The sequence below is a fragment of the Quercus lobata genome, chromosome 12 (genome assembly GCF_001633185.2).
Source record: "Quercus lobata isolate SW786 chromosome 12, ValleyOak3.0 Primary Assembly, whole genome shotgun sequence".
Classification (NCBI taxonomy): domain Eukaryota; kingdom Viridiplantae; phylum Streptophyta; class Magnoliopsida; order Fagales; family Fagaceae; genus Quercus; species Quercus lobata.
This window is the reverse complement of record NC_044915.1, coordinates 29,132,096-29,202,527: the sequence shown is the minus strand read 5'-3', so window position 1 is coordinate 29,202,527 and position 70,432 is coordinate 29,132,096. Positions and strand designations below refer to the sequence as shown.

Here is a 70,432-nt window from a genome sequence, read left to right as displayed (position 1 = left end):
TGCACTAGGAGGTGTTGCTTCCACTTTGCACCAGAAGGTTAAATATCCGTCGAAGGGCTAGATCAAAGAGATTAAGGGGAGCCAATCCATGGCTTGGTAGTGCATGGTGGTTGCTATATCACATCAGCCCGATGCTGAATCTTCAGTCGTCGCTGAGAATAGCTTATAGCAATTAGAGATGCCAGTGTTACCTACTGTGGAATCAATCGAGATAGCAAAATGTGAGGATTTAGAAAAGGTTATTATTGGAGATCACCCGGAGAAGTTCTTTCAGGTCGGGGCTCAATTGCCTCTATAGGAGAAAGAGCAAATGGTCACATTTCTGAGAGATAATGTTGATGTATTTTTATGGGATGCTTATGAGGCCCTGGGTGTAGACCCAAATTTCATTTTTCACCATTTGAACATTAATCCCTCTGTCGTTCTTAAAAGACAACCACCTCAGTGCCCATCCAAAAACACGCCGAAGCTGTCAAAAACGAAGTAATAAAGCTCAAGCAGGCAGAGGCTATCAAGTAAGTCTTTTACCCTTAGTAGCTAGATAACACAGTGGTGGTAAAGAAGAAGAATGGGAAATGGCATGTGTGTGTGGACTTTATAGATCTCAATAAGGCTTGTCCAAAAGACTCTTTCCTTATGCCTAAAATAGATCAATTGGTGGATGCAACGGTGGGTCATCCTCGGATGAGTTTCTTAGACGCCTTCCAAGGGTATCACCAGATACCATTGGCACTGGAAGATCAAGAAAAGACAGCCTTTGTAACCTCCACAGGGAACTATCATTACAAAGTAATGTCCTTCGGTTTGAAAAATGCAGGATCTACTTATCAAAGAATGATGACTAAGATGTTCAAACCAGAGTTGGGCAGAAGCATTGAAGTTTATATTGATGATATGGTGGTAAAAAGTAAGGTGGTGTCCGAGCATGTGGGAGACCTTGGAAATATTTTTGCAATTCTGAGGAAACATAAGTTGCGCCTGAATGCTTCTAAGTGTTCGTTTGGTGTGGGATCGGGCAAGTTTTTGGGTTACATGGTGACTCACCGTGGAATCGAGGTCAACCCTGATCAAATAAAAGCCATTAACAGTTTGCAACCACCTCGGAATCCTAAGGAGGTCCAAAAGTTAACTGGGATGACTATTGCTTTGAACCGATTTATTTCTAGGTTAGTAGATAGGTGTAGACCTTTCTTTCTTCTACTGCATAAGTGGAAGGGATTCGAATGGACCGAGGAGTGTGCCTTGGCATTTCATCAACTCAAACAATATCTATCTCGGCCACCCATCATGTCCAGTTCTGAAGTGGATGAGATCCTTTTTGCTTATTTTGCCGTAGCCTCCCATGCGGTGAGTTTTGTTCTGGTATGGGTTGACAATGGTATACAACGGCCAGTTTATTATGTGATCAAGTCACTCCATGAGGCCGAGGTCCGTTATTTGCCATTGGAAAAAGCTATTTTGGCAGTAGTACATGCTACACAAAAGCTTCCTCATTACTTCCAAGCACATACTGTTGTGGTCTTAACTCAGCTTCTGCTCAAGTCCATACTTCAGAGCGCAGACTATACGAGTAGGATTGCTAAGTGGGCTACGATTCTAGGGGCTTTTGATATTAGATATATGCCTCGGTAAAAGGCCAAGTCATGGCCGATCTGGTAGCTGAGTTTGCTGAAATTCCATAAGAAGTGAAGGTAGAGAGGCATGGCATAGATGAAAAATCGGTTGGCTTAGTCTCCTCACTGTACAACTCATCATGGAGAGTGTATGTGAATGAAGCAGCTAACCAGAATGGGTTTGGTGTAGGACTGGTTATGGTCTCCCCTGAGAAAGTTATTATTGAAAAGTCATTGAGGTTGAGTTTTTCGGCCACCAACAATGAAGCTGAGTACGAAGCCCTGTTAGAAGGGATGGCCATAGTTCAAAGAATGGGGGGAAACGCGGTAGAAATTTCCTCGGATTCGAGATTGGTTGTGGGCCAGGTCAACGGGGAACTGGAGACCAGAGATGAGAGAATGCAGGAATATTTGAGCCAGGTTAGGCGTTTACAATCAAAGTTTGAATCTTTTCATCTGTCACACATCCCTAGGGGTGGAAACACACACGCAGACTCCCTGGCTGCCCTTGCAACCTCTTCGGTCCAAGGCTTGCCTCGCATCATACTTGTTGAGGATTTGTGCAAACCTGCCAGAGATAAGAAAGATACGGTTCAAATTCACCATATCCATGTTGGTCCAAGCTGGAAGGATCCTATAGCCCAATTCCTAAAGAATGACATCTTGCTCGAGGATAAGTTAGACGCAAAGAAGGTAAGAAGAAAGGCTCCAAGGTTTTGGCTGTCAGGGGACCAGAAACTGTATAAGCGTTCCTATTCGGGCCCCTACTTGCTGTGTATACATCCTGAGGCATCAGAGTTGCTTTTGGAGGAATTACATGAGGGGATTTGTGGAAGTTACACTGGAGGAAGGTCTTTATCTCATCGAGCCCTAACCTGGGGTATTGGTGGCCGAGCATGCAGAAGGAAGCACAAGAGTATGTGAGAAAGTGTGATCAATGTCAAAGGTTTGCACTAAACAATCACCAACTGGGAGGATTCCTTAATCCTCTTTCTAGTCCTTGGCCATTTGCTCAATAGGGCTTGGATATTGTAGGTCAATTTCCAAAGGCAGTAGGAAATAGAAGATATCTACTGGTCGGCATTGACTACTTTACCAAGTGGGTTGAGGCCGAGCCATTGGCTAATATTAGGGACGTGGATGCCAAGAAGTTTGTTTGGAAGAACATCGTTACCCGGTTCAGGGTTCCTCGCAGCCTCATCTCAGACAATGGCCTTCAGTTTGACAATAAAGCCTTCAGGAGATACTGTAGCGATGTTGGAATTACAAACAGATACTCTACACCAGCTTACCCCCAAGGGGATGAACAAGCTGAGGCTGTCAACAAGGTCATAGTAAATGGTCTAAAGAAAAGATTAGATGACGCGAAAGGAAGGTGGGTGGATGAATTGCCACATGTCCTATGGACTTATCGAACTACCCCTCGCCAATCTACAGGAGAAACCCCCTTCTCAATGACATATGGGGCTGAAGTTGTCATCCCCCTGGAAACTAGTTTCCCGACATTGAGAACGAATTCTTTTACTCCAAGCAATAATGATGAACTGTTGAGGACAAGCTTGGATCTAATCGACGAACGAAGGGAAACTGCCATGGTCCAATTGGCTAATTATCAACACAAGCTTAAACAGGGGTACGATACTAATGTGAAGCTAAGACCTTTAGCTCCGGGGGATTTAGTATTGAGAAAGGTTCTGGGCATTGCGAAGAACCCAACGAGGGGAAAATTGGGGCCTAACTTGGAGGGGCCATACCGCATCACTTCGGTGGCTGGAATAGGTGCATATTATTTGGAAGATTAAGATGAAAAAACTGTGCTTTGTCCTTGGAATGTAAATAACCTGAGAATGTACTATTATTAATAAAAACTGTTCTGATTATACTCTAACTAGTTACAATCATAGGACATATGATTTACATCTATTGATGTATTAAACAGAAACTAAGTTCTGTCAGGTTCCTCGGACCATAAACCTAATACCCTATGACATCTATTGATGTATTAAACAAAAACTAAGTTTTGTCAGGTTTCTCGAACCACAAACTTAGTAGAAATTAATATCCTATGACATCTATTGATGTATTAAACAGAAACTAAGTTTTGTCAGGTTCCTCAGACCACAAACTTAGTGGAAATTAATACCCTATGATATCTATTGATGTATTAAACAGAAACTAAGTTCTGTCAGGTTCTTCGGACCACAAATTTAATGGAAATTAATACCCTATGATATCTATTGATGTATTAAACAGAAACTAAGTTTTGTCAGGTTCTTCGGACCACAAACTTAGTGGAAATTAATACTCTATGACATCTCTTGCTGTATTAAACAAACACTAAGTTGTGTCAGGTTCCTTAAACCACAAATGAAAGTAATGCCTTTTGTTACTTATTAAAATTAACAAACAGAATTAAGGTTTTGTCTAGGTCCTCGGACTATAAACCCTGGGATATTAATATTTCCTAACATCTAATTATTAAATAGGACCATAATCCTGATGGGTTACGTGGATTCCCCTTTTTGGGTCTTCATTCAACGAAGATATAAATAAGTATATGCCCATGAGCATCACTTAAAGCATTTTAGAGTGCACTGGACTTAGCTATTATTTGATCAACCTGAATATGCTTTCAAAGTTAGTGGATTTATTAAAATGGGGATATTCAAGGGCATGCCTTAATGATACTATGGATTTATTGAACTTAATCTATTTCGGTTCTCAATCAGGAATATACAAGGAATGTGTTTTTCCTTGCACAAGTACCTTATTATCTTTATAACTTACTGTTGTGTTCAATCAGAAAGAAATTTAAACTAAAATTGTATAAATGGAAGAGATAATCCATACAAACTGAGAAAGAAAGTCCACATTTCATTAGAACATGTCTTAAAAAAAAAAAAAAAAAAAAAAAAACTGCAATACAGAAGATAAAACTTAAGGCTTCAGCTTTATATGAAGTTTATCCTTGGAAGTCTTCCCAGCCTGGGTAGTCGCTGCAACAGAGGTCGCCTCTTCTTTGTCCTTGGGAGCTTCTTGAACAGGTACAGTTACTGAAGCTAGGACTAACTCAAAATCGTGAGAGGCTGCCCCATCTTTAGAAACCTCCCTAAGTTCATCCGAGGACTTTTGCACCTCAGATGAGACTTCCTTGGATGTCGTAAGTCCTTCTACTTGCTCTTGGTGACCGGGAGGAGGAAGATCCTGAGGTTGGGCCTCTTCAGTAAAATCAGCAGGGGTGGGGGCTGCTTCACCCTGGGGAAGAGGATCTGAGGCCTGGTTAGCTGGAGGGTAGTAAATGTTTTCTGGCTTCCTTAGCTTAGAAGATGTCTCCACTCCAGCTTGATCCAGGGCTTTAACCCATGTTTGGGCACAGTACGCTCGGCATACCCCTTAAACCTCCACCCTAAGGGCTTCCTCAGTCTTGGCTACTCCGATGTCGTAACCATGTTGCTTAGCTTCGTCTCGGGCCTTCTTGGCTTCCTCTTTAGCCTTCTCGACTTCCCCTTGGGATCTCTCAGCTTGATCCTTCAATTGTTGAACCTCTGCCAACTTTTTCTGAAGGCTGCTATCTGCTCCTTTGCAATAGTCAGTTGATCTTCAGTGTCGCACAAGAGTAGCCTCTGGCTTTCTGCTTGTCTCTCATAACCCTTCAAAGTAGATTCAACACTTCTTCTAAGTTCCTCCCCCCTAGTCAGCTTTTCTTTAAGCTCTTTAGCACTTCTTTCCACCACGCGGAAAGAGTCAACAGCAGCATTGCGTCTGCCTTCTTCCTCTTTCATCTGCCTGTGGCAGTTATCGGCTATCTCCTTGGCCCTGAAGGTGGCTTGGACAGCCTAAAAAGAAAGAGTAAGTAATAATGGCAGTAAGGTTCAAAAAAAATAAAGGGAAGAAAAAGAGAAGTGCCAACTTACCATGCCCAAGTATCTTTTGAGGTTAAGAAAAACCTCATGTCTCCGGATAGCACGCAGCTCTATCATGTCAGAGGGAAGTAGTAGGGCCTGCTCCAAAGTCTCGACCTCATAGCATCCAGTGCTTCCTTGGAAGTCCTTGATGGATGCATTATCCATCAAGGGCTCCCCATTAAGCATTGGAGCTGGCAGCTAAGCCTATGGCGCAGGCAATGGGTCGGCCTTCCTCTCAGCACCCCTCTGCTTTTTCTTCCCTATCCTTGGCTGCTTCGCAGCTCTTTGGGTCTCTTCTTCGTAAGTAGGGCGAGACCTCCCAATTTCCAATACTTCTTTCCCCTTTTGCTCTCTCTTTCTCTTGGGGTCAGAAGGCTCAAGCCTGGATGAAAAAGAGTGTTGAGGAGGGGGAGGAGGAAGTCTGGGTTGAGGTAGAGGAGGCTTGGGTTGTGCTGATATCTCGGGTGCATCTTTCCCAAGCTGAGACTCTATCAAGTCCATCAAACTTGTCTTCGGCCTCCTCTAGAAACCCATTTCGTTCGAGGTACTGGTGCTTTCTTGCTGTTGCTGGCCTAGACCAGTTGATATCTTCTCTGGGGAGAGAGGTTGATCAAACACTTCAAATTCGTCCTCGGACTCTGATAGCTTGATGGCCCCTTTTTTTGCTCGTTATCCTTCCTCCTCTTCCTGAATGGCCGGTTGGGATGAGGATGCTCCTACTGAGGGAATCCCAACAAAAAGTGGCTGAGTAAAAGGTGTACCCTCCGGGATGGGAATGCCCTCAGGAACAATGAATCCTTCAAAAGCTACACTTATGCGATGAAGGCGTGGGTCCTTGGCCTTTATCACACACTTAGGAGCTTGAAACACTTGGGAGATTGGTGTGTACCCAAGGATTACATGCGCAGCTCGCAGTTGGCCGTCAGCTTCGTTCACGAACACCTCGGATCGGAGAATTTTGTTTAAACTCTCTCTGTTGACTAAGTTGAGCCGAGGTTCGGTAGAACGCTTATCTGCAAAATCATCACAATAGAGAGGGAAATAATTAAAGGCGGAAATGGCATAAATAAAATAAGGACACAAACTAAAATTTACAAATTTATGATTGAAACCCCACCTGGTTTTCCCTCCTGTGTTGGGCAAGGTAGGCCATCGTGCCATTCCCCAGATAAGATTAAAAAATCTTTGTTTAGCCCTTTGTTTGACGTGGGGAGGCACTGAATTAGCCTTACTTCAGGGTACCTTGACTTAAGGTAGTACCCCTGCCCCTTCAAATGGTGAAGGTTGTATATCCAGTTGACATCGTGATGTGTCAATCCTAAGTTCATTTTCTCATTTAGGGCATCTATACTCCCTAAGACTCTGAACATATTTGGTACACATTGGGTGGGGGATAATCTAAAGAACCTAAGGTAATTCCTAGTGACATTACCCATGGGGATGGTCATCCCTCCTTCTATAAAGGCGATCATCCTTCCTATCATCTACCCTTTCCCCTTGGGCAGCGTGTTTCATGCCTACTATGGGTGGGATCCTGTACTTAGCCCTAAAACTCTCTACATCCTCCTTGGATGCTACCAAACACTTAAACCTACCCATCTCTAAGAAGGTTTGAAGAGCAACTAGCAAATTTGAGATGACGAATAGAGTCGATGATGAAAAAAGCACGAGGAAATGAAAATATAAGGAAAAGTAAACACAGAGGGTTCGAGAAAACTTACAGGGTTGAAAAGAAATTCCTCGGACAAACTTGGGTATTTGTAGATGCACAATGAAGTGAGAGAGAAAGTGACAGGTTCAATGTATGAGCTCTAGAACTATATGATTGTTGAAAGTGGGAAAAGATTTGATTTGAAAAGCTATTTATGGGGGCACGGAAGTTACCAGCGGGAAATTCCCACCTATAATCCCAAAAAATCCTCCACCATTTGATTGGCATCATGCCGTTGAACGTGGGGGACAAAATGCCATCAAAATTTAATGAGGGTGCACTCCGGACACCGAAGCGACATAAAGCGTGCCTCGAGCAGGTAAAAGGACGCTCAAGGGTTCAAATGGACGAGACGTAGCCTGAAGAGACATAACCAAAACAGATTGGGCTGAGGGTATCAAAATCCTCATTTCCTCCCGAGAGGTCGAAAAGTAAGATTTTGAGGGGTTATTGTGGGGCCAGGGAGCCTGATGGTACTTTAAACATATATATATATATATTGGGCCTAAGGCCCAAGCCGAGGTGGTTTATTAGCCCAAGGAAGGTCAAGTCTGATTATGGTGGGTGTAGTAGAGGAGGAAATAAGGCCAAATCATAGCAAGCCAAAAAGATGTCTGAGGAGGAAGATCATCTCAGAGATATGATGCCGAGGTCAGAAGAAATAATCTACCATTATGAACACTCTTACAGAGTCGACCTGCGGATAAGGATCAAATAGTGGAAGAGAATAGAATAGAAGGATACAATAAATATCTACCATAAAGCAGCTACCACCGCATTAATGCATCCTAGCTAACTCTCTGGCCGCATTAATGTGGAAATGACACCTGAACAATGACGAGGCAGCCTTACAGCTCCTAGTTGAAGATTCTAGGAGGGGGTGTAAGTGGACGGAAGGAAGCATGAACAACCTAATATACACGTGTACAATAAAAATGGAAAGGAGAGAGAGTATAAAAGGCAATGAAAGACATATGGGAAGGGACTTTTTAAAAAAAGAGGGAAAAAGCTCACTTAAACTCAGAATATATAATTATCAAAGAGAGGAGTGGAGAGAAAAGTAGTGCCGAGAACCAATTTCTCAATTACATAACTGTGTTATACAACTATATCTTTCCTGATCCAACTCTAAAAAACCTAGTTCTTCAGCCCACTCTCTACAAATTTATTGATTTGGGCTTATTGGGCTTGTACCCTAATCTTGGGTCTAAATCCAATTTTAGTCCTTACATATATTAATAGCATAAAAAACATGCAATTCAACGGTTAGATTTTTAAAATATATAGTAATTTTTATTTTATTGAATAAGATTGTAGCCTTAGACTACGACCAATTTTGTAACTAAACTTTGTCTTATATATAAAATAATATATTGTACTATCAACAACAACTAAACCTTAATATAAAGATTTTAGGGTTGGACATAGACATTCTTTTTCACTATTCTATTTTAAGACAAATTTTTTATTATCTTTTTAATTTATATATATAATCAATACAGTCTTTATATCATGAAAAGCCTCAACCACAAGCCATTACTCCCACGAAACTATTATCATGCTTGTGCATAATCTCCTTCATCCTAAGTTACCATGTGAGATCAGCTCAAGCTCAGCTTTCTATCATTGTAAATAAAAAGCTTATTGATCCATCTTTCTCATAAAGAAATGGATGCATTCATTTCATAGGTGAACAAAGCATCAGCATGGACACACATAGTTGCTAGCTCGTCAAGTGTGGCATTAGCCATCTCCTCTGACTGTTCAACAATATTCATTTTCAAATCTTTAGACCTCATCTTCTTCATGCTTTCATAGGCCATCCTTATCAAATCTAGATCGGCCATGATCTACAAAGCCTAAAAGTTTGTAATGATTAATCATAGTAAAAATTTAGAGAGAGAAATTTAGTGTTTGGGTGTGCATGTAGATCTTGATGTTTTGTGCTTCATTCTAGTATATAAAAGAATGAAAAAGAATTAAGGAAGTTCCTAGAAACTCTTTATGCGGAAAAAAAATCTTAACCCAGATATCAAATTTATTCAAGATCCCATACATGAAAAGAAAAGAAAAAAAAAAAACTATACAATTAGATATACCCCCAAATTTTATAGTTGAGATTTGAAAATAAAATCTTTTTTTTTTAAGACAACTCGTTTTATATATATATATATATATATATATTGGTTAGAAGAAGAAGAAGATAGTGAAAAAAGAGTACGGTGATAGCAATGGAGGATAGAGATATCACAACATGTTGAGGTGAATTCACAAGTTATAAAATCCTACCAAGAATCAATTATATTCCTACCTATTATTGCATTTATTTTCCCATCCAATCTTTTGCTCGATGGATTCTCGAAACAAAACAAAAAAAAGTTTTATGGACACACCATTTGCCATACACACTACCACAACTTGTGCATGTGTTAAGTGAAGACTACATTATTTTCCACTAAGTACCGGTAGTGATTCCATGTGTAAGTGATGTAATCTAATTATTATAAGTTGTTAAATATGCAAGTTGTAGTAAAGTGTGTGGCAAATTGTATCCCTTATTATTACCTCCATAGTTAACGAGCTATAACACTGTTAGTTTTAGCTTTTAAGTGAGATGGCAAGTTGGCATGTTATAAGCTATGGATTTATTTTAAATACATCTTAGCTGTAATATTGAACCTCTCCATTTAAATTGGGGTTCTTTCGGATATGTCACCTAGACATTGATTTATATATTAACTTTTCAAAGATTTTTTTGATTAACTTTTTCAACGACTTATGAGTAATGCTGGGGATACAAACTAGTTTACAACATTTTTACAAACTGTTGATATGATCAACTTCTTATTGATTTTCATTTAAACTCACCATTAATATTACTTTTTCACTTACCAATAACCGCTCACCACATCAACGGTTTGTAAAAATTTTTGTAAAATAGTTTGTATTTTTAGTATTACTCAAGATTTATATTAAAAAAACAGCTAATTTAGAATATGACATTATTGCTTGAGTTTAGTTGTTTTAGGCTTTTAGCAACAATTGAAACAAAACCAACAAAACAAAAAAGCAAATTTAATAATACGTGTAATAAAAAATAAAAATAAAAGGAATTTATCATACAATTTGTGGGAGCAAATGGTCCGAGAACATATTAAGGCTATGGGCCTTGTCCGAGGACGAACAAAGGCCCACATATGTGTAAGCCAAGGTTTGGCATGTGTGTCAAGACTAACAAAGGAAGAGATCAGGGCCATTAAAGATCAAACTAAAGCCGAGAATAAGAGGTCCAAGGAGAAAAAGGTTAACTAACCCGACGACCAAGGACCAAAGGAGGCAAATGCACCTCGGAAGTCCTATATTTGACTCCCTACACTAGAAAATAAAGCTCTAAGGGAGACAGCAGAGTCATGTGAGCAATGGAAGGGGGAAAAATCTGGGAAGGTGACTACTACCTCCACATTTAATGCTCTGTACCAACTGAACTAGCTGCATTTATGAGGAAAAGACACTTGAACAGTAGCTACACAACTCACACCTCTCTCTCAACCACCTCCAGAAGGGTCTTGATAGGACAAACATCTAAATGGATCCCCTAAGACGTACAAATGGAGGGCTAAGATGCAATATAATTGGATATATAAGGAAGAAAATCCCTCTGGAAAAAGGAGATGAACATTCAATAAGAGAAAAAGAGAGAGAAAAACTGTATGAAATTGTAGAAATATCAGTCTTCACTGTTATAAGAAATCTATCCTCAGATTTGCCCGAGGATGGAGTTATACTGAATCTTGGTCCCTTTCTTTTACATTAATCCTAGCAGTATCATTTTTTTATAACTTGTAACCACCTTAGCATTGCACTTGACTTGTGTTGATGCTCATTTTGGAAAGCCCAGTAGAAGGAAGAAGCCCAACAATATAGGTAGAGAAGAGTTAGTGAGTTGATAGAAAGACCATTAAGCCCGAATGGCAGGAATAATGGATCATGGGCCTATAAAGTAAATAAATGGGGCTTGAGGAAGCAAACGGGCCTAAAGGAGCCTAGAGAGAGAAGTAGCCAAACCTGTGGGCAATATGTGATGTAGAAAAGTGAGAATGGGCCATAGCAAACCCGAAGTAATGCAAGTAAAGAAAGTAAGGGGTTGATGGAAAAGCCCATGAGCCCCAAGGATGAAGAATAAGGTAATTGGGTCAAGGAAGCCCAAAAGAGTTAGTAAAAGCCCATGGGAACACAGAATTAGAAAAAAGGGCCAAGGATGCCCAAGGAAAACAAATGGGCCAAGGATGCCCAAGAAGAAATAAATGAGACAAAGGAGCCCACAAGCAATGTGATAAAAGAAAAGGCCCAAAATAGCATGAATCCAATGACCATATTAAGTCATCGAGAGAAGAATAAGCAACAGGCTCAAAGAGGCCCTGTAAGCTTGGGTCAAATAACATCACATCAAGAATGGTAGAGTGGTACAATAGGAAATTGTAGCAAGACTATGGAAGGAGTAAAAGAATAGGTTGAAGGAAGAAAAGCTCACAATCAAGCAAAGCCCAGCCCCTAAAGGGAGCACTTGGTTAATTCATTATTTTATTTTATTTTATTTTTGAGAAACTTGGTTAATTCATTAGGTTAAACTAATCTGTTTTCAAGGGGTCTAAACATAAACAAACAGATGGTATAAATTGTAATATTTTAGAGTCAAATAAATGAGTCTATTTTACTCTAAAATTAATATAGAGAAGATTTTTCAAGCAAAAAGGAAAGAAATATAAATAAGATTGACCACAATGGAAATGAAAAGGCCCTAGGGTTAATTGCTAAACAGTGGGTCAATCGATGATAATTGTGGGCCTATGTCTATACTAATCTATTGAAGATGTGTGGGTCAATCTTTATATATTGTGCTTAATGAGCACCGAGAATATTAATGCGGTCTTTGTCTAATTCTAAAGGAGATGTAATAAATATGCTCTTCATAGTTAAAAAGGAATAGGGAAAAAAAAATGATAATAATAATAAATAATATTTCTCAATTGTATGTGGGATTATTCTTCTAAAAAAAATTGTATGTGGGCTATGGTACGTGGTATAAATTTAAGAATAAAAAATATTCTTGATTTGCCAGAAATGTTATCAACTTGATAATTAATCAACTAAATTATAATTAACACCCTTAAAGTTTGGGACAATTTTGATTTTTTCTTTTAAAGTTTAAAATTTTGGATTAGGACCCCTAACATTATATGAAATTTTAATTTGAGTTTTTTTATTTTTTATTTTTTTTTATGTATGTCTATTATTGAGGTGGCAATTAAATGACATCTCAAACCAAAATGATTTAGGATTAATGTTGGTTTGGGAACTCTTGTGTTTTGTTTGGCTAAAATTTATTTAAATGTCTTCTATATTGTTGTTATCGAGAACTGAGGGCTCAAGTTATGGGGTACAAAATAGGGCGTCTATAGTTGATTTGTGAGGATAGGACCTTGGTTGGATCCATGCTGACTGACTTTAGTGAATTTATGCTAGTGGTTGACAGAAACAAAGATCATAGCGACTCTTAAGTGTTTGATTGAGAAGGAAGAGATAGGACTATGCTTGATGTTTGATAGACTGGAATACTATTGTTAGCAAACATGTAGGATGACTGGCACAGTGAAGGGATTTCTTTATGAAGGTTACAAAGTTATAGATTTGATGCCATGTTAAAAGAAAGCAAATAGAATTGATATTCACAGCCCAATTATATACATCAGAGAGTATTTAGAAGAACATAAGCTAATCCTATTCTAATCCTAGTAGAACTAGGTCACTTGTCATGCAAGTACATGCTTATAAAAGTGTGGGCTTTATAATAAGTTTGAGCCCTAATAGATCTGACAATAATAAATGTAGTATCAATGAGAGGCTCATATAATGTTACTTCAATCACAATTATATTTGTCTCCTTAGCAAGTTGTAGAAAATGTTATGAAAGAAATTTTATCATTAGCATTGCTCTTTACATATAGATGTAACTTAAGGTAATTTCTTCTTTTGCTCAAAAAAAAAGGTAATTTCTTCTTTGAACTTTCTAATGTGTAATGTTTTAATTGTTTGCATGTTGAGGTTAGAGCAGAAAACACAGAATTTTTTATATTCCGAGAAAACACAGGAAAAAGAAGCAAATAAAAATGACTCAATATGACCTCTAAAAAACCAAATCAAGTTTCCATGTCAACATATAGTCATAAGAAATGCAAGAAGAAAACTTAAGAATTGGGAACATAGAAGCAGTACACATTTATCTATATGTTAATAACTGCCATAGCCATTACATATGGGTACAAACTTTTAAGATGAAGGTAATTCCCTATAATTAAATTGGTCGTTTTGTATGTCCTCAGAATATCTAGTTTTTGGGTTCTCAGCAGGTCCATAAACCCAACAACAAGCAACAAAATAAATAAAATTAATCAAACCCAAGACACTTATTAGCCAGTAATAATAATCTAAGTGACCCTTGTTAAGATTACTTGACAACCAGCTCTCATGCCCATCTTTGCTAGTAACTCCATCCACAATATTCACCAGAAGACTTCCTACCAAGTTAGCCACAGCAGTCCCAAGTGTGAAAATCGCCACTGCAATGCTAGACATGCTTTTGGGGAGCTGAGTATAATAAAATTCTATCTGTCCAATTGCATTGAAAGCCTCAGCTAATCCGAGCAAGGCAAATTGTGGAACTAGCCACAAAGCTGACATGTCTATCACAGCACCTGGTGAATCCACAGGCCCTTCTTCAATTGCAATTCTCCTCCTTATGTTTTCTGTTATTGCTGCCACTGCCAATGCTGCACAAGCAAGCAGCAATCCTATACCCATCCGGACTTTGGTGCTGAGGCCTTTGGGCCGGCCCGTGTACTTTGACAGTAATGGAACCATTACGCGATCATAGAATGCAACCCATATTGTTAGTGTGACAACCATGAACACCGTGAAGGATCCAGCCGGAATTTCAAAATTTTTGGTGATATGTCTATCCATGGATTTTGCTTGGAGTGTGGAAAATGAGTTCTGGTTCATGCACAGAAACATAACGATGCCTGTGGACCACATGGGAATGACTCTAAGGAGAGCTTTTAGTGACTCTACTTGTTCTATTGTGCATAGACTCCATGAATCTAAAGCTGACCCGTCCGGATTCAGGTCTCTCTCACGATCCCTTATTATGCAAGCTTTGTTTAGACACCTAGAAAGAGTTCAAAAGGTATTAATTTATCCTCAGCATAATTTTGGGAATCAGTATTCATGACTCAATGCTAGCAGTTAGCTAATTCACTGGAAAAAATTATAGTCCAAAACAATTTAAGAAGTTCCACAAAGCCAAGAATAGTATACGTAAGTGTGAATCACATATCAACAATGTCAAGCATTGTAATAATAAGAATACCTTAAATTATCAGTTGGGACAAGGAAGTTCGAATCGTGGCTGTGGCAATACTGATCAGAGTTACTTTGAGGGAGACTAAGCTTTCTGTCCTTGAATGCCACCACTAGAACTTGAACAAACCCAGTAAACAAGCTCTTACTAGGCTTCACTTTCACATAAAGAGAAGATCCAGCTAGGAAAATTACAGTAGAAATTATCATAAGAATTACTGGCACTCCAAACCCGACTTTCCATCCCAATTGATCTTGAACGTACACAATTATAGTCAATGCAAGAACAGTTGATACTCCAATCGAAGTGTAATACCAATTGAAGAAGCTCTCCAATAGCCTCTCATTGTTGGGCTTATCTTTGTTGTCCAATTGGTCTGCACCAAAGGCTATGGAACATGGTCTAACACAACCAGCTCCAATGGATATTAGCCCAAAGGAAGACAACAGAAGAGCCAACTGAGCTGCTGTAGCAGACTTGCATACTTGGCTGGACTGGTCACAGGAAGGAGGTTTCAACTGTGGCATCATTGCAGTCGACCATAAAATAGTCATCCCCTGTTGAGACATACCAGAATTGAGTACCGGTTATCTAATTAACATCAAAACTATTCCTCCATTTGTTAAACTAAAGATTTCCTTAAAAAAAAACCAAAAATTACTCGAGAAAAATTAAAGAAAAGAAGCCCCACATGTGTCGACTGTCAATATAAATCCTGCGTTTATTGTTAGCCAAGGAAAGAAAATGATTTCCTAACTTTTTCCTGGACAAGAAAAATTTAAATACAGTTCCTTATGTGTTGTAGCATTGATTCCCAATTAAATTCAATCAAGTGGTAGCATTCACTAATCAAACATTGAATTTCACTCTTGTTAAGAGAAGATAATAACATTTGTGTTACATTGAATTTAATTGGAAACCTAAGCTTTGCCTGTTCCCAAAATTTTCCATCAAAACAAACAAGTCATGATCCACATGTATGTACTAATGGTTATCTTTTCTATGCGTATTAAAGACTAACTTACTATATATCAATAAAAATATACATATACATAGAAAAGGTTATCATGTCTTTAGGATTTTTTTTTTCTTGAAGAAAATTACTCCCAAAATACATTTTCCTAGAAAATATATTATCCCCTGGGAACAAAAAGAACCAAGAAAAGTAACTTATAATTGGACTTACAAGAAGGCTAGAGATGGATCCGAGTGAGATGACCCGAAACCGACCCAAATAAGAATCAGAGAGGAAAGCACCAAAAATGGCCATGACATTGGAAATGGCTGACCACATTAACAGAATGCTTGATGCACTGGCTGTTTTCATGTTATAACTCCCAATCAAGTAAAGTATCATGTTAGGCATAAGCCCATAGCTCGCTACCTTCTCAAAAGACTCATTCACTGCCTCCATCAAAAAAATGAAAATCAACAAATAAGTTTAACATATATTTTTTTATATATATATATATATATATATATATGTGATAATGTTTTTAAGCATATATATATGTTCACATATAATATAAGTATGTGTGTGGGTGCATATGTATAAAAGTTAAAATTTGAGTACCTATGATGAAAGGCATGGTTCTAAAACCACCCTTTATGGGCTTTGCTTTTGCAGCTTGATGGGGTTGCTCGTTTTCGTTCGAACTCATGCACTTCTCCTCTGCCACTATGTGCTCCATGGTTTTGATTAATGGATGGAAGTTCAATTGAAAAGAAAAAAAAAAACAAAGAGACAAAGAAAGAAAAATCTCTCTCTTATGGCTACAAAAGCTTCCCTATGATCTGCTATTCTCTGTTGAAACAATTTTCTACCTTTTACATGCCAAAAAAGGATAGACTGCAAAATGTTCTTTGCCGACTAGACCTTTCCTTATGGAGTAAGGTAGAGCTGCGAAAATGACTGCTTGTAAGGATATTATATATCTTTTTGAGCTTCAACTCGGTGACTTGGGATCACATATTTGATTTTTTCTCATGCTACAATTATGATTAAGGATATTATTATGAATAAGACTTAGGTACAATGCTTATGTGCTATTCCTTAAGTTCTTATTTTAAGATTCTGTTATGTGAATTTTTTCTCATAAGAAGAAAGTGTATTTTTTAGTTAAGTAGCTACATGACTAAATCTTTAGAGAGAAACTTAAGAAGTAGTATATAAGGTACTATACCTAAATTTTGTCATATTATTATTAATGTAAAGGACGATCAATTTCTTATAAGTTCTTTGCTTATAAGAGCACTTACAGCAGTGAAGCTAAATAGCTATATAGCTATTTTAGCTCCACCAAAATACAAAAATAGCTCAACATCAGTGGAGCTAAAGCTAAAAATTTTAGCTTCAAAGCTACAGTATGCAGCTATTTTTGGCTACTTATTGTAGCTTGAAGCTAAAAAATAAAATAAAATAAAAAAAAAATTATTCCCACTAGCATTAAAATAATATTTCTTCTCTTTCTTTATTTAATTCTTTTTCTATTTCTTTTCTTTCTTTCGTTTATCATCTGAGTCTCAGCCCTCTCTCTTCTTTCTCTATCTCTTTGCTATCTTTTCTCTCTTCTTTTTGCGTGATAGGTGATGGCGTGGGTCGATGGGTTTCGTGGATGTGGGTCGGTGGGTTAAGATCGGCGATGGCGTAGTCGGTTTCGTGGTGGGTCGGTTTCACGTGATCGGCGATGGCGTAGGTTAGTGGGTTTCGTGGATGTGGGTCGGTGGGTTTCATGGATGTGGCGGTTTCCAATGGTGAGTGTAATGGTGGCTAGTCTGGTTCGACGGTGGTCTGGGTTTGATGGTGGTTTTTGTGCCTCTTTTGGTCTTGGTTTGATGGTGGTCTGGGTTTGATGTGCGACGGTGGTCTAGATTTGATGGTGGGGTGCTGATTCAACACTCTTGGTATGAAAATCAAGGTCAAATCTGTTGGGTTTTGAGGGTGGATCCAAGGCACCATAATCTGGAGGTTGTATTTGTTTTGGTTTTGACGTGGTTGTGGTGGATGTTTTTAGTATTATTTTAATGGGTTATTTTTATTATTTTAATCAAATAGCAAAAAATATAGCTCCATTGTTATAGAATATGAAGAGGTAAAATAGATAAGGTCACCCTTAAATATATTACTTCAATAATTATATTTTAAAAAATTTTAAAAAATTTTGTATATTTCCATTTTCCTTTTTTACTTGGAACTCGGATTTCATAAATTTTTGTGCACTGGAAATAAAATATGCTATAGTGTGTACATAGACTTTCTTATAATAAATAAATATCCGTTTAATTTCTTTGGAGCATGCACGTGATATGATATACACCGTACACGACAACATCATCATGCATCAAGATCTACTTTTTTTTATATTTTAGAACAAGCATCAAGATCTATTTGTTTGTATGCTAGTGCATAATTATATACAACACAATATATAAACTTATCTTTTTTTGCTGAATCAATATATAAAACATATCTGCCTTTACTACTTTCTGCACACACATGTATGAAATAATAAATGGGTAAAATTATGAAAAGAATCGTATTGTTGAGTTTAGAATTGAAAGGCTTGTTAGTCTTGAGGTTGTAGGAGTAGCATTTGCTGTACTGTATTGGTCTACAAAACTGAAAACTCAAATGTATGTATGTCACAGTAGGTCGTAATACACTTTGAATGGAGGTTAATAGTTTTCGAGTCTCATAAAAATAACAATTAGTTTTAAGGTGAAGTGACATAATTAACTCATCAACACAAATACAATTACATAATTAAATTTAATAGAAAACTTAAGATATAAATGTTTATTATCTCAAAAAAAAAGATACAAGGTTTGTTTGGTACATGTGTTTAAACACATGTTTTCAGTTTTTAAACAATATTACACATATTTTTACACACTTTTTCACCTACTCGTATTTTCAAAAAATACAAACAACGTTATTAAAACAATATTACCAAAGGGCCATAATATTTTAAAAATGTGCCAAAATCTTATTAAAAAAATTCAAAGGAATCGAGAGTGTGAAAAGAATCACGCATTCAACATTATTTGTTAGGATCGATGTGGTGCTGATTAAGGAAAGGATCCTTTTCCAAGGTACTTGTCCAAATATTACTTTGGAGCTAGTGCTTCGTTAGGCTCTCTAGTTTCCGTCTTTCACAGGGGGTAAGGTTCAACCCAGTGGCTGATAATCTAGAATAATCATTCAAAATAAAATCCTCGGAGCCATATAATTATCACTGTTTTGCTATTTTGGAATGATCTTATTCTCTGGAAATTGATCCAGTTTAACTCATACATGTCTCTGCAGTCTCAACTCCAAACTCTCCAAACATAGCATAATGTTATGTTTGGATGTTGGGGAAAGGAGGGGGAGTAGAGTAGAGGAAGGAAGAGTAATTTAATTACCTTGTTTTGATATTTTTTAAGGAAAGAGGGGGAAGGATTTGGAGGGGTTTGAACTACTTCTGACCCCTCATTTTTAATTCCCCCAAATTAGAGAGATTTGGAGAGAAAGTGGAGCATAAAAATGCTTAACCAAATGAAATATCAAATTTACTCTTACCATATTAACAAAATTACAAATGAAAAGATTAATTATTCCATTCTCCCTTACTTAATTTTAAAAACATCCAAATAAGGTGGAGGATAACCATTCCCTTCTACTCTCCTCTCCATTACTCTCCTTCCCTCTACTCCCCTCTACTCTTCTCTCTCTCAAAACTTCCAAACATAGCATTTATTTAATTCTTAAACGTACTGGTACCAATGGAGCATAAAAAGCAGGCTACCAATAAGTGTAAGAGCTAAGGTGATATGTCAAGGAGTTACTATAATCGGTAAAGGCATCCCTAATCAGTGGCGGCTCTATGAATTTTTTCCAGAGTGTTTCTTAAAAAGTATAAATTATACAATCTAATAAAAAGAGAAATTCATATATTGACAACAACAACAATCAAAAAACACGCAAATACATAAAGTTTACAATTGTTTTTTACGAGTTTTCATACTTTGAAACCGTTACATGATAGCTACATCTCTTTCAATATAACTATAATTTGTTATATTGTTGTTTCATTAATTATAAAATTATTAATTGTTATTTAGCCTAACATAATTTAATTTGTTTGTCTTTTATAAGGAAAATTATTAGGTACTCTCCAAGTACCATAAATGCGTACTCCCTCCTTTCATATAAATGGTGGGTCCCACCATGAATTTAATTAATAGGACCCACCATTCATATGAGAGGAGGGAGTACACATTTATGGTACTCCGGGAATACACAATAATTTCCCATTTTATAATTTATTGGTTAATTAAATTATTAATTATTGTTTATTAGTTGCTTCCTCTAATTAATTATTGGTTAATTAAATTATTGTTTATTAGTTGTACTAGCACACACCTCATGTGCATTTACTTCCCCCAATTCAAATATCCCACCTCGGCCCTATGCCCCTATCCACCCCCCACTCAACAGACAAGCCCCATGACCCCCAATCACAAGAACCAATCAGATAAATTCACAATCACAAATCAGAATACACTAAAAGACAATTAATTGTATCTCACCAACACCAACGGATAAAGCCAAAAACAAGGGCAAATATTAATAAAGTTATAAAGTAAAGCTAAGCAAAAGCAATCAACCAATCACAGTTCAAAGAGAAATAGAGAGTCAGATAAAGTCTTAAAGAGAGAGAGAGTCTCATTTCATTTCACTTTCATTCTTCAGATAAAAAGAGAGAGAAGTTAAGTGTAAAGATGAAATACCTTGAGGTTGAGGGAGCAGGGAGGCCTGAGGCTGAGGGGCGGTGCCGTCGGACAACACGTCGAGGCGAGGAAGACCGATCTTCAATTTGATGTGTTCTGCCGTTCTGGAGCTCGAGTTTGAGGCCCGATCTCCGTTTGTTGGTTATTGTTAAGTTCTAAGTACTTAGGAACTAATGTATTAGAACTCTAATGTGTATTGTTGGCAAACCATGATCAAAACAGGTTGTTTAGTTTTGTTTAGACTTGTTCAAAATTGTGTCTTTTATGTAAAGTTGGAATCGAGCTATTGTAGAATTAAGTGTGCATTTCGGCCTGGCTCGATCAATCGAATCTTGGGCAGAATGTTTTTTCTGCAGAATTTTTCCAACTCAGCCCTAGCCTATTAAAACGTGCAAGGTTTTATGTTTTGCCTAAAGTATAAAAGGCAAACCCTAGCCACATTTTTTAGGTTGCTCTATTTTGCTGTGTGTGTGAATTTCTTGTGAGATCTAGAGGTGGTTGCCTTCACACATGCTTAGGATTATCAAGAAGGAGATTTGATTGAGAGCTTGATGATCATTCAGTTGCTACACTAAAGAGCTTAAAGAAACACAAGTGGGTGTGCTTGTACTTGCTGGAGAATCCAAGAAAGAAGGAGTTCGTGGTCTCGGAGCTTGCACGTGGTCGTGTCAATAAATTTCTACTGGTGGGTAACAATAGGATGTTAGTGGTCTAAGTCACTATTATAAAAATTCGATTATTTCATAGTAGATTCAGGTTTACCTTGAGAATTGCTAGATTAAATCCTCCCCAAATTTTTACCGGTATGGTTTCCTGGGTCGTCATATCATTGTGTTATTTATATTTCTGCTGTTATGCATGATATGATTGTTTGATTGTGATAACCTAGATCTAGAATTTGGACTAAGTAATAACTTGGCTAATTAACTAGGTTAATCCAATTGTGTTTTAAGGGGTCTAAAAATGTACAAGTGGTATCAAAGCGGGTAGCTCTCTTGTTGTAGATCTTTTGATCTCTGAGCTGATCCTTGACCCCTATTGTCATAGATTCTTGGAAAATCTTTTTACTTATTTATCAACTTGCTTACTTGTTGTCTTTGTCTCTTGTTGCTTTTGTTAAATCTTTCCTTAAGCTTCTTGGTCTTATCACATGTGATAATAATTACTTGTGTTATACTGCTTCAACCGCCTTAAAGGCACGTGATTATTGTCTTTGGTATTTGGATAGTGGTTGTTCCAGACATATGACAAGAAACAAAGGATTATTCAAGACTCTTTTTGAAGGAAAGATTGGGACAGTCACTTTTGGAGATGGAAGCAAATCTGTGATCAGAGGCATTGGAACTGTGGACATTCCAGGGTTGCCAGTCTTTGAAGATGTTTGGTATGTTGATGGACTAAAGGCAAATTTACTCAACATCAGTCAAATTTGCGACAATGGACTGAATGTTCTCTTCACTAAGTATGAATGTGAGATACTTGATGGAGGAGGTGACTGTATGTGTGTTGGTGTAAAAACAGCTGACAACTGTTATGGTTTAACACCAAGTATAAGCAATAAGTGCTTTAGTGCAAAGATTGATCGAGTTGATTTGTGGCATCAACGGTTGGGGCATGCAAGTCATAAGCAATTAGAGAAGATTTCCAAATGTGATGCAGTTATTGGTTTACCTAAGTTTGAGAAGATAGATAAGTGCATATGTGGACTATGTCAGATAGGTAAACAAGTGAAATCCAAACATCCGTCTGTAGCTAGTGCTCAAACTTCAAGACCTCTTGAGTTATTGCACATTGATCTTATGGGTCCTGCCAGAGTTCAAAGTTTAGGTGAAAAGAAATATATTCTAATTGTTGTGGATGACTTTACTAGATATACTTGGGTTGTGCTTTTGAAAGATAAAGTTGAGGCTCCTAAGAAGATGATATATTTGGGTAAGAAATTGCAGGTTGAGAAAGATACTGTGATAGCCAGAATCAGGAGTGACCATGGAAGAGAATTTGAGAATACCAAGCTGGCTACCTTCGATCAAGGCACACATTAAGAGTTCTTTTCACCCAAGACACCTCAACAAAATGGAATAGTGGAACGGAAAAATAGGGTTGTTTAGGAGATGGCATGTGTCATGTTACACAATAAAAAGTTGCCCAAATCCTTATGGGGAGAAGCAGTTAACACTGCTTGCCATCCATTCAATCGGGTGTATTTCAGACCTGATTCCAAGAAGACTTCTTATGAACTCTGGAGAGGAAAGAAGCCTGTAGTCAAATATTTCAGGATATTTGGTAGTGATTGTTACATTCTACGTGATATAGAGAACCTAGAAAAATTTGATGCAAAGAGTGACAAGGGATATTTTCTGGGATACTCCTCTATTAGTAAAGCATATAGAGTGTATAATCTAAGAACCAAAACAGTCATGGAATCTTCAAATGTTGTGATCAATGATGAAGTATGTTCAGAAGCACATTCAGAAAACACTGCTCCGGTACAAGATAAGCCTATGGAAGTTGATGACTCACTTCCTGTTGATTATGTGAGGAAGCATAGTGATGAAGAGTTGATGGTGCTGAATGATACAGTTTCTTTGCCATCAAGTCTAGAACCATCCACACCGGTTCATGAGACTCAACAAACACAACATGAGTTTAGTCCCTCATCAGAACAAAAAGATACCTCCACATCTCTAGTTAAAGGTCCTTCCTCTAGAATAAGACTAAATCATCCTACCACAAATATATTGGGAAGTTTGAATGATAACATGAGATTAAGATCTAAAGCCTTAAGTGTAATTACACACTCATGCTATCTGTCCCAATTTGAACCAAAGAAGGTAGATGAATCACTTCAAGATGCTGATTGGGTAAATTCTATGCATGAAGAACTTCATCAATTTGTTTGGAATTATGCGTGGGAATTAATTCCTAGACCAAATAGAGTAAATGTGATTGGAACTAAATGGATCTTTAAGAACAAGTCAGATGAACATGGCATTGTTATCAGGAATAAATCAAGACTTGTTGCTCAAGGTTACACACAAGTGGAAGGGATCAACTTTGATGAAACCTTTGCACCGGTAACAAGATTGGAATCCATTAGGATACTTTTGACTATAGTTAGTCATCTGAATTTCAAGCTATATCAAATGGATGTCAAGAGTGTTTTCTTGAATGGAATGTTGCAAGAAAAGGTATATGTTGAACAACCGAAGAGTTTTGTTGATCCTCACAGACCGGATGATGTTTATAAGTTGAAGAGAGCCCTGTATGGTTTGAAACAAGCTCCACAGGCTTGGTATGATAGATTGACTGCATATCTCACTAAGCATGGATTCAAAATGGGATCTGCAGATACTACTCTCTTCATAAGAAAAGATAAGAATAGTTTTGTTGTAGCTCAAATTTATGTTAATGATATTGTTTTTGGTGCTACTAATGACTCTCTTGCTCATTCTTTTGCAAATGAAATGAAGGCAATGTTCGAAATGAGTATGGTTGGTGAACTAACTTATTTCTTGGGATTACAGGTGAAGCAAACGGACTCAGGAATCTACATTAACCAAACAAAGTACGCAAGAAATCTAGTCAGGAGATTTGGATTGGACAAGGCTGCACATGCTAGAACACCAATGGCTACAAATGCAAAATATACAAATAATCTATCAGGTGAGTTTGTTGATGTTACATTATACAGAAGCATGATTGGATGCCTGTTGTATTTGACTGCTAGTCGGTCTGATATTGCCTTTAGTGTTGGTGTTTGTTCTAGATTTCAATCTAATCCTAAAGTTTCACACTTGAATGATGTAAAAAGAATCATAAAATATGTTGGTGGAACTTGTGATTATGGATTATTTTATAGTAAAGAGTCTAATATGTCTCTTGCTGGATTTTCTAATTCTGATTGGACTGGTAATGCTGATGATAGAAAAAGCACCACCGGTGGGTGTTTTTATGTAGGAGCCAATCTTGTTGCTTGGATGAGTAAAAAGCAAAATTCTATGTCTTTGTCTACTGTAGAAGTAGAATATATTGCTGCTGGAAGTTGTTGCTCATAGCTTCTTTGGATGAAAAAGTTTTTGACTGATTATGGGATATCCCAAGATACCATGGTTGTTTATTGTGATAATTCTAGTGCTATTGATATCTCTAAGAACCCTGTTCAACATTCTAAGACTAAGCACATAGAGATTAGATATCACTTCATTAGGGATCTTGTTGAAAGGAAGATTATGTGTCTTGAGTATATCCCTACTGAACATCAGAACGCTGACATCTTCACCAAACCTCTTGACAGAAGTAAGTTTGAGACACTTCGTCAAGTAATTGGTGTGATTCTGTGTCCCTGATCTTTCTTGGCTTTCTTGGTCCTTGTACTTCATTGCTATATTCTTTGTGACCATTGTTCTTTGGTTTTTTGTTTTCTTTATTTCTAGGATTTGCATTGCATAACATTCATGCATTTCATTCTAGGTTGTTTTTGTTTATTTTTTTCAAATTAAAAAAAAAAAAAAAAAAAAAGGAAGCAAATTGTGTTTTGCACTATTTTCTTGGTTTTGAAAACAAGGTTGGTCAATTTATTTTCACTTAACATGTCTTTTGTACCTTGTTTAGCTTTGATGAGCTTACTTATTGCACTTTACTAGTTAAAACTTTGTAGTGCATGTTGTGTGGGAAAGATATTTATGGTTTTGACCACTTTGTCTTGATCTTGAAGTCACATGTCTTTTACTGTTAAACATGAACCTTTTGAGAAAGGCATAAATAACCATCTCACCACTGTTCACTAGCCAATCATGAACACCTTAGTGCATATCGTAAGATTTTGTGCTCGAGAAAGTGTAGCACATGCACAAAAAGAACACAAGGTGTAGCCTTGGTTTAAATGTTAAAATTGGTGTACATTATTTGACTTAAAGCTAAATCAAATAAATAAAATTGGTGTGTACATTATCCCGGCTATTTTAATAAGTTTCTGAACAATTAAAATTTATGTGTACAATATGAGGCAAAATTAAGAAACTTACATGATTGCAATCTTATGATCTAGGAGATGTGGGAATTATATGATGTAACTCTTTAGGTGATAGTCTCTTTCAAATCCTATGTGATGAATGTTGTAGACCTTGTGGTTGATTGCTATTCACATATCACCTCACATGTATCTCAAGTTTTTGCTAGTTGCACACACTACACAAGTTACTCTTTGTTAAACATTGTACATGTAATTGTGTGTGTTTTTGGTTTGACCAACCAAGTTTGAACATACCCTGAGTCTTATGCAAAACATATTTGATGCTTGAGAATTTAAAGGGAAAATGGTTGAAGATCTTAATTTTGGGAAAACTGGGTTTCAAACTATTGTTTTTGAAAAACATTTCATCACATACTCATGCATTTTGTTCATCAATTTCAATGCTTTGAGGTGTTTCTAAAATGTGTTTTGTTTTTTTTCAAAACTGTGTTTTTCTCTCAAAATTTAAGTGAGCCTCTGTTTGTTTTGATTGATCGAGTCTGTTTTTCGATCAATCGAAATTGTTTTTAAATAATTTAAGGGAGCCTCTGTCTGTTTTGATCAATCGAAACTGATTTTCGATCAATCGAAAATCGTGAATAAGGTTTTTAAAAATATGATTTTGACTTGTTCAACTCATCTTTTTCAAACTTTTCTTTCTCTCTCCGACTCAGACAAGCTCATTCATCATATTTTTGTCGTTTTCCTCCCAAATTTTCGCAAGGTTTTCCTCTCTCTAAGCCGGTAAGTCCATTTTTCCCTTCCTTTTGCATTTATTTTCATGTTTTCATGCATAAATTCATGCATTTTGTTGGGATTTCGGACCTATTCAAATTTAGGGTTTTTGATGATTCAAGCCTTCTTTTCTAAAATTGATCATTGGGTTTTGTTCCTATAATGTTATAAACATGATCTATGATGTTTAATTTGATCAATTTGGTGTTTTGTGAGAAATTGAAAATTCTAGGGCTTGTATTTACCCGATTTGGGGATTTTCTTCAAATTGAGTTTAATTGATGAAATTGGCTTGTTAAATTGATGTAATTGATCATTATATTTTATATTCTACCTTGTGTGATGATCAATTGGTAAATTTTTTACAAATTGAACAAGTTCAAATTTTGGGGTTTTTGTTAGAAACTCTATGCTCAAGCCAATTTTGTGAATTTGAACTTAAATTGAACTTAGTTTCACTGCATTAGAGCATGCATCATGACATTTAACTATTCATGCATCATATAGATTTTTGTTCTATATTTTTTTGTGCTAACTTGCAGTCTGCCCTTGATTTTTCTTTCTGTTCTTTTTGGTTCTGCTTTGTGTCTTTGTCCTTACCTTAGCATCATGCCTAGGAAAACCAGAGCCCGTAGGACACTCTCCACTTCTTCTGAGTCTCCCTCTAGGAGTGAGTTGTTTCGGAGTGACAAAAGTAGAGAGTTATATGAGAAGCTGAACAGTAAGAGAAAGATATGGGCTGAGCGATCTGTTGTGTTAAATGAGCTTGATCCTGCCATTAGGGCAAACTTTGAGAGTAGAGGCTGGTTGACTCTGTTGGAGGTAGATCATCCGCCCCCAACCACCCTGATTAGAGAGTTCTTCTTGAACCTCTCTTACCACATCTATGATTCCAACACCCTTGTTAGGAGTTGGATACGAGGTGTTAAGTTCATCATTACCCCTAGGATAGTGGCTGAAGCTCTTGGTGTTCCAGTGTTAGGAAGCCTGTCTATCCTTATGAGGAGTCTCCACCCCTTGATGACGTTATGTCATACATCACTGGGTCTTCTATCCAGTGGAGTTCTGATCCTCGGATCACATTCACTGAGCTTACTGAGACTACCTATCTTTTCTTTAGGATAGCGTGTCATTCTTTGTAGCCTATTTCTCATCTCCACACTATCCTTCTTGAGCGATGTGTGTTTTTGTACGCCTTTGTTTCTGGTGCTTCTATTAGTTTTCCTCATCTGTTTCTTCGTTCTTTAAACAAAGTTCATAGGAGTTCAGCCGCCGTTCATGCTCTTATTCATCCTATTTTCATTCATAGGATTTTGTTGTTTCTCGGTTTAGATGACTTCCCTGCTAGTGAGCCCGTACATGTTGTAGCTCCCATAGGTGCCACCTTCTTTAAGCAGAGGGCTGCTCATTTGAGAGCTGGCTCTACGCGTCCTAGAGTTGAGCCTTCTGGTGCTGTACCCCCTCCTTCCTCTTCTACAGGTGATGCTACGGCTAAGGCTTCTGGTGCTATTGCTACTGATGCTGATGTTCCTCTACCGACTACTTCGGATGATTCAGACATTCGACATATGTTGGATCATGTCTTGACCGTTCAGGTGGCTCATGGACAGATTTTGGTGGATGTGCTCGATGAGATCCATGCCTTGCGAGCAGAGTTGGCATAGTTTCGACGATCCTCACAGCCACCTCATTTTGATGATGGATTTTGATTGCCCTTTGTAATTCCGTCACAAAAAGGGGGAGTACATTTGAGACATTTGTAGAGGTTTTTTTTCTCAGGGGGAGAGTTTTTTGTTTATTGGAGCTTGTGGAGATTAGATTGTATCTAGGTGCTTCACTTTGTATTTACCTTTTTTGGCTCTTGATGTATTTTTGTTGGCTATTCATGTTAGGGGGAGATACATTTATTGTTCTATATGTTTCTTGTTTCACTGCTTATTAATTTATATTTATGAGTTATTCATTGATATATGTCTTTATTTTGTGTTGAGTGAAATCAAGAATTTATTTTGTTTACTTGTATTTTCCACACGTGCGTTTATGCGTTTTGTTTAGTGTTTCAGGAAATAAACAGGTTGATTTAATTGAGCTGCTATCTACACTTACAATTAATGGATAGTAGTTAGGATTGGATTTGTTATAATGGGCATTTTTTTTTGCAAAGGGCTTTTCTTTGTAAACTTTGAGCTTCAAGTTGTGTTTTGTTACGGATTGCCAAAGAGAGAGTTTGTTAGGTTTTAAGGACTTAGGAACTAATGTATTAGAACTCTAATGTGTATTGTTGGCAAACCATGATCAAAACAGGTTGTTTACTTTTGTTTAGACTTACTCAAAGTTGTGTCTTTTATGTAAAGTTGGAATCGAGCTGTTGCAAAATTAAGTGTGCATTTCGGCCTGGCTCGATCGATTGAAGCTTAGACTCAATCGATCGAATTTCGGGTAGAATGTTTTTTCTGCAGAATTTTTCCAACTCAACCCTAGCCTATTAAAACGTGCAAGGTTTTATGTTTTGCCTAAAGTATAAAAGGAAAACCCTAGCCACGTTTTTGAGGTTGCTCTATTTTGCTGTGTGTGTGAATCTCTTGTGAGATCTAGAGGTGGTTGCCTTCACACATGCTTAGGATTATCAAGAAGGAGATTTGATTGAGAGCTTGATGATCATTCAGTTGCTGCACTAAGGAGCTTAAAGAAACACAAGTGAGTGTGCTTGTACTTGCTGGAGAATCCAAGAAAGAAGGAGTCCGTGGTCTCGGAGTTTGCACGTGGTCGTGTCAGTAAGTTTCTACTGGTGGGTAGCAATAGGATGTTACTGGTCTAAGTCACTATTGTAAAACTTCGATTCTTTCATAGTAGATTCAAGTTTACTTTGAGGATTGCTAGGTTAAATTCTCCCTAGGTTTTTACCGGTGTGGTTTCCTGGGTCATCATATCACTATGTTATTTATATTTCCGTTGCTATGCATGATATGATTGTTTGATTATGATAACCTAGATCTAGAATTTGGACCAAGTAATAACTTGGCTAATTAACTAGGTTAATCCAATTATGTTTTAAGGAGTCTAAAAACGTACAGTTGTTGTCGTCTGTTGGTTTTTGATTTCAATATATTGGGTTAGGTTTTTTTTCTTTAGGTTAGGTTTCATTCTTTCTTTCAACATCTATTAGTGTTTGGTTGCGCTGTCCGTTGGTTTCTAATTTCAATATATTGGGTTTTGGTTGTTTTTTTTTTTTTTGAGAATTCGTGGGTTTGCTACCATCTGTAATCTGTTGGGTTTGCTTTACCTTGTTTTTTTTCTTTAGATTGGATTTGCTTTACCATCTGTTGTTTAGGATTAATGTTGGGCTTTTTTTCCCTAGTGGGCTTACTCTGTTACATTTTTTTTTTTTTTTTTTCAGATTTTAGTTCAAAAAATTTGTTTGGGCTTTTTTTTTTGCTTGAAAGTAGAACAAATAATTTTTTTTTATTTTTTATTTGAGAGTGTTTTTTTAAAAGGGAAAAAAATAGAAAAAATTAATTATTATATATATAAAAAAAAAAAAAATTAGGTCAGGACGTTTCTAAGAACACCTTGGACTGAACATGGTGCCACCACTATCCCTAATGCCCAACATAAAGGTTCCTTTTTAGCAAGATTGTCACAGGAAAAATTGTTAACTTGCAATAGAAAATGCGAAAGTTATAGAGAAAAGTCACTATTTATTGTCAAAGATGGAAAGAAAAGAAAAAAACACCATGTAACATAAAGTAAATTAAAAAGTTTAGAGAGAGAGAAGAAGAGAGCAGAAGAAAGGGTTTACATGATTTGGCTTGTTGACCTATGTCCATAATTGTCCATAATGAAATACCCTTTCTTGAGTACATTTGTCTATTTTAAATTTTGAATTACAAAAACTTAATATAGAATATCCTTTGTTGAGTACATTTTTCTATCTTGAATTGTGAATTTCAAAAACCCGTTCCATTGTTTTAATAGAAAACCTTATGAGAAGATAATTTTTCTATATTTGGTAGTATTAAAAAAAACTATCTTTTAACTTTTCTTATTTAGTTTAAGCTTAAAATAGAGTTTTTTTGCTTTTATGAGAAGATAATTTTTCTATATTTGGTAGTATTAAAAAAAAACTATCTTTTAACTTTTCTTATTTAGTTTAAGCTTAAAATAGAGTTTTTTTGCACTAAAAACTTCTTGAATACAATTCATGCGATTCCAAATAAAGAAAACAACTCTATATTACGTGAAGCTAAATAAGGGGAATGAAGAGCTAGTTTTTCACCTCATTTTAATGTCACTACCAAACATAATTAAGAAAATATAATAGTTTTCTAAAAAATTCTTTTTAGAAAATAATTCATTTTCCAAAAATTGTTAATGTCGAAACAAACAAAACTTATATTATAGACACAATAGTTGACTTATTGTGTTGACTTATAGGCCACTGATCATGCCTAAATCAAAGATAATTGATATGCCTTGATTAAGGGACTTAATAAAGGGTCATTATTAACATACATAAATAAATAGTGAAATATGTAGTCAAGTAAAAGATGTGCACTTATGCAAATACTAACAATTTCTATTATGAGCAAGACTTAGGTACTATTTCTTAGGTACTCCTTTTAAGATTTTGCCACATGGATTTTTTTTTTTTTTTTTTTGTGGGAAGGTAGTGTATTTTTAATTAAATAGCCACATAACTGAATCTTAAAATTGAAACTTAAGGAACAACATCTAAAATATTGTACATAAGTTTTGTCCTTCCTTTATACACATTGATTACTATAATCTGATTAAGAACATACATACGGAAAGAAACTATACATTTAAACTTCCTTAAAAGAATTAATATTCATCACTTACCCATCTTCTTCATCTTAAACCCTACTTCTCTCTCCTTCAGAAGGACCATAAGCCTTACTACAGAAAAGGTAATACATGAGATTAGCCGAACACAAACCAGTTAGAAGCCAATAGTAGTAATCATAGTGGGCCTTATTGATGTTGCTTGAAACCCAACTTTCTCCTCCTTTTTTGGTAACATTATCAACTGTACTCAGTATAAAACTTGCTACTAAGCTTGCAGCAGACATCCCTAATCCAAAGAGGGTGGTGGCTATACTAGACATGCTTTTAGGCAATTGAGAGTAATAGAACTCATTTTGCCCAATTGCATTGAAAGCCTCACCCAAGCCGGCAAAGATATAATAAGGCAGTAGCCACATTGCTGACATGCTCACCACGGCTTGTGGATCATCAGAAAATCCTTCCTCAATTGCAAGTTCCCGCCTAACACTCTCTGCAACGGCCATTGCTGCCATTGACATGCATGAAAAAAAGAGTCCAATTCCCATTCTTTTTTTCTCGTTGAGACGGCATGGTTTTCCACTGATTTTTGATGCTAGAGGGAGAACTACGCGATCGTACAAAGTAATCCAAAGTGTTATAGTTATAACCAGAAACACGCTAAAGGAGCCTGCAGGAATTTCAAAGTATGGAGTAATGTGTCGGTCCATGGAGGCTGCTTGGAGTACTGGAAAAGAGTTCTGACTGATAGATACAGACATCATGATTCCAGCCGACCATAATGGGATTACCCGGATTAATGCCTTCAGCTCTTCTACTTGATTAACTGTACAAAGACTCCATGGATCTGTAGCCCTTCCATCTGGGCTTAGGTCTTGTAGAGGATTTTTTATAATGCATGCTTTGTTCAGAAACCTAGGCAGTCAATGAAGTCAAGGCACGGAAAGGTGATGCTCATAAGAGTTATGACATTTTCATGTTTATAGTATGATGCTTCTGTGCGCAAAGATTTTTCATAGTGTTAATAGTACAAATGTGATTGAAATAATTAAATTACAGGCATCCAAAAAAGCTTTATAATGATAAACAAACGCTAGAGGAAAAAAAAAAGGACAAACATGGAGAATGCATACTACATGCATCCAACTGGTTGTTTCCAACTCAAGCCAACTTAAATTGATTGACAATTCACCTCCAAGAGGACAGCAATTTCTAAATGACAGAAGTACTCTATTCTATACACTAAAAAAGAGTGCTCCAACCTCAGGTTGTAATGGCTAAGCAATAAAATAAACCAGGAGAAGTGGCCTTTGCAGTATGCTTGTCAAAAATTAATGTGAAATCTGATCTGACAAGTTAAAACATAACCAAGATAAAATGATAATTTGATGATACCTTAGTTTTTCACTTGGCAAGAGGAGCATTGATCCATTTATATGATGGTACATTTCAGGTGTGGCCTGAGATGATAATCGCGTACGTCTATTTTTATAAGAGGCTACTAGAACTTGAGTGAACCCAGTAAGCAAACTTGAATCAGACTTCAACTTGATGTAGAAAGGAGAAGCCAAGAAGAATGAAAGGACAGACAAGGACATAAGCAAGGCAGGGATTCCAAAACCCACCATCCACCCCATCTTATCTTGAACATACACAATAAAAGTCACAGCAATGAGTGCTGATGCAGTTTTTGAAACATAGTACCAGCTGAAAAAGCTCTCTAACATCGCTGCATTTCTTATGTTGTCTCTCTTGTCTAACTGATCTGCACCAAATGCCAAGGAGGATGACCTTAAGCCACCAGCTCCTATAGCCATCAGCCCAAAAGAAGAATATAAGTGTAGAAGTTTGAATGCTGTTGAGAAGTTGCAACTGCTACTACTTTGGCTGCATGAAATCTTTGCTTGTGAATTCAAGGTTGTTAACCACAAAAGAACCATCCCCTGTTACATATAAAATTACATTGATTTAGCATATTTGTATTGCACATAGCTTCCTATGGTAATGTGAAAAACAATTAAAATTACTCAAAATTATAAGTGGAACTTTTTGCCAGACCCCTCCATGCCACCCATTTCAATTCAGAGCCAGGTTTAGTCCCCGCATGAAAATCAGTCATGTGGCCAGAATATTGTCCAACATAAACTTCCATTTTTACAGAAAAATTCCCTGACCTGGAATGAACTGAATTTTAACAGTATTGCTTAAGCTTTACTCGTGGAAGAGAATGAATGCTCAGAAAAATAGAAAGCAAATATTGGTATCACACAACATGAAATGTTGTCACAAAATCCAAATTGGCGTTTTCTACTTCCCATCAGTATTATGCCAGGTATAAAGAACATGCAAGAAGCATGAATAAGAACACTTGCATGCTCAAGTATACATAATTGAAATTATTTTCATTCCATTTTCATTTGAGAAAGCTGCAGTAACCAAATTCAAATATGGGATAAGGTATGCAGGATAGCGATACATCAAATTATAAAATTTTCAAGATGTGCACATGAAGGGTTCTTTTTCTTTAAAACTCTGACTAGTAAATTGTGCAAATATACATGTTCCATGTTAAATATGAGAATTAGCTTAACTACAAAATTTTCTTAATAGCTCTCAATATAAAATGTCATTAGCACCCCCCCCCCCCCCCCACCAAAAATAAAATAAAGCTTCCCCTCCCCCAAATAAAAACTGCACTTGATATTACTGCTGGAGATGAAAATTTAATGGCCTGTTTGGATGGAAGGGGGGAGTGGAGGGGAGTAGAGTAGAGTTGGCTAAAAATAAGCTAATTTTGTGTTAAATCTACTCTACTCCCCCTCAATCCAAATGGACCATAAGTCCAAATAATTGTAACCTCCCTGAATGTACGTTTTCCGAATACAAAAGCAGCTAATTCTGAAATTAAGAATTGCAACTTCAAACCATAGTTATGCTGCTTACAAAATAGCTTAAGTTTTGTATTATTGATACAGCAATTTAGGTTGGAAACAGGTAACAGAACCCACAGGGAGGTAAATGTTAACTTTTCAATGTTCCATAATTTGTTCCCCCCCCCCCCCCCCAATCTCAATTTTCTCTATAGTTTTCACCTGTAAAGATATTAGAACTCACCATTTGTTTTGTTCACTTAAAGGAAATTAGAAACAGTTGTACATAATTGTAGCTCAATTAGATGACTTTTGACCAACGGCTTTTAGTACATACTGCAGTTAAAAAAATTAAAATGAAGCTTAAGTTGGTTTCTAGAAAGCATTTCAATAATTTGACAGCAACCTTTAGTAAAAACTAGTGACAAGGATGCAGCACCAAACTTTTAGTATAATTCAGATGAGAGGAGACAAATGCAAGGGCCCAGATCCAAACTTTTAGTAAAAACTAGTGACAAGGATGCAATCGCTTGTAAGAGAGCCAATAAACAACTTGAGAGACACAAACGGCGAGCCAAAAATAAAATAACAATTAACCAAAAGGAAATTTTTTTTTCCATCATACAAGTAACATCTGGAACATACACAAAGCACACTTGATGCAGGGCATACTAGTTCAGCGAAAACATAATCTAAATGAATGTTGTGTGTGTGTGTGTGTGTGTGTGTGTATAAAGGAAATTTACGATAATTATCTAGTTAATGGGTATCCTGAGGCATTGATTAAGAGAACAATTTTTTTTTTTTGAGAATCAATTAAGAGAACAAATTAAAAGAACAAATGTGTAAGTATATGCCGCAAGCCTGCAATACACAGTGGTGTGTTGTACAGATTGATTTTTATATAAAAGAATCATTTAATAGGGTATAAGATGTCAAAGGTTTTGCAGCTTAGTAAAGGTCTCTTTTTTAAGGCAAAACCGGAAAATTTGAATGATTCACCTACAATGAAATGAAAGGGGTATATATTGCTGTCCTCTTGGTAAATCTTTGGCACTAGGTGTGAGTGTGACCTTGTGGTTCACACCAACTTTCTTTGCAAACAAAAAGAAATTGAAATGCCGGCTTCATGCAATAAAGCATAAATAAATGTAAGGGAATTCGACATTTGGCAAATAATGTCTACTTCTATGCCATTTTCATATGTCATCACAAGGAGAATAATAAGATATCCATAAAATGCCAAATAGCATAAACAACATAAAAATTGTCAAAATAGTCCTTACAGCAAAGAGAAGGGTGATCTTGACTCAGAAAGCTAAGCAAAACTGAGAAAACAAAGGTGCAAAAAAAAAAAAAATTTATTGTGACAAAAATAGTGTGAAATAGGATTGGAAATTGTTACCAAAAGGCTAACGATGGAACCAAAGCCGATCATCCGGTACCGACCCACATAAGAATCAGCGAGATAAGCACCAAGAATCGGCATGAAATTGGTTGCTGCAGACCATATGAACAGCACATTGGCTGCACTGGCTATTTGCATACCAAACTCTCTTGTCAAATAAAGTATCATGTTTGGCATTAGCCCAAAACTTGCCACACCCTCAAATGCCTCATTAGCTGCCACACACACACACACACACACAAAAATATTTATTAAAAAAAATAATAAAAAAACAACAACATATAAGCTTGAGAGAGAGAGAGAGAGAGAGAAGAAAAGAAAAGAAAACCCCATATATGTTTATACGCTTGTATGGTTATTGTGTTGTGTTTGCATGCGTTTATACATGGTATGAAGGAAATTTGTGGTTGTGGAGAGGTACCTATGATAAAAGGCAAGGTTTTGAAGCCACCCTTGGTCTTGTAAGTGTTTAACAGTGGCTCTTTGACCATATCTTTCTCATCTGAAGGATTTTCCATTTGATTCTTCACACTGTAACTGTGCGTGCGGTGTGTGTGAGAGAGAGAGGGAGAGAGATGTCTTGGAATGAAGAAACACCAAGATCAAATGGGTCGGTGGAGTAACCGGAAAGAAATGGTTCCCCGGATAACCAGGAACTAGCAGTAAAATATGTGGACCATATGTGTAAAAGACTACTGTTAATTATACACGGTGTGTATTCTCTGGACACATATATTTTTTTTTCTTTTTCTCAAAATTATAATTGAAATCTTGGCAAGACTATCTGGTACAACAAACATTAATTTTGTGCTAACTAATTGAATTTCTAGTACCCACTAGTTTTTGAGAAAGTATCTCTCTCCTCGCTCCTCAGACAGACTTCGCAAAAATCAATAACAAACGCATTACTAAATTAAAAAGTTAGTCCTTATTTTTTACATTATATATCAATTTACTGAATTTAGTACCTAATTTTTCAAGTTAGTCCCTAATTAACATACGCCTACTACTTCCATATCCTACGCACCCCACCCTGTCTTTTTTGTAGATGATGAGAGCAACCAAATAATCTGGAAACCCAAAAGAAGAAGGAGACGAAAAAAAGGACTAGGGTGAGGGGTAAATCTGTAAAATCAAAAACAACAATCTTGATCAGACCCGTTTGTTTGTGTGGTTGATGATGGAGGTTCTACTGGTGGTCCCACCACGTTTAGCATCGAGGAGGTGTCGTTTGCTTATTAGAAGTGGAAGTGGGTACTGTGAAGGATTTGGATGGAAAATTCTTAAACAAATTTTTGTTTTGTTTTGTTTTGGTTTTTAGAGCAAAATGTTTTAGTTCGGGTCTATTTGAGATCTGTTTATTTTATTGAAATTAAAAAAATTTTGTTAAAAATAGTTTAGATAAAGGTAAAAATTGGTTGAAATAGTACTATAAGACCATAAATAGTACTAAAAAATGCTGTAAGACTCATAAATAACAACAAAAATAAACTAAGTAATAAAATAAACTGACTTTTTAGCCCGAGCTAAATGCATATTTCATTGTCTCATAGGTGGTGATTACTAGTCCATATTGGCCTGTTTGGAAGTTTAGAGAGAGAGGAAAGTAGAGGGGAATGGTTTCCCTCCATCTTATTTGGATGTTTTTAAAATTAGTAAGGGAGAAGAGAGTAATTAGTCATTTCCCTTATTTGGATATTTTAAAAATTAGGATGGAGAGGAGAGGAAATGATTAAAATAGATAAATTTACCCTTATTTGAAAATGGACTTACAACATTAGTCTATTATTAATTTAGAAAGGGTAAATTGAGAAATTTATCTAGTTAATAATTTATCTACTCTATTCTCCTTCCAAATCTCTCCAATTTTGGAGAATTAAAAATAAGAGGTTAGAGGTGGTTGAAACCCCTCCAAACTCCTCCCCCTCCTTCCTTAAAAAATTTTCAAACAAGGTAATTGAATTACTCTCCCTCCCTCTACTCTACTCTACTCTACTCTACTCTCCTTCCTTTTTTAAACTTTCAAACAGACCATATGTTTATTATGAGGGAGAGGAGAGGGAGATGTAATCTGCAATGAGGATGATTGAGAAGATAGAATTTTCTCCAAACTTGAACTCACGTGGGAACACAAATTTTTTTTTTTTAAATCTGACGTGACATGAAAATTTATTTTTTATTATTTCATCCAACTTTTTTGTCCAAAAGATTACGACATTAACCAAATTAACAAGATATTTGAAAGATTAGGTACGAAATTGATATAATTAAAAAGTTAAGGACTAAATTTATATACAAAGTCAAAATTAATAAAAAAATCAAATTAGATTCTAAATTGAATTCTAATTGTTGTTTAGTTTTGCTCCACACGTCATATTTAAGTTTTTTTTTAATTATTTTTTTTATTTTGTTCTAAGTAACTTAATGTTGTACGAAAGAAGAAGAGTCTAATATAAGTAAACCTTTAAAAAACTCAATTAAAAAGAAGTAACCTCATATGTGCATCCCAAAAAAAAAAAAAACTATAAAAAAAGAGTAAATCTCATATATATATATATATATATATATATTTAAAAATGTGCAACTTTTACACTAGATATAATTTAAATATATATATATATATATATATATGTGTGTGTGTGTGTGTGTGTGTAATTGTAATTGTTTTTAATTGTACCTAGGGATGGAGCTATGTTTGGACTTAGGGGACAATGCCCCCCCCCCCCCCCCAACTTTTTAAAAATTCCACTTTCATATATATATATATATATATATATGAGAGAATCGAGTGAGATCTCGTTTAAATGATCTGATATTATCTGATCAAGGTTTGAAACAAGAATCAATGGTGGATCTGAACAGACCTTGTCGTTGACACTACCGCTAATGCTGGGTTTAATTATGTCTTCATCTTTTGCTTCATAGTTCAAGCCGTAACATTAGCAAGAATAGAGAGTGAAGGAGAGGGAGAAAAACTCATATTTTTTGTAGAGAAGAGATAAGTGTCAATAGAAAATGTCAACAAAGGATAGAGATAAGATTCAATAAGATTTCAAGAAAGAGAAATATATATATATATATATATAGAGAGAGAGAGAGAGAGAGAGAGAGAGAGAGAGATTATGTTATAATAAAAAATTTAAATAATATGTTGGTCATAGACTCACGGGTACAGTGAGAAAAATGGAACAGGTGAAACAAAAAAGATTAAAAATATAAAATAAAGTTGGATTTTTGTTTTACTGTTTTAGAAATCAAATGTGTGGCTATCGTTAGAGAAGTTAATGGGCAGGCGGGCTAATGGGAAAAGAAAAAAATTAAAATAGATGGTCTGTACTTTGTTTGACTTTAGTGGTCCTACTTAGTAGAAACATGGTAAATTTCATGTTGTGCAATGAATTAATATTAATATCGTTGTAATTCTATTTTTTTGTAGGTCAAGTGCTGGTAAAATTTATTAAACATCATAGGTTGAAAAGTTTTCAATGAAAACATATCTCTAAAAAAAGGTTTGTTGTGGTATGTAAGATATGTTTATTTGGCTTTTTGTTTAGGACTAACCTAATTTTTGTGAGGCATGTAGTGGATTCAAGTGTGTAGTTGGATGTATCCCTAGCATTATTCATAAGCTAATATTGATGATTTATTGTTGTTAACCTCTAATGTTGATGTCATAATTTATAAAAATCTTAAAATTAAAATTTGAAAAATCACCAAAATTAGTATTAGTTCATTGCAAATCTCAAATTGCATCTACAAATATAAGATTACGATGCCAATGAATGTGATGAAATTTTATGAGCTTTACATTAAACTTTGCCCCCCTTAGGTTTGTACCCTAACTCTGTCCCTGATTGTACCCATGCATATGGTATATACTAGTTGATATATAGTGTAAATGATAAGAACCAATTATGTAATTTTCCGTTAATAATATTAGGTCGGAAAGTCAATGGAATCATCAGTAACAAATAACAAAAATACTACTTCCTTATAAATAAATAAATAAATATAAAATTAAAAAATTTCAACAAAATATAAATATATAAACTAAATGTAATTTACTTCCTTAAAATTTGGAGTAATTTGATTTTGCACCTTAAAAATTCAAAAATCAATAAGAAAATTAATATTAGGACATAATATTTCAATGTTATACCTCACAACTATCCTTAATATTGTTGGATGCTATATGTTCTCACTGCATTCATAAAGTTTTATTCCTTCTCTTCCAAAAACAAAAACAAAAAAACAAAAAATTACATCCATAAAGGAAAAATCTCTATCTCTTTTTATTGCCAATTTCTTTATTTATTTTTACATCACCTTTTATCTTATTCACAAAATTTTTTTGGGATAAGTTTATCTTATTTCACTCGTTAAACATATGTTTATAATAATTTTACAACACTTTTACAACAAATTCTAGATAGTAGGTTGATGAATGTAGTTTTGAATAGTTATGTTCAATTCCCACAAAAAACAAGACCGTCTTGAAGTTTTGAATGTAACACTTAACCCCTTTATGATATTGTTTTATATACAAACCATTAAATATTTGTTAAAATAAAAGGTAAATTACTCATGTCATGACATGTGTCCATATCTAGAGTTGTATATTTCACAAAAATCAATACTATAATGACTCAAAAAAGAATACAATGATGAAGTTTTTGTGTTAGACTAAAAAATCCAAAGGCGTAAAAGTGTTACATAGTTACCAGTTTATGCATAAACAATATTATTTATATCCGGAGGAACAAATTTCATCTAGATTAAAAGCAAGAAAAAAAAAAAAAAATTGCTCTTGTGGCTAAAGTGTGTACTGCGGCAATGCCTTGCTCTAAACTATGAGAGAAGAAGTTTTGAAAAGAGTTAACATAAGACATAATATCTTTAACTAAATGACCAAAAAGAAGAATGGAACGTTCCACTTATAACAATCTTGGAATTGCCTGAAAAGATGGACTAATGGAGGCCAATTTCTTGGGCAAATTGTATTGCTAGCCTAGCAGCTAGCATCTCCAAAATTACCATTGAAGAAGGCTTCAAAATTCTCTCTGATAGAACCACCACGACGTTGTTGTGAGAATTTCGAATCACCACCCCAATACCTGCTTCATCATATTCTTCAAAGATCACCCAAAAAAGTTTTTTGAGGGAGTCAACAGCAGGAGGAACCCATACCTTCTTTGCAGGCCGTGGCTTCTTCAAAGGAATCTCTCTACATTGTTTGAAATTCAAGAGGTAATTCCAGTATTAATCAACAATTAATTCCCGTGACACAATAGATTCATTAAAGCAGCTTTTGTTCCTATGGTTCCATAGGGACCAAGTTGTAATAGCAAACAACTTGAAGAACAGTTTATCTCTAACCAGCACTGTTAAATGAGCAAAAGATCCGAATGAAATTTTAGTTCAATCAATCCAGCCAAAATCTTGACACCAAACTAGTTGAATATTTTCACATTCCCAAAGAGCATGCATGGTAGATTCCATTGAAACTTCAAGGTTTCTGTATATTTAGAGGAAACTGCAAGAGAATTTTGTGTTTTTATCCTTTTTAAAAATCAGTTCAAAATTGAGCGTGACTTATTAGTAGTTAGGATTTGGTTATTTCAAATGCACATCTCTCCCAAAATGAGTTATAAAATATTAGTATTTTCACATGCATATCCATCTAAAAAAAATTAGTTTTAAATTTAATATTTTCACACACACATTCCTATAAAAATTGGTTTTAACTTTTAACACATGTAAATAAAATCAGTTTGGAACTGATTTTACATTTTTATTTTTCTTATATGCGGTTTGTCAAAACACCATTTTAGTATTAAATAAGTTTAGAAGCAATTGTCTTTTGAAAATTTCAAACCACAGCTTAGTACCCTTTTGGATTGCACTTAATTTGGTGTTTACGTTTTCAGTCTTTTTTTTTTTTTTTTTTTTTTTGCATGTGAACAGTAAAATCATATGAATTTATTGTGCAGGGGACAAAAAACACTGTTTATGCACTGTTCACAGATCCCACGACATTATTCACACATTTAAAAATTATTTTGCTAAGTGTTTTCAGTTTCAGCAAAAATAAGTTCAATCCAGACGAACCCTTATTATACAAATGGTTGCGTGTGTGATGATGTAATGCAAGTTAGGTAAAGTTTTTTGGTAATTATTTTTTAAAAATAATTAAAATAAAGTAGAATATTATATAAGATGAGATCCAAATGTAGATCCTTAAATCTATTTTAAAAAATAGTACGATTTTGATCACCTAATATGCAGCGTGTATAAAATGTTCACATGCATATCCATCTAAAAAAAAAAAAGTTTTAAATTTAATATTTTCTCACACACATTCTTATAAAAATTGGTTTTAACTTTTAACACAAGTAAATAAAATCAGTTTGGAACTGATTTTACTTTTTTTTTTTTTTTTCCTTATATGCGGTTTGTCAAACACCATTTTAGTATTAAATAAGTTTAGAAACAACTGTCTTTTGAAAATTTCAAAGTTCAAACCACAGCTTATTGTACAAATGGTTGCGTATGTGATGATGTAAAGCAAGTTAGGTAAAGTTTTTTGGTAATTATTTTTTAAAAATAATTAAAATAAAGTAGAATATTATATAAGATGAGATCCAAATGTAGATCCTTAAATCTATTTAAAAAAATAGTACGATTTTGATCACCAAATATGCAGCGTGTATAAAATATTCACATGCATATCCATCTATAAAAAAAAAAGTTTTAAATTTAATATTTTCACACACACATTCCTATAAAAATTGGTTTTAACTTTTAAAATAAGTAAATAAAATCAGTTTGGAACTGATTTTACTTTTTTATTTTTCTTATATGCGGTTTGTCAAACACCATTTTATTTTTAGTATTAAATAAGTTTACAAGCAAATGTCTTTTGAAAATTTCAAACCACAGCTTATTGTACAAAGGTTACGTGTGTGATGATGTAAAGCAAGTTAGGTAAAGTTTTTTGGTAATTATCTTTTAAAAATAATTAAAATAAAGTAGAATATTAGATAAGATGAGATCCAAATGTAGATCCTTAAATCTATTTTAAAAAATAGTACGATTTTGATCACCTAATATGCAGCGTGTATAAAATATTATAAAATGACATTCTCAGAATTATTGATGATGGGTCACAACTTATGTGTATATCACGTTTTTGTTGTTGCTGAGAAGCGTGTATAATAGTAGTAACACCAAGTATGATTGTCACCAACCTAATATGAGACTGATCATATTATTATTAAATTTTTTTTATGGGAAGACTAAAAACTTTATTCATAAATTGAGATAGTGACTACATTTTAAAGAAAGTGCTTGTTCTAAGAAATAAGAAATTTCTTTATTTAGAGAAATTATCAATGTCTAAAACATGTTTTCACGATTTTGCTAATAAACGAGTTAGCTTATAACCTTGAAAAAATTCAACCAGACAAAAGTCCCAGACTTATTGATTTTTCAAATCAAAATTCAAATGACCAATTATTTTTTTTTATTTTTTATTTTTTTAGAATTCTAAGTATTTTTAACACATACATAGGGAGAAGGAAGTTGATTTTTTTTTTTAAAAAAAAAAAAAAACTAAATTGATTGTTCAAATCAAAATTCAAATGACCAAATCAATTGCTCATATGAAAGTCCAAATATGATATTTAAAAAAAAAAAAAAAAATTGTTACATTAAGCGTGAGTTTGGATAGCGGCAGAGGAGCGTTTTCAACGTTTGCGTTTTTAGTTAGGTCCCACGGCATTATTCATGACCCAGCCAAAAATACAAAAACACGCATACCAATATATTTTTGGGTCCCATGACACTATTTACACATTTAAAAATTATTTTGCTACAGTATTTTCAGTAATAAATTTTCAATTTTCAATAAATAAGCGGTATTCAAATACACCCTAAATTAAAGAGTTAGAAATTTTTTTTTTTTTTTTTTTGAGAAACCAAAGAGCTAGAATTGAAGTTCTATAAAAAGAAGAATATTGTTTCATAGACAGTGATTTTTTTTAATAAATGTCATCCTAACTTAGACTGAGAATTTATTGGAAAAACAGATCAAATTTTCAAACCCGATCCAATCCACCTAAAAAAATTCTCATAATTGACTTAATTTATTTACTATTTATTGAAATTAAGGAACGAACACAATCTCAAAAAACAGCGCAAGCCGTGATAGGCACTTTCGGTTGTCAAAAAAACAGTATTTTTTTTTTTTTTTTTTGAGAAAGTTAAAAAAACAGTCTCTTTCAATAAATAAATGACTTTCTCTAATTTCAAATCAGCCCCTGTCCTCATTCGGAATTATAAATCGGCCCTCGTTCCCGCTCTCACCTTTTTCCCCAAATCAAAACCCTAGCTTTCTCTCTCTTCCCCAAAATTCGCTTCCAATTCAATCGAATTCCACAGAGCGATTCAGACAATATAGATACAATAAATGGAGAGGATCGTCGGAGATAAGTACAAATTAGGTCGCAAAATCGGTAGCGGATCGTTTGGTGAAATTTTTCTTGGTCTGTTAGAATTTTTTTTTTTTTTTTTAATTTTTTGGTTTTAGCTTTGATTTTTGATTTTTCATGATTCTGATTATTTTATATTTGATTTATTTCAGCTACACATATAGACACCTTTGAAATCGTGGCGGTTAAGATTGTAAGTATTATTTTGATTTTTTTAATTGATTTTTTCTTTTGTGTTACGATTATTGTTTTTCGATGAAATTAATGTTCTTTTCGGAATTTTCTGTACAAATTTTCCTTCTAAGAAATTTGATTGTATCAAATAGTATTCTGTTTAGAAAATAAAACAATGTTTGTGTTAGCTTTTTTGTTTAGCTAAGGTCAGTTTGGTTATAGCTCAGATAGTAATACATTTATGGTTTATAGGAAAACCAGAAGACGAAGCATCCGCAATTGCTTTATGAGGCCAAGTTGTATAGTGTTCTTCAAGGAGGAAGTAAGCTGAAATTTTTTTGTTGAGACTTGAAACTTGAAAACTATTATGAGCCTTTTAGCTTGGTTATGTTGTTATGGTTGTTAATGAGTCCATTTTTTTGGGAACCATCAGATGGTATTGCGAACATGAAATGGTGCGGGGTGAATGGAGATGATAACATTCTTGTCCTTGACCTTCTTGGACCAAGTCTTGAAGATCTCTTTGTCTACTGTGGGAGGAAGTTTTCCTTGAAAACAGTCTTAATGTTGGCTGAGCTAATGGTAATCACTTATCTTTACCTTGTCATAGCTTGCTGCAGCCTATGTTTTGCCATGTTTTTAACTGTTATAGAATTGTTGTTCTTTTGGGGTTCGTTGGTCTTATTTTTTATATTTCTTTTCAGGGTATCTTCATGTATTATATCTGGTCTTAAGAGTTGTGTTCATTATAAAACTTTTGTTGTATTTCTTATGTGGTGATTAAATCGTGACTTTTTTTTAAAGACAGAATTTGTTACTGGTTTTTAATTCATGTAAGTCATAAAACTCCAAGTTGTTTTTCTTAATTTATGTCAACATGGCAATATTTTTTTAGTACAGCATGGTATGTTGCATCATTAGTGTTGCAACTTACAAATAGTTATATTTCTAATGATTACATTTATTTAGGGTAAAATAGAATCAACACCCTAGAGGTTTGGGCTAATGCCAGTCAGGTCTAAGACATTTCAAAACTGACCAACTTGGTCCCTAATTACTGTGAGAGGGGAGAAAAATGAGTAACTGTTTAGGGACCAAGTTGGGTTAAGGGACCGAGTTGGTCCGTTTTGAAATGTCTTGGACTTGTTTGACGTTACACCAAACCTCAGGGTTGTTGACTATATTTTACCCTTTTTCTTATAAGTAAATATTTCATTGAATAACAGAAAAAGGGATGTCACCCATCTACACAGGATGTATACAGCAGGGGGCGCCAACATCATAATCATTACATTTTCTTAAATGAGCAAATATGTAATACTTTTGATTTTGTTTCATTCACTAAATTGCAGATTACGAGAATAGAGTATGTGCATGCTAAAGGATTTTTGCATAGAGACATTAAACCAGATAACTTCCTCATGGGTCTTGGCAGGAAAGCAAATGTGGTAATAATTATTGTTATTCATTCTACTTTAATGTCTAAACTCTTAATATTTTGTACCCCCCCCCCCCCTCACCCAATCTATATCTGTTATCCATTTTTTTTCTTAAATTTGTTATATTTATCAGGTTTATATTATTGATTTTGGACTTGCAAAAAGATTTCGGGACCCCACGACAAATCGGCATATTCCTTACAAGTAAATATTCTATGTCTAGATCCTTGCTTGAAATCTGGTGTGTTTTTTGTTTCTGATTTCTGTTCTGGATGGTCTTACCATGTTAAATGTATATTTTACCCATATTTTCGTTCAATATGGTTCAGTTAATGTAATTATACATTTTAAATGATTTTCTTCAAATTCTGAATGAAATTCTATGGTTGACAGATAACTTTTTCATGCGAGGAGATTTTCTTTTAGGGAAAGAATTTGAATTTTTTTACTGGATTTTAAAGCATAAGAAATTTTTATAGAAGGCTCATTTAAAGAATTGTAAATTATTGCCTTTGCATCTGCACATGATGGAGAAAGTACAATGAGTTTACCGAAATATGGAGATGGCTTTCCTGACAAGGCTGCAATGAATACTGAAACTTGACTATATTTTACGTTTGTATCTGTATTTCTCCATTTCTATAGCTTTTGTTTTATGTACACACTATCTTATATCTATGCGTTTAGGGAAAGACTGAAACTAAAGATCTCTCTCTTTGTTCGTGTGTAATCTTGATTTCTCTTACTTCTTTAAATTAAACTATATGCTTTTGATAATGCTCCCAACTTTGTAAACCATAGGACATCTTAAATTATCTTCCCCATCTGTAGTTATATCAATAGTTACGTTTTTGTTATGGTTATGATCAATGTTTGTCAAAGAGAATACCTTAATCTGCTTGTGTTGAAACTCTTTCAGTTGGTATGCAGATTGGTCCAAAATCTCTTTTTAAATTTTGCCTTTTCATTTTTCAAATAGAAGTAATAATTCTTGAACTTTTGCTTTAAGTTTCTTCTTACCAATTTAGTGATTCATTCGTATTAGGGGTCAGGTTCAAGATTTACTTGGTGGAACTTTTTGGTAAATGTTATATGACCTAAAATCTTTTTATTGGCTCGGTTTTCACCAAACCCATTGTTGGATTTTATTTTTCTCCATGCTAGTCATGTTTGTCAAATATTATGATGGTTGGAGAATAAGAACTCTTTCATCAAATAAATTGTTCAAAATTTTAGTTTCTTTTGTTTTTATATTGTACCAAATGCATGAATTTAGTTCTCAAAAAGAAAAAGAAGCATGAATCTATGAATATGATGGTTGATGACATTTGATTAATATGAATATGGCGTGCTTAATAAACACGGAATATTTGATCTAACTGTGGATTAACAAAATATTTATATTATTGGGTGTTGCAACTTTAATTAAAGTTACACCAGATGTAAGTTGAATTTGACCTTTATATTATTAGTTGCATCTATTTTACTTGTTAATATTCTAATACTCAGATCTCAGTTGGCTAAATATTGCTTTTCCCCATCCTCTTGATAAACTCACACAGAGAGAACAAAAACTTAACAGGGACTGCACGTTATGCAAGTTGCAATACTCATTTGGGAATTGGTAAGTAGAGAGATGTAGTATGTTCCATCTACTAGATAGATTGCTGTACTCTTTCCTTAATTTCTGATTTCAATTTTTTTTTCTTCTTTTCAGAACAGAGCCGTCGGGATGATTTGGAGTCACTGGGCTATGTTCTCCTGTACTTTTTAAGAGGAAGGTATGTCTTGCCTTGGTTTGTAGTTTTTCAACAATGTTGAAGGTTTAGATGTTTTGAGTCCATCAAATTGACTGATTTATTTCTGTATTTAGCCTTCCTTGGCAGGGTTTAAAGGCTGCCACAAAAAAGCAAAAGTATGACAAGATATGTGAGAAGAAGTTATCAACTCGTATTGAGGTTTGTGTCCATAATGTGATGGATGTATGCTTTGTCTTTATGATTTGCGTTGAGGAAATCATTTGCATATTCTAATATGCTTGTCTTTTTGACTCTCCCAATCCTGCCCCAACAAAGCATCCACCCACTCGCAAGAAACTAAACCTTTTCTCTGACAAGTTCGTTTTCAGGAGCCAAAGAATATTGTAAATAACCTGAAAGTTAATTTGAATAACAAGAGACCTTAATGAAAAAGAATGTTTTTCAAAAGATGGCTGGCATTTTACAGGGAATCATTATTGTGCTCTTTGTGAACAAGGCATAACTGTAAATTTCCATGAGATATACCACCAAGCAAACAAACCACCACCCCCCACCTCCACCCCTCCCCCCCCCCCCCCCCGCAGTGGGTGCACATGGGGACAAAAAATGTAAATTGGGGTTGACACTAGAGTACACTATACTAGATAAAATCTAGGAGAGGAGGATCAGTTTTAAAATATTTCTGGAGATTTATTTTTATTGGCTAAATGAAATTGAAATTGCAAAATCTAGTGTTTTTTTTTGGGGGGGGGGGGGGGGTATAATATCTATGTTATAATTCAACTGACTTACATTTGTTTATAAAAGGTCCTTTGCAAGTCGCATCCTGTGGAGTTTGCATCATACTTCCATTATTGCCACTCATTGACATTTGATCAGAGGCCTGATTATGGATTCTTGAAGCGCCTGTTTCGTGACTTGTTTAATCGGGAAGGTAGTGAATATTACAATTCATATCTTTAAATTTTGCTGCACGCCATTGGTTTTTAGAACTGTGAATCAGACATGTTGATATTTTGTACAAATGGTTAAACTTTCCTTTGAGCTGCTACAGAAGTGTAATCATTTGCATTGGATGTTGGGGTTTGTGTCACTAGTGGTGTTTATCAAAAAAGGATTAGTATGTGTCTGAAAACATGACAATGTGAGCCAAGCACATCATGCTGATTTAGACATGGTTTATATAGCCAATTGGACTTTAAGAGAATCAGATAACAAACTAACTAAAGGCTTCAAACAGCATAAGATTATTTTCAAATTTAATACATTCTGTCAGGCTATAGAATAGAGGCTTTGGCTGCTTTTGGTGCCTGATTTAGTTTTGATTTTTCTCTATTCTGGCAACTCTAGCCAGGGATGCTGGTGCTGCCCAAATTAACACTTATTCTATAGGTATGGTAGTTAGACATACAGGATTCTCTCATGTGACTCGTGTAGAGAGTGAGCAGTTTTCCCATCCATCGGGCTGGATAAGCCATGATGAGAACAGTTCAAGGCAATTACTTAGGTTACAAAAGAATATTATTGAGCCATGTCGATGACGCTATAAGGAACTAGCTGTGTCTTCTTTTCATATGGGATTTTGTTTCTCCTTGGAAACTAAACCAAATTGCTATACTTCTATACTATGGTGCATATATAGATGATAAATTTGCGTCATTGGTTTTTTATTTCTATTTTAACATGACAAAGTTTAAACTTCTAAGGTTTATTAGACTTTAGTAAGTGGACTATGTTGTACTTGATAGATTGATTTTTCAGATTTGTGGGTCCATTATTTAACGATGTTGTTCTATTCTAGATTCACCAGCTTTCTTTCTTTGGAAAACTTTGTTTAATCATATTATTTGGTAGTGTCATTTTAATATTGTTTATTCTCATTTCTCTGCTGTTATATTCTGATTGACAGTCTTGTTTGGCTTTTGATATACAATTTCCCCATATTTGGCAGGATATGAGTTTGATAATGTATTTGATTGGACCATTTTAAAATACCAGCAGACACAACGGACAAATATGCAAGCTCAATCATCTGTTAGTATTTCCATCACCTTTTGATTTATCATCTATTTCAAGTAAAATTGCTTGTGATAAAATTGAATGTGTGGAAAATTGTGTTTCTGTTAATTTTCCCCCCCTTAAACACTGATTTAATTATATCTCCATGAACTCTTAGAAAATTACTTCAAATAATTGATGGCCTTTCTAATTGTTGTTATTATTGAATCTTACTTGTTTCTGTTTGCTGGAGGACTAATTGTGGAATTTATCTACGTGTGCTTATGATGGGTTTAGGGTTAGGAGAATTTGTGGATATTGGGTTTAGAATTGTTGAATAAAGGTTATGGGTTGTGTTAGGAATTAAAAGGTGGTTGGATGACTTTTCTTAATGGTTATTTGATAGAGAAAGTATGTGGGGTTTTAGGGTTTTGTTAGTTAAAAGACAGACCTTGATGTAGGTTGTAAGGAAGAAGGGCAAGAGAGGATTTTATGGTGGCCATGGGCTATTTTTATCTATAACAATACAACAAGAAAGAGAAGAGAGAAGAGAAAGAAAGGAAACAACAATAAGGCCAACTTGCCTTAATACTAAAACACGCAATATTTTATTTTATTGATTAAATCCATTTCTCTTTGATTACATTGAACACACATTTTTATAGTCTTGTACTAGTATAGGACTCTTGGTTTGACTAGTAAACTAAAAACTTAATAAGGTAATAACTAATATCTTAAAAAAGACCAACTTAAACTCAGAAAATAAAACCTTAGATACTTATGATTTTGAAAATTTTAGACTCAATTGAACTACCAAAATACCCTCACTTCACAGGATTTTTGGAAATTACAGTTTTGTCCTTGAATTGAAAATTGACCATAGCTTATTAAATAAAAACCCAAATCAAAAACTGTTTTAACCCTAGGACATAAAATAAGTCTTGAATAGAAAAATTTGCATAGTAGCAAATTGATCTTCCATGGCTGCATCACTATTCTTCTCTCACAAGTTTATTACTAAATTTGCAGCCAGTTACTGGAGCGACAAGTAGTCTAGCAAAGCCTATGGATGTGGATAAGAATAAAGGTAAGCTTCTGTCCTTTCCCTTACGTGCTGGAAGTAATTGTCACCAAACTTAAACCTGTGACTGCAAACCGGGATTGCAGTCAACCCTGAATTCATTGTGGAGGGTACAATCAGGAAACTCCCCACTAAAATGTAATAGGTCCAGTTTGTTTTACATAGCATATTGGCACGTCTGTTGTGTGTGGACCATTCATCACTGTAATTTATTATCCAAGAAAAGTAAAGTAGAAATGAACAATGGCTTGGAAAACTGGGTTACAGTTTAATCCTGGATCTCTTTGGGTTTTTGATGTGTGCCTGGACAGCTGCAGCCCTTTCAGCTGCCCCTTTGGTTATTCTTTATCCATATGGGAAGATATGCAAGTCTTCATGACGGGGATTTCATATAATTCTCAGTTCAGATCTTGATCTAAGGACCATCATTGGGGTGATCATGGGCTAAGCCATAGTTAGATTTGGCCTTTGGCTAAGAGGAATGTTATTTATTTGGGATACTGTAACTTTATATTTATGTTTTATTTGATTAGAGAGCTCGTATTATGTTTAGAATGCTGCTTTACAATACATCATCATGTATGGTGTTCATTTTTTAATTTCAGGAGGCAAGGATGCTTTTTATTCAGCCAAGGCTACTGAGCCTAGAGAACCAAGTAAAAACACTCATCAACAGGTTCATGTGCAGTTTAGATCATCAGAAGCTCAGAATTTGAGTGCTTCAAATCTGAAGGAGAAACATGTAAGACTTTTTCTAATCACCTTTTGCACTTGATGTGGTATAATCTTTGTATCTCTCATAGGTTTGTTCCTTATTGGTTGTTGCAATTATCATTTCATTTTGTTATAATTTAGTCATATGTGGAAAATCAATGTGAATCACAATTTTTGATATCAATGTTGCAGACTGTGAGCAATGCAGCAATGGCATCTACTTCGTCTGCTATGCCAAGATCCTTCAAAAGCAATTTTTCAAAACCTGATGGGCAGGCAGAAACTGCATATGCAGGTCGTGGGCTCGGGAATGGAACTGGTACTTCAAGCAGCTGGATGGCATCATTGAAACGAATTTCCTCAACCAAGTAACTGGTATGGGGATTTTACTTCATACTGTTGTGATCCCTTATGTTTTAAAATGTTCTTACATTCTGTATGGAACATTTTTAGGGCCAAAATTTTTAGTAAAATGCATACTGTTGATAGGCTATTGATGTTTGTTTACCCTTTTCATTTTTCCTCTAGTTATGGATCCAAAGGATAGCATCAAAGCATGCACAACATTGGCAACTACAATGAAATTTGGAATGATTGAGATCTTCTGTTGCAAAATCGAATGAAGTTTTAATATAAGGGGACTACAAAGTACAGACGCATTGGATACTGCTAGGACTTGGTCAAATCAAAGCTTGGCACTCGCCCTCTCAAGTTAAAGCTTGGATTTTCTGCGTGCATAGGTGGCAAAAATGACTAAACCAGTTTCAAATCATATTGTTCAGTGGATGATATGTAGTGTTTATTCCATTATTCTGTTAATTAGTAGATCATAGAAATTCTTTGATGTTATTTGGTTGTTTTGACTATAAATTTCATTCAATTCAGGATGAGTTGCTTTCTGTTCTTATTGCTGTATCTTTTTTGGATCAAAGCTCTGGAAGTTCACCTGGATAATTTTGATCTCAGGTTCCCGAATTTGAGAACTACTGTTGCATGGTTGTTCAGGTATCAATTTATTTTGCTCTATGCAGTTACTTGTAATTGATTATATAGTGAGTGCTCTATTAACCCTTTTTGGCCCTCATTTCTATTTTTCTATGCTTCAGATTTAATATATGAGAAGATGTAAAGGATGAATGGGTGAAGTTCATGGAATCTTGATGTCAAATGGAGATGGTTTGTATGATCCAACTTTTTGTTGGTCTAGGGATTTTCGGAGCTGTGGTTCTTTAGTGTAGATAATTTCAAGGGCTCAACATACACCAACTCTCTCTCTCTCTATTAACACCCCCCCCCCCCCCCCCCTCTTTTTTCCTCTTAGTCAAGCTATAGTTTTTTTTTGGGTGGGGAAGCTACAAGAAGAGGGTAGATTTGAATCTAGGTTCTCCCCATGAGGGAGACAAGGCGTGGCATTGATTCACAAAGAACTTGGCACCGAGCACTAGATCCAAAATTCCCTAGAGATACCAGATCTACACTAGATAGTTGGTGCTACATTGCATTCCACATATGAAAGGGTTCCGTTGTTTTTAGGGCTTTGTAGTGGGTCACATATTTTCATTGCTTGTGACTGTGTCTTTACCATTATTTCGTCTGGTTTATTCTTTTTCCCTTATTTTATTTTTATATTTTTATATAAGAGGATGGAGGCAAAAGAAGGAGGTTGGGGGTTTAACTCTCCGTCCTTGTGTTTCTCAACCATACACCCTCTTCAAAATGATAGATAGATTTTTAAGGGATTAAAACGCACTGGATTTATATTTATATAGCGTCTCTATATGGTTGCTAGGGAGCAGTTTCTTCATTCTTGGCCTTTAATTACTAACTTTTTTTTGCAAGTCTTAACTGTAGTTTCTTGCAAGATAGCAGGTCTTTTGGCTTGGAATAATAACGTAGAATTTGTAACTAATTGCATTATTATTTCTCTTTAAACAATCGTCACCAGTTAAATTATCCATAAGCATTAATCATATCATGCTACGTATTTTACACGCATATTTATTAGCATGTAGTAGGCTTGTCCGTGTGCAAAAGGAAATTTAATTAAGACAAGTTTGAGTACAAGGTAGTAGCTAACACGCCAAGCATTAGCAAATGATGAGATTACAATACAACAATTTTCTGCCTTTATCAAAAGTTCTGCATAGTTACTTCCTTCTTGGTGTGTATGTTTGAGTTGTACCACATCCAACAGCTAGAGACCTAGAGTAGTGTTTTACAGTCAGAGATTAGAGGACTATATGGGGGAGACATTAATGGAGTTAGATTTTTCTTAATTAAAAAATTGTTCTGGGTTCTCCCACTTTGAGTCATCTGTGTTAAGCTTGAAGAAACTAGTTGGAGGTGGCTCCCAACCAATAAGTTTATAAATTGTTCTTTTGTCTATTTTCCTTGCATTGGGATCAAATTTTGGTCTTCTATTGCCTTTTGTTCCTAGTCATCCAAATATGCTGGAGAGCTATGGGGAACAAAAATTTCCACACAATCTGGGGGGACAAATACTGGTTTCCAATAAGGAACAAGTCATTTGTTTGATACAATCCCCCAACTCTTAGCAAAAAATAATTTTGGGGTAGTTTCTGCAAACCCAATTTCACCCTAACTCTGCAACAATGGAGCAATCTTTCTGGATGTGTTAAATTCTCTGGGGCATGTCTACAAGGGTATGGATCTTCGGGGATGTGTAAAATTGGTTTAGAGTGGGTTCAAAATATTCAACCTAAATGTGAAACCGACCTACAAAGTTTAGAATCTAAAGGGATCAACATTATTTCAGGCTATCCCAAATCAACCTTGCAAGAATTAGGCTTAACAAGGGTCTGTTGAAAGGTGAAGTGATTGATCATTGTTTATTGATCACGATCAGGATTTACAAAACTTAAAAGTATATGGTGACTTTATTACACGATTTTCACTTCGAGACATGATTAAAGACTTCGGCCAATGATAAAAGAGCTAGAATATATAGATGCCCTGTACTTTTTGGGTCAGCCTTAAAGTCACAAAAATTGACCACATCAAATCGAACCAACTGGCCCAAATTTAAGATTATTACGATTTACGAGAGGTTTAAGGTAGGACCAGAGGCTTTGCTTGAATTTGTCTTCGTGTTAAAACCAGAGTGTGATACTTCGTAAACTGCCAAAGAGCCCCTCAAATTGTGCTTTGTGCATTTGTAACATTTTTTGACCTTATCTTTTGATGGCATGCCGCACTCTATCAACATATTTTCTCAGTTTACATTTGGTCGGAACTTTTTTTTTTGGATTCAATACATTTGGCCAGATTAGAATGTGATAATCCATCTTTCTTGTGAAAATTTGAGTAAATTAGCCAAGATAATCAGGTTCAAATCCTCTATTCCTCTATTTCTTGTAACAATTGATTTATTAAAAAAAAAGAATTCCTATTGATGGGAGGGTTCAGAAAATATAGACTACCCTGTTCATGTAAAAAAAAAAAAAAAAACATAATCATGCCAATTTTGGTATCCGAGTGTTGGAGACATTAACCAGTGTGGAAGTCACGTGTCTCCGGTGGAAACTTGTTTTGCTCTGACCAAAAGCTGTATCATGTCTAATTGCTAACAAAGTCATATTGTGAATGAATTTTCTTCTTCATATTAAAAGAACAATAACATCTCTACACACACACACATACAAAAAAAAAAAAAAAAAGAAGAAGAAGAAGAAGAAGAAGAAGAAGAAGAAGAAAGAAAGAATGAACAATAACATTGGTGGGACGATTTTCATTTTATTAGGAAAAGTGAAGGTGGCAAAGAAGTGGGGACAAACATAACTTGTCATATTAGTCCTGATTTAAAACCAGGAATACAGAGGCAAAATGGGAGGAGAGGAGAGAGAATATAAAATTATGGAAAATGCTAAAGGTATAATTAGAGACTTCACGTGAGAGTGCATGAACTCTTGTCATGTAGTGCTCTAATATTGCTTTTAACTTTTTTTAACCTCTTCTCATTAAGTTGTTTTTACTATTACTTAAAAAATTATGTTAACTTCTTTTTACTATTATCTAAAAGATGGGCTGTTGTTGAAAATTAAACCAAGCATTATGAAAAGTCCAAACCAGTGTTGTTGATACCGTACCGTACCAGCAGGTACGGTCGGAATATACCGTACCGACCGGTGATCCGGTACGGTTAACCCCTACGTTTCGTACCGGTAAAAATACCGGCCGTACTGGCCAATATCGGGCAATACCGGCCGGTACAGAAATTTTTTTTTTTTTTTTTTTTTTTTAAGTTTTGTAATTTTTGAATTTTTGTTAGGAAAGAATGGTAACTTATTTGCATTAACTTATTAGTATTATTTCTTTTTTTAGTATGCAATGGTAACTTTTAAGCTTTCTATTTTATTTTATTTTTTTTTTCCCTTTTAATTGATACTAAAGTTTAAAACCATGAATTATTAGTTTTGAATTGAGGAAACGTTTTATGGTAAACTTTTATATTTATTATAATATATATATATATACAAACACATACACACATACATATATATATATATATATATTTATAAATATAAAAAATAGCGGTAAACCCGAAACGGTACACCGGTATCTGAAATATATCGTACCGGTAGCCAAACCGGTACGGCCTCCGGTACGGTATTGACATCCTTGGTCCAAACCCACTTATTTCCTTACATATTATGACCTAAGCATGATCCTTTCTCATGTGTAGATGAAAGTCCAGACCCTAACCCACTTACAAACTCTCTTTCTCCTACCCCATTGTAGATGAAACTTGAAAACCAAAACCCTAACTCACTTAGAAGCTCTCTTCCTCCGTACAAGCTTCCCTCAGACTACACACACTCTTCAATTTCTTTACAAACAATAGTTTGTAGTTCAGATTCATTGATCCTATTTGACCAAACCAACGTTCCTACTCATTTTTCAAGTCTTAATTCAGCCACTCTATGTAAAATAATGGAGATGTATGGTCAAGGAAGATATACAATCACTCTAAAAAATAAAAATAAAAAGGAAATGTATAGTCTAACCTCAACAGACCCACCACTTTATTTTCTCTTCCTCTTCCAAAACTTCTCTCTCTCTCTCTCTCTCTCTCTCTCTCTCTCTCTCTCTCTCTCTCATTTTGAGTGCTATATTAGGATTTTCCAAATTGAAAATAATATTCAATCTTACCAATGGGCTACACATTGGAAGGATTGTCTACTAAGATAACGAGTGTTTCTCTTGATGTATTACAGGAATAGTTCTTAGGTACTCCCAGAGCACGGTGAATAGTGTTCTCTTATATCACATTTATGATAGCCCCACTCATTAAATTCATAATGGGGTCCATCATAATTATGAGAGGAATGAACACCATTTTACTATACTCCAAGAGTACCTAAGAATTTTTTGTGTTAAAGAAAAATTCAAATGCTATGTGATATGACATAGTCACCAATAGTCATATTGCATTCAACTCTATTCATATTAAATTTTGAGTCGTCTATGATGCTATAGTACTAGGTATGAAAACCAATTTGTTAAGGACTTTTGATATGCTCCTACAACTGATTAAGAAATTCACAACAAGTTGGATCGAATTACTTGTGTGCCTTCGAATTGCAATTTTTTTTTTTTTTTTTTACACAAATGCATGAAAGTGGTAGGTCCATCATAAGTATAAAGATGATCATAAGTTTAGATATTGACAAACAATTGAGATACTACAGTAATAGATTCTAATAGCATTTGTCCCTTTAGTAGATTCTAATAGCATTTGTCATTTCTGAAAATTTAAACAATTTATAGGTTTCTAACCACAAATATTTGGCATAAAATCTATGATGCAAAAATAATTTTGGTATCCCATGGTAAAAACTAAAGAGGACTACAGAAACTTTTAGTTAGATGCATTCTAATTTTTTTATTTTTTTATAGTATTTATTGTTTAAGTTTGAGACCAATATAATTTAATTATACCTTTTATACATATAACTTGAGACCAACATACTTTTGGGCAAAGTAGTTTCCGACTTGTATGATGCGTCAATTTGTAATATTCTTCAAACATCACTCTAAACTTATAAACCCTTTCTTTATTTAGTCAAACTAAGTTAATCAATTGATATCTCCAAAAAAAAATTAATCAACTGATACGGTGAAATTTATGGTTTTTTAAAAGAATAATGTGTTACTCAAGTCTCAAGATAAGTTGACATGTGGATTCTAGTTAAATTTTTGTTTTTTGGTTCGAATGAAAACCAATTAGAGACTTGAGTTTGAATCTTGTCTACATCAAAACCAATAAGTGTCTCGATTTGATGATAAAGAACAATTCTCAAGAAGCGAAACACCATAAGTTCAAATGCTATCGTATTTAAAAAAAAAAAAAAAAAAAAAATTAAAAGTCCTCAAGAAAATCACAAAACCACAGCAGAGTGCAAGACAACCGGTAAACAAAATATCAAGAACTTAGTAGCTAGGAACTAGTTTTGTGCTTGAGATCTGAGATTATAAATTTCGTTTTCTTTATAATTTAGGACTTAAAGAATAAGAGAGAGCTCTCTAAAATATATCTCATAGACCCAAATGGCCTCTAATGGATCAAGAAAAAAATTGTTGGTGCCATTACTTTTTTTAGTGGAAGGATTCAGGCCATCTATTATGTGAGACTCCCCATGAGATCTGTCTAGATGAGTTATTTTATATGTGGGTTACCTAAAATTTTACATTATAATTTTTTTTTTAAATTGTAGATACGCCCACATGCATAAGAGGCTAACAGTCTACCTACCCCTACCCTCCCCAACAAAGAAAAAAGAGACAGAAATACTGTTCTTATTCTGATACTATGTAAATTTGTTAGAGAAGAATGTAATATATTGGTTGTTTGGAAGGTTATATATAACTCCGTACCAAAAGGCCCTTAAATTCCTACTTTAAAAAGAGATAGTGGTGACAAATCGGAGTCAAGTCATGATGAATCTTGCAGCTGAGAAAAAATGGGTCTTAGCTCTTAATGGAGTGGAAAACAAAAGCACCCATGTACGTTGGGGACAAGAATGATTGATCTTGAGTTGGGTCCTTTCATATAGTATAAAGAATGTACCAAGTACCTCCACTTCTATTGCTTTTATTTTCTTCAATAAAGAAACAAGCAAGCAATTGGACTCACCCTCTTATTAAATGTCTAACTGTTCTTCATCTTCATCATCTTGCTCTTGCTTTCTTACTATTTAGAAGTTGCACTCTTGCCACTATCTTTGAAGAGCCTCAACTGAGTGTGCACGTATTACAATTGAAAAGGCGCCGTTTGGCTTCTTGCATTGATTTCAGCTCTATAAAATAAGAAAAGCATTTTCAAGACGTATAAAGAATGTACCACGTATTCCTCCACTTCTAGTGCTTTGAATTTGTTCAATAATGTAACAAGCAACTTGGTCTCACACTACTCTCACCTCCCTTGTTAAATATCTAACTGTTCTCCCTCTTCATCATCATCATCTTGTTCTTGCTTTCTTAGTATCAGAAGTAGCAGCCTTGTCATTCTCTTGAAGACTTGAGTGGAAGTATTAGTGTTGAAAAGTAAGGCATTGTTTAGCTTCTTGCTTTTGAAACAAAGTTTGCAACTTTGCATTGATTTTAGCTCTATAAAGTAAAAGAATTTTAAAATTTTTAACAAACATAGACTAACTTTCCAAGATCATAAGCTTCATTATGACAAGATATAGGGCATTAAGCCCATTTTATTGTTGATGTCAGTGAGCTCGTGTGTCGCCAAATGCTTGTCGCATCGGCTGGAGAACATAGATGAAAATGCTCCACCAAAGTGGCTGCCAATATCTTCTGCCCAACCTGAAACTCCAACTGAGTCCATGGAGTTTCTTGCCAGATCATGGAGTCTTTCAGCGATGGAACTATCCAAAGCTCTTACCAGCACAGATATTGCTTCTAATATTCTTGAGAAGACACCATTAAGCTCCATTGGCATTGAAGCACATGATGCAACTCATGCAAGTTCTATGACTTCAAAAGAATATGTAAGATCCTTGCTAAACCCCTTTTTAAGCAGTGAAATGGTTTCTTAATTTCCTTCTAATATGTTTAAGAAGACCATTCTAATGTGTATGAAAACGAAATCTTTTGAGTGTTTCCATAAAACTGAGGCCTAAAGAAAAACAATATGCAATAATCACTGAAGATATTTGAACACTTGATCTGATCATATTGTTATTTACTGCATTGAGTAATGAAATATCATATATAATCTTGCTTGTCATGTTTTGTATACGTTGTCTTTGATCTAAATGTTAAACTACTTCAGCAGTTACCAAGTGGGGACAGCCCTCCAATTTCACCAAGAGACAGTGATGAAATGAAGGTATATCTCTCTCTCTCTCTCAAGGGGCAGCAGCATAACTGTGGATACAATCCACTTGTTTTTCCATGTTTTTCCTGTGATTGGGCAATTAACCAAGAATTATTAAAACTAATGATAACTGTCATATTTGTAACTGGGAGATCCAACCTCACTGTAGCTATTCCAGTGGACTTTTGGCCCTCCATCAAAGGAGGTTCAAGTCTAAATCGAACAATATGAGTCTGATCATAATTTTCCTGAAACAATAATCTGCACAATTGTCTGTTATGAGTATTATGAAGTTATTTTGTTAAGTTCTATTAGGTTCTCCTTTAACATATACATCAAGAACAGGTCGCTAACAGCGCAGGATTTGCAATTTTTCACCCAAACACATACACAGCAAGGGGATAGCAATTAGATTGGATGAATAATCCATGATTACCTCACAGTCAATAAATCTTTGCAGGAAATATTTTTACTTCATCAAGCACTCAATCCAGAGTTCATTTCCAGTCAACTGCTCACAAATGGGGTATCTCATACTCATATTCATTAGAATCATCTGTTTCCTAATTATCATCATTTTCATGTTTGTTATTACTCTGCAGCTATACAGGAGCTTACTGAGAGGGAAAACAATGGGGAGGTGGTTAAAAGATCAGAAGGAAAGGAAGAAGCAGGAAATCCGAACCCAAAATGCACAGTTGCATGCAGCAGTATCTGTGGCAGGGGTTGCTGCTGCTGTTGCGGCACTTGCAGCTTCAAATGCATCTCCTGATATGTCAGCTGCCCATCCGAAAATGCCTTCCAAAATATCTACAACAATAGCATCTGCAGCAGCTCTAGTAGCATCCCATTGCATTGAGATTGCAGAGGAAATGGGAGCTGATCATAACCATATCTCAACAACAGTCAACTCTGCAATTAATGCAAGGACTAACGGAGATATCATGACCCTAACAGCTGGAGCAGCTACAGGTATCAAAATCCTTCTCAAGTGTTTTAAAATTCCATTATTCTAAGACAAAAAGCTTGACCCTAACAACTTCAATATGTTAGTCTAGACTGCTCACTTAACTTGCATCACAGTCAAGCTCCACATGGACAACGACTTACATAACTGTATAGAAACATGTTATAACATTGGTTATTAGAATACTTTTTGGAGACAACATCAATTAATAAAATGTTACAGTGGAATGTTATCTAATTAACCATTAATTAATGCAGCCTTAAGAGCAGCTGCCACCCTAAGGGCCAGGCTGCAAAAGGGGTATGGAGCTGCAACGTTTGCTCAGGCTGACGAAATGGGTGAAGAAGGCAAAGAACCTAACATCTTGACAGCTTTGAACTTTGTCTCTAAAGGAGGAGAGCTTCTCAAACGTACAAGGAAAGGTATATGTATATAAGGATACTAACGAGAACCATCCATGATAGAACTGTGATTATATCAATCAACCTCATATAAGCTACAATATTAATGTTACACTCTCTGTTATATAACTGTCAATTGCAGGGGCTCTCCACTGGAAGCGAGTTTCTTTCAACATAAATTCAAATTGGCAGGTAAAAAGCCAAAGAGGCTTGATACACCTCTATATATAAGTATAAAATAGATCAAACTAATGGCTCCAAGCAATGCCCTAGTTTATTTTTGGTTAGTAGCAACTTCCCAGTTGAAAACGATTTTTTTTTTCCCTCTATATATATATATATATATATGTGTGTGTGTGTGTGTATATATATATATATATTAACCCATGTGCTCTTAATTATTGAACATATGGATGTTCGTCATAGTTCTTTTTTTTTTTTTCCTCTCTCTGGTGTGTTTTTCTTATCTTTGTAAATCATCATTTTAAATACATATTCAAATTGAAAATGAGAACAGGTTGTAGCTAAAATGAAAAGCAAGCACATGGCAGGAACATTTACTAAAACAAAGAAATGTAAGCAAAGTCTCATACCCAAAAATAATCTAATTTGTTGTTGCTTCTGCCCCCTGTCAACTGTGTTGAGAAAGCTGTGATTGCAGGTATAGTCTCTGGGGTCTACAATGACACACCAGCATGGCCCGGAAGGGAGAGGGAAGATGCTAGTGAACACATGGCTTATTTTGGGATAAAAACAGTTGACAGAGTAATTGAATTTGAATGCAGAAGTAAAGGAGAAAAACACATGTGGACTAAGGGGATCCAGCATATGTTGAATTGCCGTGCCAACATAAACTAATGCTGATAACAGTTTACAATTTGAAATACTGTAAAATTGGATTTTCATTTTTTTTAGCCATCATAACAATTAACTTGTTGTGTACATCAAATGTCTATGTTCATAATGAGAGATGGCCAAGATAAACAATTTTATTTGTTGTTACCGGGAGATCCAACTGCACTATAGCAATAGTGGACTCTAGACCATCCATCAAAGGAGGTTCAAGTCTAACTTGAACAATCTGAGTGATTGTAACTTTCCTGAAGCAATAATCTGTGCAAGTTCTCTCCCTGGTGTGAGTATAATGAAATTTTATTGTTATTGTTGCTGTTGTTTCATTCTTGTTGTTAGTATCATATGACAATTCTACAATGTCTCACCCTCATGATTAGTGAGAAGGAATAATGTGATTCATAAAATTAGGAATAATGCCGATTTATAAAATTATTTTAGGTTAAAAACCATATAAACGAGTTATGACCAATAAATAAATAAAATTCTGGATGGGCAAGAAAAGCATTTATATCTACTGTTATAGTCATATACAGAGTGATTTTATCAGCAAATTGGGATACGGCCTGTTATCACATGGGATGCTTCTGGAGATATAAGTTTGGAAGAATGTGAGATTCTGTAGACAAAATTGTTATGATGAATTCAGTCAGGTGTAGCAGCTATCATGAAGATTTGGTCACTCTAGTTCCCTGAGAAAATCTTTATTGTCAACAAAGACCTGCAAGAGGAGGAGGCAAATAGAAAAAAGGAGAGAACAAATCAAATAATGAAGACCAATATTTTAACCCAATAAATCAACATAATCTTGGAACCATTTATTGCTTATACAAATGTGTAAATTTATTTCATACGTAAAACCTCCAGATAATTACTTATTTATTATTATGGCATAACAAAATCTTGCACCACCAATTGATACAGGCAATGTCAGTGAAAAAGTTATCTATTATTTAATTGGAAATGCAAAGTGAAGTTCACTTTAATTTACTCTATTTTCCAAAATCTTGACTTGTGACATAACTTGAAATTTATGAAGCTTAACAGGATTGAATAATTTTTTTTGTCATAGGCATAATTGGAGGACAGTCATAATATATAAAAGAGTTACACTCCCCCCCCCCCCCCCCCCCCCCCCAAAAAAAAACAAAAAAAAAGATTGGCAAACTGTAACAGTTATCCACTTGTAACAAAGCAAATATGAGCAAGATGACTTCATAAGTCCAGCCACACTAAATTCAAGAATGTTGTGGTCAAAGCCTAAGGAAAGCAAGAAATCATGACAGTTTCTCATTATGAATGTGTAAAATCAGAATTTTGATCAAATCATAGCTAAAAGAATCAGAGCTTTTACCAATTTCCAACCATCAGGGTCCAAACAAGCGGTGATCTTGGTGTTGATACCTGGCAAGGGCCCAGGTTCACGAATAATCTTCCCTCCAAATAGTTTGATTGCTTCTGCACTCTTATAAACATTGTCTGTGCTTAATGCTATCTGCCACAAAATAAAAATCAGTCACCGTATATGATAACAAGAGTGAACCCCATATGGGGCACTATATAACAATTTCCAAAAAGTAAAATATGCTTTAGTAAGAGGAAGAGAATCACCTGTGTATAACCATTTCCTTTGTCATACTCTGTCACCCCATAGTTATATGTCAGTTCAAGCACTGCATTCTTATCTTCAGGACCATAGCCCATGATGGCATTTGTATACTGGAAAAGTAGAAAAAAATTAAACAAATCATGTAGAGTAGCAAACAAATCATCTTAAGTAGCTATGCTTTTTAACATGAATAGCGAAAAATGCAAGTGTTGCACTGAAATGCACAGAGTACTTCATCAAGAAAATGGCTCTCACATTAAGAATGGTGAACCAAAGAGCAAGGTTTTTAGTAAGCTCCTTAGCTTATTTTCCGCAATACCGAGAAAAATGGTTCCATTGAATGGGAAACTATCTTAGCACTCTCCTTTTAAAATAGCAATTAGTTCTAAACATTTTGTAATAAAGCAAAATTCACATCGTGAGATAACAATGATTGCATGGGTAATATCCCCAAACCACCTATATTTGAACAAGGTAAGACATGTCCAACACAGCTTCTGCCTGAAAGATATCTTATTGCCTTTTCCAGGAAGAAAAAACAAGGGGCAAATGGGGGGGGGGGGGGGGGGGGGTTGTGGGAAGCTTAACAGGAATAAGATTCAAAGACAAAGCAGTATTTAACACTACAGAACTAAGCCGGGGCATCCTGTTCAGATATTATGTATCAAATAGATCTACATAAATGGCCTACCAAACACATCAACCATGTTTTTTCCAAATCAATTGAGAGAATGAGAAGAGTTGATGAAGCTAATAAGTGTAAGCCCCAAGATTATCCCAAAAAATGTGTACTCCACAACTCCTAAGGTGGCTTAGACACCTATAAGCCATCATCTTTACTCCTTAGCAATGATGGATTAAGCCTTAGTGTCTGAAATTCAAAGGAGATAAGTAGAAGAAGGTCTGAAGCACAAGTCCCTAGCTCAACCCAAACTAACAAATATACTTTTATTCATGCATTATAGCCCAACAGCCACCTTCTTAATAGGTTGGTAGTAAAGATAGTTGACGCTCCAGAATTTGGCAGTTAATGTTGAAATTAGCCACAGCAACCTTTGGTCAAAACTTGTACAATGCTGTCTAACCAAATTATGATGGTATGCAGATGCATTTGGATTATCATTAAAAAATTTTATTTCACAGGCATACAAAAATATTCTTGGAATTTGTTAGCAGTGATGTGTGAAGTTACCTTGTACTCAGGGTTATCCCTTTTGCGGAGAAGTTCCATGCCAAAAGCCTTTAAATTCAATAAGAAAAGCATAAACTTTAGGTCAGTTATAATCATAACAGCCAAAAAAGAAATAAACTCATTTAAAATTTCAATAAAGAAACATGTTTAAAAACTGTGTACCATTACTCACCTTTTTATAGAAGTTTATGGAGCGATCAAGATCGCCAACTCGAAGCATCACTTGACATAGGGGCTCAGGAGTTGGCCCCCTTTCCAAAAGCTCAAAATTATAACCATTAGGATCTTCAATCATAGCAATCACTGTACTACCATTTGTAACAGGTCCAGGTTCCCTGACAACTTTTCCCCCCTTTGCCTTTACAAGATCAACTGTTTTGGCAGCCTACTCAGGTAGTTGTATGCAAACCATAGTAAATCAAATGTAAATTAGTTGACAAGAGATTTAAATGTAAATCAAATGTAAGTGACTAAAGATATTCTGCAATTCATGGAAGTGAATTACACATGCCATGTGGCAGATCCTCATAAGATATTGAGTGTTACGACTTTCTGAGAGCTCTTTTTAGCAGAACTCTTTGCTAACTAATGCCTATAGTGGACCAGTAAAACAGATTCAAGGTTTGACTATCATTGCAAAAATATGCTCTAACTTTAGATGCACTAAATTCTCAAGTTCACAGTTTACTGCCCCAGGATAAAAATATTTTGCTTATAAGGGGCTAAAAAAACAGAAGTTATGAGCATTTTCAGAAAGCACAGATGCTGTTGCTAGAATTAACATGATTTTCAATATATAGATGACAGAAGTGACAAAAAGAATTTTTATAACATTGCTTGATAAAGCATTGTCTGCAGAATGCTGTTTTTGAGTAAATAAAACAAAAATGCAACATTGTAGTTGTTTGCATGAGACTAAACCATCTCCATTTCAAGAAAAAGGAACTTACATCCCCAATTGCAATACCAAAATGGCCAAATCCAGTTCCAATATCATACTTGTTCACTCCATAATCTGCCAACATGGTAAAATTTTAAAATTTGAAATTTATAGAGAAGCCATCATACGGTATGGAAGTGTACTACAAGTTTTTTTAGAAGGATGAAGTAGACTTGCATTGGAATAAAGTGACATAGGACAATGACTTACTGTAGGTAAGTTCAACAGTAACATTGGATTCTTCAGGTCCATATCCAAGAAAGGCATTTGTATATCTATCCTCTGGTATGTCACGTTTTCTTAACAACTTCATTCCCAAGCATTCGGTATAAAATCTACATCTCATTAGACAATTAGCTATCTGTACAAAGTAAGAATTACTGAAACTGTATTTGTTGTATAAAAATAAAATAACAAAAGTAATTTTTCTTCATTTTTTTTTCAAATATATACTTGTTGTATTAAATAGGTGTACTTTATAGTCTTGTCCAAGTCCCCGACATTATAGACAAAATGGAGCACCCTTCTGTTGTCATTTTTTACCCAATCCATTGCATCTACCTCAGTGAAAGAGGTGCTTTCTCGTGTAATATTTCCAGCTGTGGCAACCTTAGTTGTGTTTTCCTCTGCTGCAAACAACTTAGATGCTTCTGCATTAAATAACTGTGACTGGGGGAGAGCTGGAGAACCATTTAAAGTTCATTAATACACAGCAAAAAGAATTCAATTGATGCGTCCTCTATTCAAAATCAATAATGCTTGAAACAAAGTTATTCATCGTCATACCAAATCATTAGTACTTGAACCAAGAGTAATAATAGCAAAGCTACAGCCTATGCCCATATTATTATGTTTAACTAATTCCTTTTCATGAGTTTGTTAAGCTATCATATTTCCTATCAGTGTATCAGTCATTACTGATCTATGCAGCTCCACTCAAACCACTGCTTAGACATCTCTCTCTCAGAGAACAAAAACCAAAACAATGTATTAACAATACAATGAGTTTAACTTTTTACATTAAAAAAAGTTATTTATTTTTTCTGTAGAAAAAGGTACAAAACCCAAAAAAAATTTATAAACGCATTTTTCAGTCATTACAGAAGCAAACAAACCTGCTAGAGCCTAAATGGGGGTTGATGGTTTTAAATAGCAGGATTATAAAACACAGTTGAATAGTCCATTTTAGTTTTTATCAATTTATCATCCATAGCACAAATTTTTGAGGTTAGAATAGTCTTGTATAATTAGTGAAGAAAGGGTGTTGTCCAGCACACTTACACCTTATTTATTTGATGTCCAAAAAGAAAGGTTAAGTGGTGTCTCTATATGTTATATGAATTACTCAATTAGAGTCTCCCCAAAGTGTAATCTCTGTAACAACAACATTGGCGATTTCAACTGCATTCAATGGGCATGTGCATCTTTCTTCTGTATCCTCAACCGCCTTGGCCGAGTATTACAAATCGTGCTAATAGGTAGTCTCCTCTATTAGCTTTCTTTCGTCTCTATCATCTTCAGGCTCACGTTACTTGGACCACACCTTCAATCAGTAGCCTTTATGGCTTTCTTTCTAGTCATGCATCTCTATCAAACCATGCTTCTAATAAAGAGACTCCACAGCCACAGGTATGGAGTGCACTGCACTCAACATTCAAGCCTCAATCATCGCATGCATTTGGCCTTTGTTCTAGCTTGTTATCAGCACTTCATTTGGTCCAGTCTGGTACAATCCACATCCAATTCGATAATGATTTCCTGTAAGGTCTTACTCTTTCTCTAAACTCAAGTTGTCTTCAAACTTCTATCTTTAGTTTGAGGGGAGATGTTAAAGATATCAAGGCCTAAGTCTATTGTATCTAAATTCTATTTGGCCTCCGTTTGGATACCAATGAAAAATGAAAATTATTTCACTATTCAGCTTATTTTTGCTATTATTCATGAGCCCCACTGTACTTTTTGGTACTATTCATAAGCCCCACTGTACTGTTTCAGCTAACTTTTACCTTTATCTATAGTATTTTTAGTCATAAATTTTCAGTTTCAACAAAATAAGCGGTATCCAAATAAACTCTTAGATTGTAGAAAAATACCAATTCTAATGTTACTTGGGAGTATAAGAAAAATAATCATTATCCTATTTGTAGTTCAAGTATTGTTGGTCTTGAATTTAGCCTACTATAGATACCTATGAAGGGCATGTAGGTCTCAAAGGCTAAACGACATTAATTCTCTATAATCTCTTTCTTGTCTCATATTTTCTATATTGGTGAGTTTGATATAAACTTTTAGCCTTTATATACAGCTTTCCAAACCTCACTTTTTCTTACATTTTCAAAAATTTTCAACGTATAAGTATACTTGAGTACACTTTCAACAAAAATCTAGATAAGTTGTTCCAAACAGATCCATATATATAATCATTTGAGAAGCCTTTGTATAGAATCTCAAATTTTTATAGGGAACCACATAGAAAAGATTGTCACAAACAAAAAAATCAGCCAAAGCCAAGCCACACAAACACACACACACATATATATTCAAAACAGGAATTTTAACCTCATATTAATCTTCAAGCAAAACCACACTTCGCCTTGTTATAACTACATTGCCAATTTAAGTTGTATTTAATTCATTTTCATAAATCAACACAACCCAGAAGCTTAAAATTTCAAATAGACAAAAGTAAATGCAAATGCTTTTCTTTCTTTTCCTCAGATTACTAGTGAACCAAACAGAAAAACATACCATAAAACTCCAGAAATAACAAAAACCAACAAATGGGTTCTCTTTTTTCTTTTCTTCTAATTATTTAATAAAACAGAATGTAATAAAATAGAAATCAAAGGTTTCGTATTGGGTGCTTACCAATGCCGAGCTGAAAGAGAGCGAGTCTTCGAGAAGTGTTGTGAACGGGAGAGAATTTCAAAGAGGGTAGTGATGGTGAGTGTAGAAGAGAAGGTCTTGGCGTTGAGAGATTTAGAGCAACTGATACGGAAGCCATTGCTCTTGCTGCTGTCAAAGCTCTTTGCGCTCTTTGTTCGTTTCAAATTCTGTCTGGTGGAAGAACGAAGTTACATCATTATCTTATCACTCCACACAAAAAAGGGAACTGTCATCGTTCTTTTAAGTACTTATTGTGGCGACCATTAACTTGTTAAGACGAAAGTCGTCACAGAACGTGAGTTTCGTAACACGTTTTTTTCTTTCTTTATATATATATATATATATACACTGAACCTAATGGACTGCAGTGGACTTAATAGACCGAAATGGACCAAAATAGACTGAAGTGGACCGAAATGATCATAACTGGACTGAAGGGAACTGAAATAATCTGAACTGAACTGAATGGACCAAAGTGGACCGAAACGGATCAAAGTAGACCGAAATGCAAAGCCAATGTGGCTCTCTAGGAGCGGAACAACAATAAATACTATACTTCATCTTTTAGATATTATATAGATAAGGCTACACATGCATTCACTTTAATGTTTTGAGATCATCAGTTGGCCTATCTATATATGATGCTAAAATCACCATTTAGAATGGAATTAGGGGTTTTGTTCGTTACATTGAAAAATCTAAGAGTGTGAAAATTTTATATATATAAATATATATATATATATATATATATAACATTATGGCCAATGACCTTTTGATCAATTGGTAATTTTTTTGGTTTCTAATAAAATTTTCAAAGTTCAAATTCCTATATATTCTTAATGGAGTACACGTGTTTTGGAAACATTTTTTTTTCTTGGTACGTAATCCCAAAAAAATATTTTGGGAACTTGATAGAAATTATTCATTCTTATAGGAGTCCTCCCTCCTCTCACAGTCAAAGCATTGTGTGTGAATCTTTGGTTGATGAACCATCATTGAACGTTTAATTATCTAATTAGTATTCCAATAAAATCACTTAAAAAGAAAATTGGTATAAATATGATGGGTAAAGCTTAAATATAATATCTTAGGTGTAATATGTTAGATTTCCCAATTGAATATAAATACTTGACTAATAAAACATAAACAGTGTTGTCTATTTTAAAGATAATTAAATTCAATCCATCCAAATGTTTAAATTTAATTGGGAACCTAATGTATTGTATTAAAGTTTTACCTAAATATGATTATGGAGTGTATTAGTAGTACTAGATCATACTAATTTTTTGTTAACAAAGAACCCTGAGTTCTTTTTCCTATCTAATTAGATTGGTTATGGCTTTAGGTACTAAAAAGGCAAAATGGCATAAGACTTTCAAGCTCAAAATTGTCTTTTTACATGTTCATAAAACTCAATGGATGACATAAGGTAGAATTCACATCGTAATGAGTAATTATGGAATTAGAGAGAAAAATGGTCATTTCCTTGGCAAGTAACTAAGGTTGTGAATTGTGAAGATCAAATCGTATGAAAGCTTGATCTCCATTAGTTAATTATTGATTTCCATGTGAGTTTGAGTGAATGGACTAGCATATTAGGTAGGTATATATGTCATGATAACCTAGTTTTACCTCTTTTGATAGATTGGTCTTCCTCTTCCTTTTTTAGGAGTATACTCTTGTATTTTGGGGACATTTTCTTCTTATCCTTATCTAAATAGACCATACACCTCAACTCTCACTTCTTACGATTCTATTTTCACCAGTAAATAAGCCATCACCAAGAAATAAAGTTTACTGTCACTAAAACGGGATAGGAAAAGTGTAACAAAAACAAAAATTAAAAAACGGACTGTACAACTAGGATCCAGCATATGCCAATGTGGATGCATGACCATCTTTTCTGATTCACCACATGCCAATTAACACATTGCAGACCTGTAGCAGTTTGACTTGCTCAAAAGTATTTGGAGCTTTTGCTTAATTTTCAATTATTGCTAGAGGACCATAAGAGATGGAGTCATCATGACTATGAAGACAAAGTGTGGCGAAGCAGAGCGATCTTTCATAGCACAATGGACCCACCCACTCATCCCAGTACTCCAAGCCAAAAGGGAGCCAGTGAGCCACAACAAACTCATTTTAGTGGCATATAAAAGTACAATCTGTCAAAGTCGAGACTATTTTTTTGCTATTTTTCCATTCTTTTATTGAAAAGAGATGACCAGATTTGTAGGATCAAAGCATTTGCATTATTAAAGCATTCTCTGGAGGTTCTAACTGGGGGCGTTCACGAAATTGTTCACCCCGCATAACTGCACCTAAACAATCAAAATAG

General features: G+C 35.0%; 6 protein-coding genes across 15 annotated transcripts; 2 read left to right on the top strand and 4 right to left on the bottom strand.

Moving 5' to 3' along the window:
* Positions 1–4,550: 4,550 nt before the first annotated feature.
* LOC115970500 (neurofilament heavy polypeptide-like) lies at positions 4,551–5,704 on the bottom strand. The gene is made up of 4 exons (XM_031090128.1): positions 5,528–5,704; positions 5,263–5,449; positions 5,013–5,185; positions 4,551–4,931 (listed from the first exon to the last, which is right to left on the bottom strand). Exons 1-4 carry the CDS (start codon positions 5,702–5,704, stop codon positions 4,551–4,553), a joined length of 918 nt encoding a protein of 305 aa, XP_030945988.1.
* A 7,852-nt stretch (positions 5,705–13,556) lies between these two features.
* On the bottom strand, positions 13,557–16,353 carry LOC115970499 (protein NRT1/ PTR FAMILY 1.2-like). The gene is made up of 4 exons (XM_031090127.1): positions 16,220–16,353; positions 15,833–16,050; positions 14,656–15,203; positions 13,557–14,454 (listed from the first exon to the last, which is right to left on the bottom strand). The coding sequence occupies exons 1-4, from the start codon at positions 16,335–16,337 to the stop codon at positions 13,557–13,559; spliced, it is 1,782 nt and encodes a 593-aa protein (XP_030945987.1). The 5' UTR covers positions 16,338–16,353.
* A 14,375-nt stretch (positions 16,354–30,728) lies between these two features.
* Positions 30,729–36,329, bottom strand: LOC115971407 (protein NRT1/ PTR FAMILY 1.2-like). 3 transcript variants are annotated; one of them, XM_031091313.1, is made up of 4 exons: positions 35,667–36,329; positions 35,243–35,460; positions 32,363–32,910; positions 30,729–31,882 (listed from the first exon to the last, which is right to left on the bottom strand). In XM_031091313.1, exons 1-4 carry the CDS (start codon positions 35,761–35,763, stop codon positions 31,039–31,041), a joined length of 1,707 nt encoding a protein of 568 aa, XP_030947173.1. In that variant the 5' UTR covers positions 35,764–36,329; the 3' UTR covers positions 30,729–31,038. The 3 variants fall into 3 exon arrangements, with proteins under 3 accessions (XP_030947173.1, XP_030947174.1, XP_030947175.1); XM_031091314.1 differs by lacking the exon at positions 35,243–35,460 and having other exon boundaries at positions 30,859–31,882; positions 35,667–35,753; XM_031091315.1 differs by lacking the exons at positions 35,243–35,460; positions 35,667–36,329 and adding an exon at positions 35,124–35,202 and having other exon boundaries at positions 30,859–31,882.
* A 7,223-nt stretch (positions 36,330–43,552) lies between these two features.
* On the top strand, positions 43,553–52,704 carry LOC115971549 (casein kinase 1-like protein 3). Of its 4 annotated transcripts, none has more exons than XM_031091538.1 (17): positions 43,553–43,788; positions 43,887–43,927; positions 44,161–44,230; positions 44,342–44,490; positions 45,261–45,356; positions 45,481–45,551; positions 46,910–46,971; positions 47,065–47,128; positions 47,221–47,305; positions 47,915–48,041; positions 49,059–49,141; positions 50,135–50,192; positions 50,792–50,928; positions 51,093–51,275; positions 51,429–51,640; positions 51,867–51,905; positions 52,007–52,704. In XM_031091538.1, the coding sequence occupies exons 1-14, from the start codon at positions 43,713–43,715 to the stop codon at positions 51,270–51,272; spliced, it is 1,299 nt and encodes a 432-aa protein (XP_030947398.1). In that variant the 5' UTR covers positions 43,553–43,712; the 3' UTR covers positions 51,273–51,275; positions 51,429–51,640; positions 51,867–51,905; positions 52,007–52,704. The 4 variants fall into 4 exon arrangements, with proteins under 4 accessions (XP_030947398.1, XP_030947397.1, XP_030947396.1 ...); XM_031091537.1 differs by having other exon boundaries at positions 51,786–51,905; XM_031091536.1 differs by having other exon boundaries at positions 51,429–51,905.
* A 5,177-nt stretch (positions 52,705–57,881) lies between these two features.
* On the top strand, positions 57,882–61,776 carry LOC115971535 (VAN3-binding protein). Its single transcript, XM_031091515.1, has 9 exons — positions 57,882–58,463; positions 58,641–58,918; positions 59,203–59,259; positions 59,708–59,773; positions 59,850–60,219; positions 60,472–60,636; positions 60,758–60,807; positions 61,133–61,190; positions 61,277–61,776. Coding segments are annotated over exons 1-9 (1,242 nt in total). The 5' UTR covers positions 57,882–58,462; the 3' UTR covers positions 61,474–61,776.
* A 114-nt stretch (positions 61,777–61,890) lies between these two features.
* Positions 61,891–68,317, bottom strand: LOC115971536 (probable lactoylglutathione lyase, chloroplastic). Of its 5 annotated transcripts, none has more exons than XM_031091518.1 (9): positions 68,077–68,317; positions 65,662–65,837; positions 65,419–65,569; positions 65,219–65,283; positions 64,441–64,653; positions 64,269–64,316; positions 63,079–63,186; positions 62,822–62,962; positions 61,891–62,188 (listed from the first exon to the last, which is right to left on the bottom strand). In XM_031091518.1, exons 1-9 carry the CDS (start codon positions 68,210–68,212, stop codon positions 62,147–62,149), a joined length of 1,080 nt encoding a protein of 359 aa, XP_030947378.1. In that variant the 5' UTR covers positions 68,213–68,317; the 3' UTR covers positions 61,891–62,146. The 5 variants fall into 5 exon arrangements, with proteins under 5 accessions (XP_030947378.1, XP_030947376.1, XP_030947379.1 ...); XM_031091516.1 differs by having other exon boundaries at positions 65,662–65,888; positions 68,077–68,316; XM_031091519.1 differs by having other exon boundaries at positions 65,770–65,888; positions 68,077–68,316.
* Between the last annotated feature and the right edge of the window lie 2,115 nt (positions 68,318–70,432).

Excerpts from the sequence above, each read along its gene's own strand:
- LOC115970500 (XM_031090128.1), bottom strand. The coding sequence starts at position 5,704 with ATGCTTAATGGGGAGCCCTTGATGGATAATGCATCCATCAAGGACTTC. Across the intron at positions 5,186-5,262 it reads TGTTGAATCTACTTTGAAGG|ATAGCAGCCTTCAGAAAAAG; the intron begins GTTATGAGAGAC and ends GCAAAGGAGCAG. Across the intron at positions 4,932-5,012 it reads AGGAAGCCCTTAGGGTGGAG|CTAAGGAAGCCAGAAAACAT; the intron begins GTTTAAGGGGTA and ends ACATCTTCTAAG.
- LOC115970499 (XM_031090127.1), bottom strand. The coding sequence starts at position 16,337 with ATGGAGCACATAGTGGCAGAGGAGAAGTGCATGAGTTCGAACGAAAAC. Across the intron at positions 15,204-15,832 it reads GATCCATCTCTAGCCTTCTT|GGGATGACTATTTTATGGTC; the intron begins GTAAGTCCAATT and ends ATGTCTCAACAG. Across the intron at positions 14,455-14,655 it reads GTCCCAACTGATAATTTAAG|GTGTCTAAACAAAGCTTGCA; the intron begins GTATTCTTATTA and ends AACTCTTTCTAG.
- LOC115971407 (XM_031091313.1), bottom strand. The coding sequence starts at position 35,763 with ATGGAAAATCCTTCAGATGAGAAAGATATGGTCAAAGAGCCACTGTTA. Across the intron at positions 35,461-35,666 it reads AACCTTGCCTTTTATCATAG|CTAATGAGGCATTTGAGGGT; the intron begins GTACCTCTCCAC and ends TGTGTGTGGCAG. Across the intron at positions 32,911-35,242 it reads GTTCCATCGTTAGCCTTTTG|GGGATGGTTCTTTTGTGGTT; the intron begins GTAACAATTTCC and ends TATATGTAACAG.
- LOC115971549 (XM_031091538.1), top strand. The coding sequence starts at position 43,713 with ATGGAGAGGATCGTCGGAGATAAGTACAAATTAGGTCGCAAAATCGGT. Across the intron at positions 49,142-50,134 it reads ATATGCAAGCTCAATCATCT|CCAGTTACTGGAGCGACAAG; the intron begins GTTAGTATTTCC and ends CTAAATTTGCAG. Across the intron at positions 50,929-51,092 it reads CAAATCTGAAGGAGAAACAT|ACTGTGAGCAATGCAGCAAT; the intron begins GTAAGACTTTTT and ends TCAATGTTGCAG.
- LOC115971535 (XM_031091515.1), top strand. Across the intron at positions 59,260-59,707 it reads GAGACAGTGATGAAATGAAG|GAAATATTTTTACTTCATCA; the intron begins GTATATCTCTCT and ends AAATCTTTGCAG. Across the intron at positions 61,191-61,276 it reads ATTTACTAAAACAAAGAAAT|GTATAGTCTCTGGGGTCTAC; the intron begins GTAAGCAAAGTC and ends CTGTGATTGCAG.
- LOC115971536 (XM_031091516.1), bottom strand. The coding sequence starts at position 68,212 with ATGGCTTCCGTATCAGTTGCTCTAAATCTCTCAACGCCAAGACCTTCT. Across the intron at positions 65,284-65,418 it reads TACTGTTGAACTTACCTACA|ATTATGGAGTGAACAAGTAT; the intron begins GTAAGTCATTGT and ends CCATGTTGGCAG. Across the intron at positions 62,963-63,078 it reads AAGGAAATGGTTATACACAG|ATAGCATTAAGCACAGACAA; the intron begins GTGATTCTCTTC and ends ATTTTGTGGCAG.